This window comes from Pinus tabuliformis, chromosome 2_1 (assembly GCF_031772625.1).
Source record: "Pinus tabuliformis cultivar Carrire ecotype Pingquan chromosome 2_1, CPIR1, whole genome shotgun sequence".
NCBI lineage: Eukaryota > Viridiplantae > Streptophyta > Pinopsida > Pinales > Pinaceae > Pinus > Pinus tabuliformis.
The window spans coordinates 816,796,165-816,868,253 of NC_142299.1; the positions used below are offsets into that span (position 1 = coordinate 816,796,165).

The 72,089-nt window shown below is 38.0% G+C and overlaps 1 long non-coding RNA gene across 1 annotated transcript; it reads right to left on the reverse strand.

Annotated features, from left to right (window-relative positions):
* Positions 1-37,230: 37,230 nt before the first annotated feature.
* LOC149203127 (uncharacterized) lies at positions 37,231-38,485 on the reverse strand. The gene is made up of 3 exons (XR_016253599.1): positions 38,233-38,485; positions 37,701-37,758; positions 37,231-37,568 (listed from the first exon to the last, which is right to left on the reverse strand). It is a non-coding gene; the product is annotated as an uncharacterized LOC149203127 (long non-coding RNA).
* Positions 38,486-72,089: the final 33,604 nt, after the last annotated feature.

Here is a 72,089-nt window from a genome sequence, read left to right on the forward strand (position 1 = left end):
TTCCAAATCTATTTCTTCCCATGGTGGGAAGAAGTTTGACAAATTGAAAGTGCAATGCTTTCATTGTCATGAGGTGGGCCATTATGCTACGAATTGTCCACAGAAGAAATCCAAGAAGGGATCCTCGAAGGGAACAGATGGTGAGGCACTGGCCTCACAGTTTGAATTGGATTTCTCTCTCATTGCATGCATGGTTTCGTCCATGGTGGGATGTGATTGGTACCTAGACAGTGGAGCTTCATTCCACATGATTGGGGACAAGAATCTTTTCAATACCTTGGAGGAGAAGGATCTCTAGATGCGGATCGAGATGCGCAATGATGGAAAGTACCGTGTTTCAGGTGAATGTACAATTGTGTTTCAGAGGGAGAATGGAGCTCCTCTCACCTTGACTGATGTAAAGTATGTACCAGGTCTGAAGAGGAATCTTGTGTCCGTCATTATGCTAGAAGACAAAGGATATGATGTAGACTTTAGTAAAGGAAAGGTATTCTTGAGGCATATCGGCACTGGATAGACCAAGAGGATTGCGATTCGAGTAAAGAATATCTACAAGCTAGAGGTAGACCACTGTGCTGCATTGAGTTCCAAAGTAGGGTTGGTGCAGAGACAAGATATTAGTGAGCTATGGCACAGAAGATTGGGCCACTTCCACCATGAAGCCTTGAAAATCATGCAGCAGATTTCTACCAGACTTCCCAAGGGAAAACTGGAGAAGACGGATACATGAAAAGGTTGTACCTTGGGTAAGTATGCAAAATCTTCCTTTCAGGATCGAGACAGTAGAGCTAGAGCAATCCTGCAGCGAGTTCACACAGATGTTTGTGTACCATTCTCTACAGCCTCCACCGCTAAACAAAGGTACTATGTTATTTTTATTGATGAATTTTCTTGTAGATGTTGGATCTGCTTTATGCAAAAGAAGGATCAGCCCTTCTTGAATTCTTGTGAGTTTAAAGCCTTGGCAGAGAAAGTATCTGGAAAGAAAATAAGGGCATTGCATAGCGACAATGGTGGAGAGTATGTCTCCCACTAGTTTAAGGACTTCTATGTTGTAGAAGGAATTAAACGGGAGTTGATGGCAACCCATAACCCACAAAAAAATGGGGTGGCCGAAAGGAAGAACAGATCAATTATGGGAGCAGCTCTAGCGATGTTGCATGACCAAACCCTACCACTTCATTTTTGGGTTGAGGCATGCAATACAGCAGTATACTTGCAGAAAAATAACCCGCACCATATACTGGGAATGAAGACACCTATGGAGGCCTTTTTCGGGAAGCGACCAGATGTGAGTCACTTCAAGATCTTTGGATCATCAGTTTATTTCCATGTGACCAAAGATGCCTGGAAGAAGCTAGATCCAACAGTTGAGTTGGGGATACTTGTGGGGTACACTAATACACCCCACAACTATCAGGTGTTCCTACCTACCAGTCAAAGGACAATGGTACACAGAGATCTGAAGTTCAACGAGTAGAAAGCCATGCAAGTATCACTTGAGAGGGAGCTCAAGTTTCATGCACAGGAGGAACTTTCAGTTCCTAAGGAGGAGGAGCCTCAGATTGATGCGGAGTGGCCGTATGCAGAGGATCCGGGAGTGGAGATGGGCGGAAACACTTAAGGGAAGCTGACAGGTTGATGTTGGATGCGCGAGAGAATGTGGGACAGCCATCTTCTCAGCGCAGACAGAGGAGGTCACCCAAGCGGTACACTGGTTACATGGCCCTGGTTGGGGAGTGTGTAGAGATCGGACCTTCTTCATTCGAGGAGGTAGTGCAACACCCAATCTGGGTTGATGCTATGGTGGAGGAGTATGACTCCATCGTTTGGAACTATGTTTGGGATGTTGTCCCAAGACCTCAGGACAAGTCAGTGATGAGTTCCAGATGGCTTTACAAGGTAAAGCAGGTAGCTGATGGCAGTGTTAAGAAACATAAAGCAAGGTTTGTTGCCTGTGGTTTCTCATAGGTCAAGGGGGTCGACTATGATGAGACTTTTGCTCCTGTAGCAAGGTACTCATCTATCAGATCGATGTTGGCACTATCAGCTCAGATGGGTTGGAAGATCCATCAGATGGAGGTGAAGACAACGTTCCTCAATGGGAAGATTAAGGAAGAGGTGTACATTAAGCAACCGGAAGGTTTTAAGACCTTTGATCATGAGTCACATGTGTGTTGACTCAAAAGGGATTTGTATGGGCTAAAGCAAGCACCCCATGCTTGGTACACCAAGATCGACAGCTATTTCACTAGGTTGGGCTTCACCAAGAGTGAAGCAGATGCGAAACTTTACCACATCATGGTAGAAGGTTAGCCATTGATCATTGTTCTTTATGTCAATGATCTGATTTTGACATGTGATGATTAGCTGATCAAGTCTTGCAAGGAAGACCTTGTAAGAGAGTTCGAGATGAAAGGCATGGGTCTTATGCACTACTTTCTAGGCATGGAAGTGTGGCAGAAGGATGGGGAAGTGTTTGTGTCTCAAGGCAAGTATGCCAATGAGATACTCAAGCGGTTCCACATGGAGAAGTGCAAGCCCATGCAGACTCCTCTAGCTGGTAACTGGAGGAAGGAGGATGCTACTTCAGGTGAGGTAGTGGATGCTACTGTTTATCAGCAACTTGTGGGTTCACTGATGTATCTAGTGAACACATGACCAGACATATGCTTTGCGGTGAACCAACTGAGTCAAGCTATGGTTCAGCGAAGCATGTGCTAAGATACCTTAGAGGCACATCTCAGTATGGATTGTGGTATATACGGGCAGAGGGAGTGAAGCTTCAGGTCTTTGCAAGTGCAGATTGGGCAGGGATTCCATCAGACCAGAAGAGCACTTTTAGAGGAATCTTCAACCTTGGTTCAGCTACAGTTTCCTGGTACAGCAGGAAAGAGAGGCCAGTTGTACTTAGCTCAACAGAGGCTAAATACATGGCTGCCAGTTAGGCAGCATGTGAGGCCATTTGGATGTGGAAGATTCTACTAGGATTGTTTGGTCAGAGGATGGATCCAACTGTGATCTACTGCAATAATCAGAGTTGTATCAAACTCTCTGAGAATCCAGTTTTTCATGGCAGGTCCAAGCACATTGATATCCGGTACCATCATCTTCGAGACTGTGTGGTGAAGAGGATCATGTTTTTGCTGTATGTTTCGACCGTGGAATAGGATGCAAATATTTTGACTAAGGCATTGTCAAAATGCAAGTTCGAGTTCCATAGAGACAGGATTGGGGTAACTTATAATCCCTCTCTTGTTGAGAGGGAGTGTTGAAAATAGCAACAAGAAATGTTAAAAATAGCACTGCTATAAATAGCATTTCGAGATACATTCCAATTTTAGTTAGTCCCTGAACTAAAATTGAAAATTAAAATTTGAATTTGATCTTAGTAGCTGTTTGTAAAATAATTAATTAATTCATCTTGAGTTAATTAGTTGTAGGAAATCAAACATGAAGTCTATGTGAAGACATGCAACAATTTCTCCTTTGATTGAGGAAGTTATCCCTTGATTAAGGAGATCAGGATTGTACTTTGAGTTGTAATTAGTTAGCTCAGTTATTTGAGCTAACTTAGATTAGTTCAGTTAGATTAGTTCCAACAGTTTGTGGAACTGATTGTGAGTTTAGCTAGTTAATGCATGCATGCATGTAACTGCTGCACTTCAGATAACTAAATATTCTCTCATAAATAACTCATGCATGTCAGTTCAATCGAAGACCTAGTTCAGGTCAGATGATGGGATAGTGTACTATCAGTTGCAGGAATATTCCATGGAGGATATCTCTTGCATGCAGAAGGAACTCATTCATTGGAGATTGCGCAATTACTTTTGAGTTTGATGAGTGTGTGATGAGGCCAATTCACACAGGTGGCAGCATTGGACCCCAGGAGAATCTGTGCAAGGAAATCGGAGGCTAGGAGGGCTAAGAGAAGGCATATGGTGTGTCTATTCAATCTGTGAGTTGTATTATTCGATTGTACTGATATTTGGATAGCTTCTGAGCTAAAGCTTTGTGTAATCCGAACATATTTCCACTTGTATGATAATACATAAATCAGGGTTTTTAGCTGAAGCTTTCCCCAGAGTATTCTTCTGTGTTCATGTGTGATTGCTTTCTCATTCTTAGTTATGTGTTCTATTTGATCCTGCTCAAAATCAATTAAGCTTCCGCAAGTTTGTTGTAGAAGTATATCTTGTATTTTGCTTTAATATATTGCATAATTTGTTGATCTACAGTGAGAAATTCTACAAGTATAAATGAATCAATCCTGGAGGCAATCTTAGAAGCAGAGAATTTAGTAGCGAAGCTCTACAAGCCGTTATTAGAAGCTATATTCTCTTCGATCAGGACCCATTCACATCATCCATCAGGATGGCATTCAAGCTTTCATGGTTAATGAATTGGCTTGCTGGTTTGCTTTTCTCAATATGTATAGGGGGGAAAGAGTTTGCCTCCCCTGTAGGTGATTACACCTATTTCCTCTTTCTCTGAGAATTAAAGTCAGGCATTCAGACTTCTCGTAATTTCCCCAGAAAAATCACCCAGTGGGAGATGGAAGAAGTCCTCGCAGAAAGTGCAGGGTTTGAATCCAAGCCTTCACAAGCCAGGCAGTATGTCAGTGAAGCAGTTGTCGATGATTTTTTGAAGCGCCGTAATGTGGGAGTCAAAGTGTGAGAGGAAGGGTTTCCTAGAGCTGTTGTAAGTAGGCAAAAAGCAATAGCGGCTCCCTAATTCTTGACACCACACCCTCGGTGCAACCAGCAACTAAGTAGGCAAGCGTGAGTGCTAAATTCCTTTAATCTATATCTATAGCGGGTAATTTTTTACACAACAATAGGTAGTATAATATGAATATGCTGGAGAAGAAGAACACAAAATCTTACACCGTAGTCCGTAATTTGGATCTAGAAATCGTATTCAATTAGCTTTCCAGTTGATAGGTTCTAGAAATTGGTTTCAATCAGCTTTCCAGTTGATAGGTTCTCTCTAAATCCTATATTGTTGGGTAATTTGCTTGTTTACTATAAATTCTACTCTTCAAACATACATATTTGTGCATCGTTTTTATGCAATTTTGCAATCTCCTTTGGCTTTTGTATACAGCTAACAACTAAACCGCTGGTGACCGGGGTCTATAGGGGGAGTACATCGAACACACAAACTAGCGTGAAAAACCCCATTCTAGCTACCTTACTTAAACACATAACCAAAGTGCTTCAACCTGCCTATAAGTAAGGATGAACAATACCATTTTGAAACACCGTCGAAATGAGAAAACTTTGCTTAGGGAGGCATAGGAATGTCCTTGTGTATGGCAGGATGGGAACAATTGCAATTCCCCTTCGCATATTTCCATTCCCATATCAGTGTGATCTAGGTAAGAGCGCGACTTGTCTTAGCACCAGGATATTCCAAAGTTTTCCATTGGTCTGTAGAGAAATTTATACACACAACCTTCACTCCACCAAGTTGCAAAACAGTATTTGAAAGCTATTCTTACCAGTAATCCATCCAAGGAAAAAAATATTCAAGCGAAAGGGGATAATAAGGGATGAGAATAAGCAAACGACTCACCTCTAGATTAGGCCTGGAACATGAATAATGTAAGTATATGGCACCAATCCCTTACGAAAGGACTGTCGGCCTCCCCTAAGAAATGAATCACCTAGTACGTTGATAGGTTCAAATCAAATGGAACTTATTGTATTATCATCCTTGCTTCTCCTGCTTGCTTTGTTTTTATAAAGATGCATACTTGATCATCATTTATAAGAATGTATTTGTAGGGATTTATCTGGTCTTGAGCGTGTCTCGGGTTATAGTAAATGAAAGAGCTTATTCATGATAGCTTGAGTGAGAAAGTCTAGTCTGAGATATAAGTAGCTTCTGGATGGTCTTCCTTGCGATTTCATTTTTTGGTTCCTAGCTACTTTGCTGGTCTGGTCTCCTTGTGCTTACTTCTTTTAGTTATCTCCTTCACTTATTTCAGATAAAAAATCGTATGATTATGCTTACTTAAATCATAGTATCATGCTTACTTAAACCATAGTATTATGCTTACCTAAATCATAGTTTATAAAGAGCTTCCAGAATCACTACTAGCATGAATGAGCCAACTGCAATTTTTAATTCTAATTAAAAAAATTCAAGTTAAGATTCATTAGACTATTATGACTGAAATTATAAGTTGCCAGTGCAGATGAAGAGGTCTCTCACATGATAAAAACATATAACAATGAAAGAGGTAGTTCGTTTCCTAGTTTGAGTTTGAATTTCAGTTTGATTTTTCATGTATGCAGGCAACATGCTATCTCTTCCATTCCATTTTCAAAAAGAAGTTCCATTTTCAAAAAGAAATTAGCATCATTAATAAAGTAGAAGAGAAGTTCGATGCCATACAAAAATAGTGAGAAACAGTGAGAGGCAGTTCATTACATCAAAGAGGCAGTGCATTATATTACATGAAAGAGGTAGTTCATTACCTAATTTGAGTTCCAGTTTGAGTTTTCATGTAGAAAAGCAATATGCTCTCTCTTCCCTTCTATTTTCTTTGTTCCCTTCTATTTTATCTAAAGCAGAGAAGTTCACTTTCATACAGAAACAACGAAATACGAAAGAGTCATACAGAAACAAGAATACCTCCCTCTCTAGTTGATCAAATCATGTTCCAACTTGGTTGGAGTCTATCCCTCTAAAAGTATAGGACAGTCTGAAGGAGTGTTGTCAACTTACTATAGAGTGTATGAAAACTGTGTTTACATGTAAACATAAGAACAAAAGAGGTTTCATGTAAACAGAGGAACAAAAGATTGTATGACACCTAACAGTCGTGGCAGGAAGCGGTGGTGACAGCCGTACATGCAGCGGTGGTGGTTCTCTATTATACGATGGTTTTCCATTATACTAAATATATTTTGATTAACATAAAATGCTTAAGATTTAATGTTGGCATTAGTTTGAAGCTAAATTTGCAAATGTGAAGCGAAAATATGATATAACTTATTTTTTCTGCCTCTCTGCCTCGGGAATAGGCCAAATAAAACCATGAAATGGAGTATTGTTCAAAAAGTTTGAATATTTGCGATAAGAAATAGTTATTCATCGTGGTAGTTAGATTAAATAAATACTAAAAAAAAACAAATTGATTACTATAGTCCCATGCCATTGCGAGATGACAAAAATTAATAACAAAAAAAAAGAAAAATAAAAAAAAAAACAAAACAAATCATATCATCCTCCCCTACACTTATTTTTCTTTTAAATATTTCATGTTTTATAAAGCCCTGGACATATTCCATCGCTAATTCCATCGCTAATAAATCTACATGGCGATGACTCTGCTCTAGTTTTTCAACCTTAGAAAAACAGGGCAATTCATCTTAATCCCTAATTGAAATGAATCTATTTGGATATTTTAAAATCAATGGTAAACAAAACAATGAAGGTTTAAATGTTTATGCCGATAAGCAAAGACGTTTTATATATGTCAATCGATGAACAGCGTGCCTGCTTTGCTGTTATTACGCTGATCCTTACATGTGCCCGAAATATTCCTTGTACAAAACAATGAAGGTTTAAATGTTTATGCCGATAAGCAAAGACGTTTTATATATGTCAATCGATGAACAGCGTGCCTGCTTTGCTGTTATTACGCTGATCCTTACATGTGCCCGAAATATTCCTTGTACAAGTTGATTGTAGATTTTTCGAATATTCGAGAATTCGATGGACATAGGTTCGGTCATATTTCCAAATATTCAGGAATTCAGGCGCGGTCAAATTCCCCAAATATTCAGGAATGACGTGGTCAATTTTTTCACTGCGCCCATGTCCGTCCGATTCCTGAATATTCGGAAAACCTGCAATAGACTTAAGCTCACTGTTTTATTACTGTTTCCCCAAGTGAAAACTAAATACACCGTCGAAGAAGCGGTATCCTCTGCAGTTCTGATACTTCCTTGAATCTCCAAACAATATTCTGTGTGGAGACTCTAGCTACGCTGCACTGCAGAGGAAGCGCTGAAACCATTATTTCCTGCAGAGTTTTATAAAGCAATGTTTAATAAGTTTGCGTGAACTAGAATGACACGCATAACTAGCTCGATTCAACCATTTGACATTTTTCGTATTTTTATTAAATGGGAAATTCAAAAGCTCATTGGTTGACAAATTTCTTTTGCCGTCTTCGACTGAACGATTTGACATTTTTTTATTCTTCTTAAATCGAAAATACATCTATGTAAAATATAGGAAACAAGTTAACGCCCAAGACCCAGAGGCATCTGGCAGGAGTGAAAGTCTGCTCCCTTACGGACCACCAGCGGGTTATTTCAGGTGGCGTGGTTTTCCTTGATAACAGTGATGTGTTAAACTAACATTCGCGGATAGCAGCCAGAGATGGCTGTCCTCACTGTTGTTTAACAAAACTGAATTTGATAAGTTTTTCCACCTTTTGAAAAAAAAAAAAAAAAAAAACGTTTCCTATACAACTCTACACAGTGGTTTCTTGCATTCAAACCCATACGTTTCAAACTGCTGCCCTTCACGAAACTTCATGTCAACGGGTGCAACCATAATCATATTTCAACAGCCAAGAGACGGGCAAGCAAAATGCATAAATTTATTCAACTCCAATATTTTTTTTTCAATAAAAAGAATACGTGACTAGACGGAAGGTGGCTTCTCCGAAACGACACCCAATTTAAGAATACGAGACCAAAAAATTCAATAATAAATCTCCGTTCTGAGAGTGTATTTAAAATTATTAAGTTGTCCACAATTCTCCGTCTTTGGACTGGACTTTCTGTATCTCCGTCCTGCTAGTGTATTTAACATTTAATTTGCCGACAATATCTCTGACTTTGCCCCGGACTTTGTGTCCCTTGCAATTTTCACTGACATTATCCAACAGTTTTTTCATGGGGAACAAGCAACTTCCATTGTGTGCAAGTAGAGGTAATTTACTTTGTGCACAAATTCTCTGACTCTCCACTTGATATTGTTTCTCTGTAATTTGAGATATATTTTTATTTGTGTCTTTGTAACAGGTGCTCTCTCACTTATTATGGGAGAAGTTGTAGTGTTTATATATTTAAATATTATTTTAATATGAAGATATGGTAGAATGTCTATAAATAAGTGTAAATATTTAAGTGTAAATATTTAAATGAGTATCCTCCATAAAATATAATTATTAGAGTAAATAATAATAATATAAGATATAGTATTAATTCAATTAAAAAAAATAAAAGCAATAAAAATAATAAAATGATACAGTATATTTGTTATATATTGATTTTTTTCATTAATAAAATTATAAACAATATTTTCCACAAAAATATTATAATGTGTATTTTACATTAAAAAAAATAAATAATAATGATTTATAACCCACAACCCAGTATGAGGTGTTCCGTGATTCCGTCTCGGCTCAACATGTGTTGGCACTTATCTCTCTTAAAATAAAAATAAAATATTCTATATATAGAAAAGTAATGTCCAGTATAATAAAAAAATGAGTATACATGTTAATTAATTTTAATTAAAACATAGATGATATCAACCTTACTTTGGTCCTTTAACACATATTTCATTAAATTTGGAGTTTTTTTATTACAAGGACATCACTAGAATTGAGTATTTTGGTTACTTTGAAATTCTAGATCCACTATTTAATTCCAAATTTAATGAAATGTGTTTTCTTTGATTTGACTTTGATATTACAACCCAATATGGTAAAAATATTTCATTGCCTCCTAATTATAAATAAAATGTCCACATAACATAATATAATTTCATATTAACTTTGAAAAGAGATAAAGTAATTAGAAGAAAAATAAAAGTGAATAAAATGTTTAAACCTTATATTCTTTAAAAAACAATTACACAAAATAAACTATTAGAATATCTTGCTAACTGAATTATGTTAAATATAAACTTCGTATATATTTATATATAAAAATAAAATGTTAAAACTAAATATTTTAATGTTGTATATAATAAAATATTCAATTTTCAAAGAAAAATAGTAATTGAAAATTAAAAATATACATATTGAGTAACATGTACTCTTAATAATAATAAAATAATAATAATAATAGTGATATGTGACATTTATTATTAATATAAATTAAAATGTGATATTTAAAAATATTCATAATGATAAAAAAACAATATGGATCATCAATAAAATATTTTGATATGTTAATCTGCGGGTTATATAATATTGAAGTGTATTTAAAAATATGTAAAAAAAGATAATATGGATAATGTAGTCCATAGATAAAATGTCTCAATGCACATATTATGGAAAATATTCTATTGTCAACTATGTAGTTTTTATTATTGTTTAAAAAAAAACATTTATATATCATTCAATGGAATTGGAATTGGAAGAAAAAGGTTTTTTTGCTTAAAACGTTGAAAGTAGTCTTACTATTTTACATTTTGGTCATTTTTAAGTATATTTTTAAATTGAAGTTATGTAAATATGGATAGGCATCAATCTACTAGGCATCAAAACACTTTTTTTATTATACATCTCACATTTAAAAAAATATATATTAACTAAATTGTAGTTGTTATTATTATTAGTATTATTGTCATCATCCATTAAAATAATTAATATATAAGTTAACCATATGTATATTTAAAAAAAGTTGTAACAACATTCATAACTATGGAGATTCGTAATTTGTAAATAGGTTGTGTCAGAATACCATGGGCAAATACCATGACTTATCAATACCATATGTCCAGAAAAACCATAACTTATTTCATAGGACACTTGTGTATATGATATTTTTTGATTAATTAATTTAACTAAATGGGAAAAAATGACATAACTATTTTGGAGACAAATTTGAACCTTTAATTGATAAATACTATTAAAAATATTCTAGAATATTCTATGGAGGTTAAATCCCTACCATCTACTTAACTGATACTTAAATTTAGAGTTTAGAAATCTTGTTTCAAAATAGACATGCCTATTAACATAAAAAATTAATAACTTTAATAACTAAACATAATTAAAAATTTTAAAAATATATATTTTTCTAAATATAAAAATATGAAGTATATTAATCTATGTGTTGCTTATAAATTAAAATATTGATTCAAACTTCATAACCATTATATTCAAAACTTTATATTTAAATTTAATTAATAAACATATAAAAATCCAATATTTATAATCTTTTTTTTTTCTTTCAGTTATATATTTATCTATCTATATATCTCATCATTGCTATCAATGTCACATTAAAAAATTAAATTAAAAAATTTATAGACATGCTAAAGAATAATAGTTTTAATAAAATTACAATTAAGAATATTTTTATTTGAAATTTATACATATATAAATAATATTATTAAAAATCAACATAGATCTATTTTAAGTGATGAATCAAATCCATTGAGGTACAAGTTTCTCTTCAAATTTTGACTTTAAAAAAATTGTATTTTGAGAAATTTGATCCTTCAAATTTAATACCTTTTGAATTAAAATAAATCAAACATATTGTTGGATAAACAAACAACATTCATTCTATTTAAATAAAAATTGATTTAGTTCTATAATTCTCTATATAATAAAAATTTAAAGAATTTTTTATTTAGATCTATTATGAATTCATAAATACCTGAATTTAAAATACATAATATCCTCTAGTTTTTACGCCGATAGGCGTACCTATTTCAACCTCTGGAAGCGAAAGCGACGTTGAGGAATTTTATTTTTTCGTTGCGTACCCATTTCAACCTCTGGAAGCGAAAGCGACGTTGAGGAATTTTATTTTTTCGTTGCGTACCTATTTCAACCTCAGGAAGCGGAAGCGAAAGCGATGTTGAGGAATTTTATTTTTTCGTTTAAATTAATGGGTAGGATTTCATCTCCATGGAATATTCTTTGTTTGTATAAGTGTTTGGAGGGTTGTTATTTAACACTCCCATTTCATCTTGCCAGTTACAAAATTCAATAAATATTTTAATAAAAAATTGGGTACGTGTTAGGTGGTAGGGTAATCGGTTGGGTTCAACATCGTGCTTTTGAATTATCAAGTACGTGATCTATGCATTTCGATAATCGTTTCAAACCACATTCAAAACATTCGGTCTGTGTATTTCATATGTGGCAATGAATAGGCATGTCAATCGTTCACCCATCGATTCAATGCACAGGTTTGCATGTATTCGTAGATATTTGTTGGTTTTTGTTTTGTACAACCCCATCCTAGGATGCTTGTGTTAAATTACAATGGTATTTAATAATGCAATGGATTATATGTTGATTAGGTTTGACCATCAACCAGATCAAAGTTAATTTTATATATATAGATATAATTTTTTATTATTATTAATAGTTATGTTGTGGATTTGGAATGGTATATAAATTTATCTAATATTGCAATGTGACAAATAATTTGACAATCATTGTCGTAATGTTACATTATATTGTAATTTATTCAATGTCGCATTGCGACATTAAAAAAGTAGAGTTTAATATAAGGTTTATAATATTGAGTTTAATATAAAAGTTTATAATATTGGTTTTAGTATTGGGGTTTAATATTTGATTTTTAATATTGGACATGGTCAATCATAATCTATCATTGAAAACAATGGTCAACCATAGTCAAATTAGTCAAACCATGTTCACCCATGATGAACTTGGTAAAACCATGTGACAAATATTGTTACAATGTTACATGGTCACATTATGACATAAATTTATCGGACATTGTCATGTGACAAACACTGCCATAATGTTACATTACATTGCAATTTATCCAACTTCACAATGTTATATTACAAAATTAGTTAACTACATTTACTAATTCGTTGACTATGTTTGAAAATATTTGATTATGCTTCACAATCAACACTCTTCAATTTCGGTCAAACATAATCCCTATTAATATTATTGATTAATATTAATAGACATACATAGTCAACCACATTATTCAAAGATAAACAAAGTTAACTTTTATAGTCTATGTTTAAATAGTTGACCATGATCAAACTTGGTCAACCCTATGTTTACCATATTTTAAAAAAAAAAAAACTTAAAAGTCACTCATAGTTGTCTTGTATTAATGTAACTCGACCATATTCATATATAGTCAACCATGCTTGACAAAGGTCAAATAATGTCAACCTTAGTCAACTACGGTCATCCTTGGTTGATCACAATAAAGATTCAAAAGTGCTTAATAACAATATTAATATTAATGCAACTGACTAATATTAATATTAAGGTTAAAAATATTATTATTGTTCTATAACCCTAAACATATAGCCTAATAAATGTGGTTTTGATAAACATTGTCGCAATGTGACAATCAATCTCGTAATCATTGTCACAATGTTACATTATGTTGCAATTTATTCGACGTCACATTGCAACATTACAAAATTAGGGTTTATAATATTGGGGGTTTAATATTAGCCATGGTCAACCATGGAAAACAGTGATTAACCATGGTCAATGAAGGTCAACCATGGTAAACTAGGGTAATTCAATATTAATATTGCTAAAATGGCCAACGATGATCAACCAATGTCACCCATGGATGACCATGATTAACCATGGTTTATAATATTAGGGTTTGTAATCTTAATATTAGGGTTGATAATGTTAGTCCTAGGGTTTATAATATTGATCCTAGGGATTGATAAATTTAACCATTAATATCATAAACTCAAGTTATTAATAAAGAAAAGGGATTAATATTAATATTACGGAAATTTATCCAATGTTAGAATTTCACAAGCATTATCGCAACGCATAAATGCTTGTGACAATCATTATCACAATAATACATTACAATTCAATTTACTCAATGTCACAATGTGACATTAAATAAATTAGGGTTTAATTTTTTTACTTTTAATATTGGGTTTAGGGTTAAGGGTTTATTCTGGTTTATAATATTAGGTTTGAGGTTTATAATCTTAAGGTTTATAATATTAGTATTTGATTTGATATTTTAATCTTATGATTTATAATATTAATCCTAGGGTTTATAATATTAATCTTAAGGTTTTCCTAAGGTTTAATATTAATCCCTTGGGTTTGTAATTCCTTGGATTTATTAATAGCTTCAACTTATAATATTAAGAAGCCCTATGGTTTTATTAATCCCTTGGGTGTATAATATTAATGCCAAGGATTCATAATATCTACCCCTTTGGTTTATATTATAAATTCCTTGGGTTGATTAATCTCTTCAATTTATAATATTAATAATCCCTTGTGTATATACTATTAATAAGTCTTTGGGTTTATCAAACCGTTGGGTTTATCAAACCGTTTATCAAACCATTGGGTTTCTAATATCTATCCCTCAGGTTTATTAATCCTTAAGGTTTAATATTCTAGTTTACAATATTGGGTTTGCGGTTTAGGGTTTATTCTCGCTTATAATATTGGATTTAAGGTTTATAATCTTAAGGATTATAATAATAGGGTTTATAATATTAATTTTAGGGTTTAAAATCCCTTGGGTTTATTAATCACTTGAGTTTATAATATTATTAGTCCCATGAGTTTATTAATCCTTTATAATATTAATAATCCCTTAGGTTTATTAACCTCTCAGTTTATGATATTAATCTTGAATATGCATACTAATATATTAGAGTTTATAATATTAGGGATTATAATATTAATCTTAGAATTTATATAATAATTTTAGGGTTTATAATATTAAACCTAGGTTTTATAATCTCTTGTGCTTATAATATTAATCTATCAGTTTAATATTAATCCATTGGGTTTATAATTTTTTTGGTTTATAATAGCTTAGGTTTTATATTCCTAAAGTTTAATATTAATCCTAGGGTTTATAATATGTATCTTAGGGTTTAATGTTAATACCTTGGGTATGAAATCCATTGGGTTTATTAATCCGTTCAGTTTATAATATTATAATCAACACTTGTATTTATTAATCTTTTGAGTTTATAATATTAGTAATCTCATGTGTTTATTAATCCCTTGGGTTTATAATATTAGTAATTCCTTGGGTTTTACAATATTGATTCCTTGGGTTTATTAATCCCTTGGGTTTATCATATTCATCCCTGGAGCTTATTAATTGTTAGAAAATTATATATTACGAAGCAATAGAACACATAAAATATTGCAGAAATATAAACACAGAAAATGCAAAAAACAAGAGAAACACAGATATACGTGGTTCACCCAGTTTGGGCTACGTCCACCCCGAATAGCCAGTCCTTCCTTTCTATTATCCAGCAAAATGAAGAGACACAACCTACAGCAAATCCGCTGTAATATCCTCTGTTTTCTCTCACAGTCTCACCTCTCTGTTTCCCGCTCACAGAATACACATCTATCACACAGCCTCAAATACAATGCCCTCATACAAAGAGAGGGGTTGCCTTCTAGCGCAAAAAACCCTAAACTAAACATAAGTTATACCGTCAGATCATCCGCCTAATGAACGGCCCAGATTGACTAAAAATTACTATACTTTTACAAGGAAATTTTACATTTATTTTTGGCTTCAGGGGCGCTGCCCCCGAGCCCCCGCTGGGGGACCGCTGGTCCCCAGACCCCCCAGCCAGGGGGGATGGGCCCCCCCAGACCCCCGCGGGGGGACAAGTCCCCCCCACACCCCCCCGCGTGGAGGGGTGTACTAAACTTCCTCGGGTATACATCCGGCTAAAACAAAGGCCTCTGAACAATCATGCTCCACACACAACAATCTCCCACTTGGAGAATGATTGTAGCAACTCCATCGCTGCTTCATTTGCTGGACAATGACTCCTCTTTGGACCTGGTTGTTTCTCATCCTCATCGTCATCCTTGAAGACCAATTGAAACTGAGCATGTTCTCAGTTTCTCCCTGGTTACAACATTTGTTAGCATATCTGCAGGATTCTGGCTAGTGTGTATTTTTTCCAGCTTCAACTCTTCATCTTCCAACACTGATCGTATGAAATGATACTTGAGTTGTATGTGTTTAGTCCTAGAATGAAATGCTGAGTTCTTTGCAAGATGAATGGCACTTTGGCTGTCACTATATAACGTGCCCATATCATGCTCCTTACCCAATTCACCCATAAACTTTTGTAACCAAATCATTTCTTTACTAGCCTCTGTAGCAGCAACATACTCTGCTTCTGTTGTTGAAAGTGCAACAACACTTTGGATTTTTGAAACCCAACTAACAGCTGTTCCTCCAACAGTAAATACATATCCTGTAGTGCTCCTCCTGTTATCTTTGTCACCTGCCATATCTGCATCAACATATCCTTGTAGGGAGATGTTTGAACCACCAAAGCATAATGCTTGATTTGTGGTACCTTTCAAATATCTGAGAATCCATTTCACTGCCATCCAATGTTCCTTTCCTGGATTGTTCATATACCTGCTTACAACTCCCACTGCATGTGCAATATCAGGCCTTGTGCAGACCATTACATACATTAAGCTTCCAACTGCTGATGCATATGGAACTTTAGACATATAATCCATGTCTTCTTGGGTCTTTGGGCACATTTCCTTGCTAAGTTTGAAATGGCTAGCAAAAGGTGTACTAACTGGTTTTGCATTGTGCATGTTAAATCTTTTCAACACCTTTTGTATGTACTCATTCTGAGACAATGTTAATTTACGATTTTTCCTGTCTCTAGTTATTCTCATACCAAGGATTTGTTTTGCAGCTCCCAAATCCTTCATTGCAAATGAATTTGCCAATTTTCTTTTGAGCACATTTATTTCCTGCATGTTAGATCCTGCAACAAGCATATCATCTACATACAATAACAATATAATATAGCTGCCATCATTTTGCTTTTTCAAATAAACACAATGATCAGAGTGACATCTAGTATAACCTTGTTCAGACATAAACTTGTCAAATTTTAGATACCACTACCTTGGAGCCTGTTTTAAGCCATACAAGCTCATCTTCAACCTGCACACTAGTTTCTCCTTCCCTTTCACCTCATATCCTTGTGGCTGCTGCATATATATCTCTTCCTCCAAATCCCCATGGAGAAAGGATGTCTTTACATCTAACTGCTCAAGATGCAAATCTTCAGCTGCTACAAGACTTAAAATAGTTCTGACTGAAGTCATTTTAACAACAGGAGAAAATATTTCATCAAAATCAATACCTTTCTTCTGTGCAAACCCCTCCACCACAAGTCTAGCTTTATACCTCTGTTTTCCTCCATCTTCTTCCTTCAGCCTGTAAACCCATTTATTCTGCAATGTTGTTTTACCTGCAGGCAACCTGACTAAGTCCCAAGTCTGGTTATGTGCTAAGGAGTCCATCTCTTCTTTCATGGCTTGCTCCCACTTCTTCCTGATTTCTACCTGCACTACTTCTTCATAACATTTGGGTTCACTAGAATCAGTCAACAATAAATAATATAATGAAGTAGAGTATCGTTCAGGGGGTCTACTTATCCTGGTAGATCTTCTAACACCACTTTCAGGTGTTTGGGGTGCCTGTTGCTGTTGTGGTGGTTGCTGTTGTTGATTATTATTATTTTCAGGCACCTTTACCTTTTCAGTGATGTCATCAAGAACTGTGTATTCCTTGTTTTCGTTTTCTTTCTTCTTTTCCTGCAACTGATTCTTATACAAGACCTTTTCATTGAATATTACATCTCTTCTCCTAATGATTTTGTGATTTTCATAATCATATAAGCGATAACCAAAATCATTAACACCATATCCAATAAAGGTACATTTCTTTGACTTTGCCTCAAGCTTTGTTCTATTTTCTTTATCAATATGGACAAAGGCCTCACAACCAAAAGGCTTTAAAAAAGAGTAGTTTACCTTTTTACCTGTCCATGCTTCCTCCGGAACACCACCATCCAAGGAACTTGAAGGCCCTCTGTTTATTAGATAAACAGCGGTATCTACAGCATCTGCCCAAAACTGTAAAGGCAATCCTGCATGCAATCTCATGCACCTTGCACGCTCCATGATTGTTCTGTTCATCCTTTCTGACACACCATTTTCTTGTGGTGTTCTTGGAACTGTCTTCTCTCTGCGAATTCCATGCTCTGAACAGTACCTATCAAACTCTTTGCTGCAATATTCACCTCCATTGTCTGATCTAAGACACTTCAATTTCTTTCCTGTCTCAATCTCAACCAAAGCTTTCCATTTCTTGAAAGTATCAAATACATCAGATTTATTCTTAATACAATAAATCCAAGTTTTTCTAGTTGCATCATCAATAAAAGTAACATAATAACGATAGCCACTGAGAGATGATACCTGAGCAGGTCCCCATACATCTGTATGCACAAGCTCTAATTTTTCGCTCTTCTTTTCTTTCCCAACTCTGAGAAATCTGACTCTCTTCTGTTTTCCATAAATGCAGTTCTCACAGAAGTCCAAATCAACATTCTTCAAACCCGGCAACAAATTCCTTGAGTGAAGAATCTTCATCCCCTTTTCACTCATGTGTCCGAGCCTATGATGCCATAATGCTGCATCTTCTCCTTTGGAAGTTAAAGCATTAACGGAGTTAGAAATACCATTGCATAAATACAATGTACCAACCTTTTCGCCTTTTGCTATTACCAGGGCTCCTTTGGTGACCTTCCAAGCTTTATCTGTGAAAGTTGTCACACAACCTTCACCGCCTAACTGCGCTGTTGAAATCAGATTTTTCTTTAGATTTGGAACATGCCTTACCTCCTTTAATAGCCATTGGTTTCCATTCTGCTGTTTTACAAGAACCTTACCCATTCCAACGATTTTACAGGGTTTATCATCACCCAGACGAACTTGTCCAAAATCTCCTTGAACATAATCATGAAAGTATTTCTTATCAGGTGTGGCATGGAATGAAGCCCCTGAATCTACCACCCAAGAATTAGTAATATTTTCGAAAGAAAGAATCAAAGCATCTTGTAACACCTCACCTGTCACATTTGCTTCATGATTGTTTTCTTGATGTGCATCTCCTTCTTTTCCCTTCCGAGATCTACAGTCTTTCTTTAGGTGTCCTTTCTTTCCACATTTCCAGCACACTATTCCCGATCTGGACTTGGATCTGCCTTTCCTTGATTTACTGCGATATCCTGAGCTCTTTCCTCTTTCCATTTTTCTTCCTCTAGACTCTGCACTCAAAGCATTTCCCGATGTCTCACCGGAGCTTTTCCGTCGCATTTCCTCACTAAGGATAGCACCAACAACGTCATCAAACTTTAAAGTACTAGATCCAGAAACGGAGTTACTAATGGCCATTACCAAACCATTCCAACTTTCTGGTAATGAGCATAAGAATAACAGAGCTCTAACTTCATCATCAAAGTTTACCCCTACAGAACTTAACTGACTTGTAACTGTATTAAAATCATTTAAATGGTTTGCAACAGATCCACCTTCCGACATATTCATATTAAATAATCGTTTCATAAGAAATACCTTGTTTGAGGCCGAGGGTTTTTCATATAGTTTCGACAACGTCTTCATCAAACCCTCTGTCGTGGTTTCCTTCGAAATGTTGAAGGCGACTGACGCAGCAAGGCACAACCGTATTGTTTCGAGTGCCTTTCTATCGAGAAGGTTCCATTCTTCGTCTTTCATACCCATCGGCATCTTTGTTTTTCCGCCCAATGGTAGGTATAGATCTTTCTGATACAGATAATCTTCCATCTGCATCTTCCACAGCGAGAAGTTTTGGCCGTTAAATTTCTCAACCCTAAACTTACCATCTTCCGCCATTGCTCCCACTCGAACCAGGAACCCTTCTTTCCTGCGAGTTTATCCGCCAAATAGACCTTCGGCTCTGATACCAGTTGTTAGAAAATTATATATTACGGAGCAATAGAACACATAAAATATTGCAGAAATATAAACACAGAAAATGCACAAAACAAGAGAGACACAGATATACGTGTTTCACCCAGTTTGGGCTACGTCCACCCCGAATAGCCAGTCCTTCCTTTCTATTATCCAGCAAAATGAAGAGACACAACCTACAGCAAATCCGCTGTAATATCCTCTGTTTTCTCTCACAGCCTCACCTCTCTGTTTCCCGCTCACAGAATACACATCTATCACACAGCCTCAAATACAATGCCCTCATACAAAGAGAGGGTTGCCTTCTAGGGCAAAAAACCCTAAACTAAACATAAGTTCTACCGTCAGATCATCCACCTAATGAACGGCCCAGATTGACTAGAAATTACTATACTTTTACAAGGCAATTTTACATTTATTTTTGGCTTCGGGGGCTGCCCCCGAGCCCCCGCCGGGAGACCGCTGGCCCCCGGACCCCCCAGCCGGGGGGGATGGGCCGCCCCAGACCCCCGTGGGGGGGACAAGTCCCCCCCGCATGGAGGGGTGTACTAAACTTCCTGGGTATACATCCGGCTGAAACAGAGACCTCTGAACAATCATGCTCCACACACAACATTAATCCCTTAGGTTTGTAATATTAATCCACTGGATTTATTTATCCATTGCATTTTTTATATTAATTCCTTTGGTTTATAAAATCTATAATTCTTTGCATTTATTATTCCTTTGGGTTTATAAAATTAATATCTTGGGTTTATAATATTAATAAATGCTTTGGTTTATTAATTTCTTGGGTTTATAATATTAATCCCTTGAGTTGATTAATTCCTTGAATTTATAATATTAATAATTTATTGGAATTATTAAAATATTAATCCCAAGGGTTTATAATATCAATCTCAAGGGTTTATCAATACGAGAGGTTTATACTGTTAATCCCTCGGGTTTACAATATTAATAATCCCTTAGGTTTCTTAATCCACTAGGTCTATAATATTAATCCTTCGAGTTTATAATATTAATAAACCTTTGGGTTTATTAATTCCATGGGTTTATAATATTGATCCCTTTATTTTATTGATCCCTTGGGTTTATAATATTAATCCCAAATCTCCATAATATAAATCTCTTTGGTTGATTAATCCTTGTTGGAGAAAATGTAACTAGGTTCGGTCTTCATAAATGTAATGTTGATATTTGTACTTTTTTCCGAAGAAAAAATCTGTAACCTTTTATTAGAAAATGAAAAGTTACAATTGCAGATGCATGATGCATTTCCATAAGCTGCCCAAAGGGCTCGAGTGCCATGGCACCCTTCGCAACGTTACTAAACTAACGTGCAAAAGAAAGAAGAGAAAAGAAGAGAGAGAGAGAGGAGAGGAGTGAAAGAAAAGAAAACTGAGAATCATATATGAGTAAAACTCACGCTTCAGGTTTTCCTTCCTTTTTTCTTTTCGACCTTGCGCCACTCTCCTTGAGTGGGCTCGATCGTGGCTAAGACTAACTGTGTTTCTGCTTTCTGTGTGCCTAATTCCTTGTCTGAATCTGATGTGTCTGATTGATGGTGCCGCTTTATCCCTCCCATGATCTGGTCATCAGTAGTCTTCTCTGCCTGATTTGGGTAAAGCTATGATGCCTTGGTGTCTGATGTGGTTCCCTTCTGATTTCCCATTTCTTGGGAGACCTCCACTTTCTCTGTGGTGGTATCTTCCTCTTTGGCTTCTGATTCTTCATCTTCTGAGACTGGAGGGGAAAAGAACCATCCTTTCTTCTGTTTTCCTTTCTGCTTCCTTTTGCTGTTTACTTTTTTAGCTTCTGGACATGTGCTTTGCAGGTGCCCTGTTTGTCTACAGAGTCTACACCTAAAAGCAGTATTTTCGTAGTCTAATGCTTGCAACCAGTCTTGTTGTTTGTAGATCAGCCTTATGTTGTCCGGTAGCCCTTTACTTAGATCCACTTCCACACAAATTCGTGCAAAAGTGAAGATCCTTTCATCAATCCTTTCCGTATCTGTTTTGATGTATTTCCCTATGCTGTTCCCGATTCCTTCTAATACTCGTTCGCTCCAGAAATGTAGGGGAAGGTTGTGTAGACGGACCCAGACTGGCATTTTGGAAACTGTCATTTTATTTGGATCGAAGTCTGTTAACCATGGGGTCATGAACAGCCCCGTCGTTCCCCAAAACCAAGGTCCAGCATTGATGATTGTATCTCTGGCTTCCCTGGATGCAAATCTGACTATGAAGAACCCTTTGGAGCATAAGTGTATCTCGCATTCCATGGTCCAATTGACAAAGATCCAATGAAATAGCTTCGTAGGTGTTGGCCAAAAGCTGTTGAATCGGCATATGAGGGCCTGCGATTCATATGTCTCAACATAGTTATCCAGCCCTGTGGAATCAAAATTAAGGGCTGGAGTTTGCCCTAGCTGGTCTACTATGTATGGCCGGGGTGTGTATCCGCCTTGATCTGGGGAGGATCTCGGTTCTCTGTTGCCTTGGAGAATATTTTTATAGGATGGAGCTCCTTTAGATTTATTCTGGGGTGCTGTTTTCCCCTTTTCCCCTCCTGTGCTGCTTGGTTGTCCCTGGGATGGTGCCCCTCCTCTCAGCCTGAGGTTCAAGACAATGGTTTCTCCTGGGCTGATCTCGTAGCTTCCCAAGGTTCTGTTGTCCTGGAGAGACCACCTGCCACTGACTAAATGTTGGATCTGGCCAGGATAGCCAGTCAAAGCACAAATTTGCTGCTTTAACAGCGAAACATAGCTATCTCCACTTACCCAGATTAAGATAGATTTCTTTTCAGGGGTTTTAATGAAAATATGGAAACGATTATTGGTTACCTGATGTCTGCTGTTTATCTGAGCTCTATCTGAACCGGTGTCTGTGCTGGTTGCCAAATGGTCCAGCTGTGTGCGTTCTTCTAGGTCGTGCCTCTTTTTGGGTCGATCTGCCTTCAGGGAAGCGTGCCCTCCGCTCATTTGATGCCTAAACCAGCCGATCTGATTCCTTGGTTCTGAATAGACTTGAAGACTGCTCCGATCTTTTAGATCCGGCCTGGATCTGTGAATTTTGGACCGAGCATTTGTGAGGTGGGTTGGATCTACTACATGCAGTCCCCCATCTTTACATGCAAGGTATGGCAAAGGGGCGATTGGCCTGAAGAAATGCCTACTGGCTAGATCTGCGAAGATTGGCCCAAGCCCTAAAGATTCTCCGCCCCCGAGTAGGATTCTGAGCGAAAAAGTTTGCCGATCTCTGTCCTCACTCGGCTTCCCAGTCTCTTCCTTCCGATCTGCCTTTGTTTTGTTCAAACCTTCCAATATATCTGCTGTACCCAGAGAATCGTGATCTTCCCTGGCGATGGACTGAGTGAAAACGTCCTTGCAGGTTATTCGAAGGGGTTTCGGGGTTTTCTTCACCACACGTTTGAGGCCAGGTCTGCGAAGGCCAGAGACTATGGCCGTCCCTTCTGCTTCACCTCCAACATTCACCCAAACGGTAGCTCCAATTCTTGCGCAGGGGAGGCTCGCTGCCGTAGCCATCTTCCAGTTTCAGAGCCGAGCGTTCCTTCCTCTCCGATTTCTTGATATTTGTACTTATTCAAGAAAAGAGAAATTATTTTTGTATTATTTCTCAATGAGTTTTTTGCTCATTGAAAATAAGTTAAGAACATTTTGAAGTGCTTCTAGAGAGTCAAAGTCAAAATGTAATTATGAAAAGACCCTTTGAGGGCATGTTACATCATGTAAGTCATCATACAAGGTCAAGGAAATAATTCCAAGCATGGTCAAATCCTCTCCTAGCACCAACGAAGTCTACAAGCAGCAAAAATGATGAATAAATGTGAAATATAATGCAACTGTCAAGTCGGCCTAGAAGACAGTCAAGTCGGCCTAATGGACAGTCATGTCAGCTTGAGAAAGGAGGGACATACCTCTATTTATAGAGGTTGTCCACTCCTCATTTGGACATATAACACAAGCTCTGAAATCCGCAAAGAGAAGGGTGACTAGAACGTTGGAGGACAGTTGGGTAAAGGTGGATAAGAAATCTGTTAGGGCAACGAAGAGACAAGGAAGGACAACGAAAGTATAGGGCTATTCTCTAACGCATCAACAACCACACGTATGAGGGAAAAAGAGGTATGTATGTGGTCAAGTGCATTAGGAACCATCTCTTTGTTTTGGGCTAATATACAAGGGTTGTTAGGCTTCCTCATCCAGCAAATAAGGAAGAAAAGGAAAGTGAAGAAAGGAGAGATACTCTAGTGTTTCTATCAGCACGTGTGAATACTTCAGCAAGGTAATTTTTTGCAGATTCAACAGCAGTCAAGGGCAACAGCATAAACGGTCCCATTCAGTTGTGCATTAAGGTCCAAAGGTATCCAAAGAAAGGTTAAAAAAGATCTCTTTATATCAAAGAATAGAAGACCTAATATTTTAGGGTTGCCTAACCTAGAGGATAAAGTGTTAGAATTCAAAGTGCCAGAAGAAGTACCAAAAGATGTGACGGAAGTGATAGTGCAAAAAGAAGAAGGATTTGACTCATGCTTGGAGGAGATCTTAGTCAAGGGTCTAGGGTTTAGGAGTTGTTCAAATAAGAAGCTTCAATAAGAGAAAACTTACAAAGGGTTTCCCTCTCAAGAGTGGAGAGGGTTTGTCCCTGGCAGAGAGCCAAATTATGTGTTCTTGTTATTCTGTTTTTGGTAGCATATTGATGAAGCACACACATATGCACTAAGAAGAATAAGAAGAAGTATAAGCTAACTAAGAAAAGTATAAAGACTTCACAAATTGTTATCAAGTCAGAGAGAACCATCACAACACCACTTTGCCCTAGATTCTCTCACCTGGTATCATAGGGAAGGAGACACATCAAGGAAAGGGAAACTCAAGAACACTCAAACATCTAAAAAGTTGAATCATAAAGCCTAGAAGTCTCAACCACTTCAAGGACAAGAAGGGTCTATGATCCATCATTCATCAAGGACGCCTACAAAGCTAGAAGGAGAGCCTTATATAAAAGAAGAAGAAGGTCTACATCAAGCTACAAGTCCTCCGAAACACCTCATCACCAAGTAATTCCACTTGGAGAAGACAACTTGAAGGACATCAAGATCCAGGGAAGACAAGCCATCAAGCTTTCAAGGACAAAGAAAATCCATCAAAACTCAAGATCTATCAAGTAAGTACATGTCCCCTTCTAAATATAAATCAATGCCTTTTTGCAATGAAAGCAATAAATTGGTAGGCACCAATAACTTTCTTGCATGGAAGAAGAGGACTGATCTACTTCTCAAGGAGAATGAGCTCCTAGAATATGTCAAGGGGAACATCATTGTCCCTGCCAAGGAACAGACTCAAGCCTTAGCCAAGTACAATCAGGATGAGACAAGAGCTCAATGTTGAAAAATGTGCAACAAGAAATGTTAAATTTAGAATGTGCTAAAAATAGACCTGCTAAAAATAGCATGTCTAAAAATAGCAGTTTGGCCAGTGAGGTCATTGGCCACATTGGGTGAGAGGTGAAACTGCTAAAAATAGAAAGTTCTAAAAATAATATTTCTGGGTCCCTTCCTATTTATAGCAGTCCCTAGTCTATCTATAGGAAGTAAAATTAATTTTGGTCTTAACAGCAGTTGGAAATATTAATTAATTAATTCAGTTGAGTTAATTAGTTAAGGAAATTCGAATTTGAAATCTTTGTGAGCATGCACATGAGTTGTCCCACTGATTGAGGAACTTATCCTTAATTTCCTCCACTGATTGAGGGAATAAGTATGAGTTCTATAATGAGAGAATCAGTTGACTTAGTTCTAACTAGTCAAGTCCAGTTAGATTATTTTAACAAGTTGTTAAAATAATAAAATATAGTTTGTTAATGCTTGCATGCATGTGACAACTATTATTTTAGATAACTCAGAATTCACTCATGGATAACTGTTGCATGTCAGTTCTGTGAGAGACCCAGTTGAGATCAGATGTGGGACAGTGTACTATCAGATGCTTGGATATTTCTAATAAGTATTCCTTGCATGGAGAAGGATCTATTATAGGAGATTGGAGGACTTGTAGCCTATATATTGTGGCCTAGGTAGTCCATGATTTTCATCTTCTAATTGAAGATCATCAGAGTACAGAGAGAGCAGGATAGCTATTGAGATGATTCTTTTTGTATTGTGAAGAGTATTTCCACTTGATTGATAATATAGTGTTGGGGTTTTATGCTAGTGCTTTCCCCGGTGATATATTCTGTGTTGTGTGATTGATGTCTCTTGATCAGTTATGCATGTTTCTACTTGATGTTGCTCATGAATTTTATTATGCTTCCGCTTAATTTTTTGTAGAAGTAGAAAAAGTATTATGCTTTAGGACATTGCATATATCAGTTTGTTCTACAAGTGAAATTTCTACACTCAAAAGATTCTAATAGAATCAATCAAGCACTCTCTCATTTCCTATGTCTCCAAGTTTGAGACATCAAAAGAAATTTATGATAAGCTAGTAGAGCTATTCGCAGTATCCACCACCAGAGAAGTATTATCTATGAGGAATTAATTATACAAGATGAAGATAAAAAAGGAAGGAATAGCTCCCTACTTCATGAAATCTCTGAGATGAGAGATCAACTTCAAGAGCTTGGGGAAGTCATGTCTGACAAAGATGACAACTGTTGTACTCAATTCTCTACCCGAGGTGTGGGGAAACTTCACATCAAGCATTTATGCGAAGAAGGAAGCAACCACTCTCAGTGATATGTGGTCTCTATGCATAACAGAGGAGACTAGACCTAAGGTGAAAGAAGATGTGGGATCAAAGGAGCAAGCATTTGCTACCATGGCCAAAAGAAAGGGTAAATTTGGCAAGTTTGGTCCATGAAGAACAAACAACAAAGACATGTCCAAGATCCAATGTTTTGGATGCCAAGAATATGGACACTACAAAAGGAATTGTCCCAAGATTAAGAAGGACAACAACAAGAAGAGAAAGAGAGAGGAAGCTCATATAACTCAAGAGGTGGAAGAGGAAGAAAAGAAGCGAAAGAAGGAAGATCCTCCGGATCTCTACTACATGACTAGGTCAAACTCTTTGCTTCTAGAATTATTTCAAAGTTTTGAGTAGAATAGGAGCATGCAGGAATAAATTAAATTGCATGTCTATAATTACCCTCTAGAATCTAGCATCATGATGTACATGGAGTTCTAGACATTCATGTAGATGTAGCATTTATGAGAAGAAGAAAAATGGATAATTAAAAATATCTTCTAGAATATAGGAGCATGGAAAATATAGCGCAAAGATATTCATGTAGAAGGAACATACCTAGAATAGCACCTCATATATGATGGAAGAAAACTTGATCATGACAAGAATATTAGAAGACCTAAATCATAAAAGGTATGAAACATTTACAAGGCAAGGATCCTTAAGATCCTATGATGGAATCTTCAACACAAGGTTCGTGAACCAAGGAAGATGTCTTATTGGGAATCCCACTCATAGGATTCAAGAAAAAAGGGATGATATACAGGAAGGCTAAGATGAAGCAGAAAGGGCTACACCAAAGAATGATCAAGGAGGATCAAGATGAGGTATGTATGCATCAAAGTTTAAGTCGTGTCATAATTTGTATATTATTGAGTCATGGGTATAGTTATATAACATGATCAATCATGAAATGATCTCTTTCACCAAGAATATGCTCGAAGGCATGTGATGTGATGGAATTGAGGTCAACAAAAGAAAATTCTCACATAAGGAGCACAAGATTGTTGACTAAGAAACAAGAAGAAATGTTGAAAGCAAGGGATGAAGGAATGCTTCCACAAGAAGCATTAGGTGGTTGATCAATCTATCTAAGAAGAAGGAAATAAAGAAAGAGATCAAACATGTGAAGAACACCATGATCATCAAGAATCACTATCTGACAAAATGCCTTGAAAGATATCTCCCGAAATAAGGCATGATAAATCTGATGAAGGAAGAAATGACCCTTGACACCTATGAAGGCCTAGGAGATATAAAAGGTGCAAATAACTTATTCTACTCTATGAAGATGTCGTGATGAAGAAGCCATCCAACAACAGGAAAAATAATGTTGAATAAGTATTAGGATGAAGTCATGATGGGCTCCTAAGTCAAAGCATATAACCTAGCAAGTACAATGGAGCATCCATGAGGAGACCATTCTGAAGCATGAACAAGATGACAAAGGAGTAGCCAAGATGACAAGAAGAACCTGATAGTCACTTTCCATGAAGCAATGACATGACTAACCAAGAAGGAAAGTGATGGATGGATGGTGCCCTACCAAGAAGAAGTACAATCGAAGACTTCATGACATCAAGAAAGGAAGGAGATCATGTAGCTAAAGGACCCATGAAGAAGAAGTTGTTAATGAAGGAAAGAGTCCTCAGTTAAGAGGGAGCTCTGATAGATCCCTGATCAAGAGGGAGTTTTGAATCACCCCTGATTACAAAGGAGTGACAATTGTGTATTTCTTTTCATGGGCCTTGCAGCCGTAAGTCTAGATGAAGGCCATGAATGAAAATGTGAACACAAGATAGACACAACATTCTTGTCTTCACTTGGGAAGAAAGAATGGTAGGATTAGGTAATCATCTGGCATTCGATACTCTTTGAGGATGTGTATTGCATCCAAGACAAGAGTAGGCAAGAGGACTGCTATTCTTTGAGGGTTGGGAACCCAAGATAAGAATAGTCCTAGAAGGTCATACTTGAGAACACCTAGGTGGTTATTTACCTTTAGAGACAATGATGAAGGTATCTATAAATCATTGGTCTCACCAGCATTGTGGCTCATGGTCCCATGAAGAGATGGAGCCGTTAGTCAAGGCCTTGCAATATGAAAATGCTAATGGTTATGATGCTATAACAGATGGATTGCTAATCGAGTTTCTCTTATGTGAATTTTTCAAGACTGAAAATTTCCAAACACCTTGTATTTTTGTATGAATACCTCTCTAGTTAAGAGGGAGTGTTGGAGAAAATGTAACTAGGTTTGGTCTTCGTAAATGTAATGTTTATATTTGTACTTATTTAAGAAAAGAGAAATTATTTTTGTATTATTTGTCAATGAGTTTATTTCTCATTGAAAATAGGTTAAGCACATTTTGAAGTGCTTCTATAGAGTCAAAGTCAAAATGTAATTATCAAAAGACCCTTTGAGGGTATGTTACATCATGTAAGTCATCATCCAAGGTCAAGGAAATAATTCCAGGCATAGTCAAATCCTCTTCTAGCACCAACGAAGTCTACAAGCAGCAAAAACGATGAATAAATGTGAAATATAATGCAACTGTCAAGTTGGCCTAGAAGACATTCAAGTCAACCTAATGGATAGTCATGTCGGCTTGAGAAAGGAGGGACAAACCTCTATTGATAGAGGTTGTCCATTCCTCATTTGGACATATAACACAAGCTCTGAAATCTGCAAAGAGAAGGGTGACTAGAATGTTGTAGGACAGCTGGGTAAAGGTGGATAAGAAGTCTGTTAGGGAAGCGAAGAGACAAGGAAGGACAATGAAGGTACAAGGCTATTCTCTAGGGCATCAATAGCCACACGTACAAGGGAAAAATAGGTCTCTCTCCTGTCAAGCACAACAGCAACCATCTCTTTGTTTTGGGCTAATATACAAGGTTTGTTAGGCCTCCTCATCTGGCAAAGAAGGAAGAAAAGGAAAGCGAAGAAAGGAGGGATATTCTAGGGCTTCTGTGAGCACATGTGAATACTTCAGCAAGGTAATTTTTTGCAGATTCAACAACAGTCAAGGGCAACAGCATAAACGGTCTCATTTAGTTGTGCATTAAGGTCCACAAGGTATCCAAAGAAAGGTGAAAAAGGATCTCTTTATAGCAAATAAGAGAAAACCTAATATTGTAGGGTTTCCTAACCTAGACAAAGTGCTCGAAGACAAAGTGCCGAAATAAGAAGTGTCGAAAGTGATAGTGCAAAAAGAGGAGGGATTTGACTCATGCTTGGAGGAGATCTTAGTCAAAGGTCTAGGGTTTGGCAGTTGTTCAAATAAGAAGCTTCAATAAGAGAAAAATTACAAAGGGTTTCTGTAAGGACCTGCGGTCCTTGACTCGCCCACCGGGTGAAGTGCGACCACGGATGAAGGCTGAATGAACGCTCCAGCTTGAAGTGCGAGCTCCCTTGATATGCGATAGTGTATTATGCACATAATAGAAGGAGGGCGAGCATGTATATATGCGTGGAGCATGAATTAGGAGTTATGGAGGCCCACCAACGAATGTGTGAAGCCGACGGAGGGTGAACGCATGTATAGGAAGGCCGACTTGATGTTTAGGTGGCTTTTGCGATGAAGTAAGGGCGTTGGGCAAGTCAACTGGGAAACCTAGACTTCACCTTGTGTTTGATATATATGGAGATGCGTTGGATGGCATTTCAACACATTTGACATCGCTCAAAATATTCACTCAAAGGAGTAAAGCACAGGTCTAGTGCGCAGAACTAAGGAGAAAGGTGCAAATTATAGATGCACCCATTCTTGGGCTTGGTTACACGGAGGAGACTTGCTTAACTCGGTTGTGGGTGAAGGGCATGGACAGGAGCGCCCGACGGTTGGGTGAGGGTGCGCACGGGTGTGTGGCGCCCAGTTTGTGCGAAGGTGCCCGACAGTGAAACGGAGAAGCACCCGGATTGTGTGACGACTTGGCACGGGTGTCTTGGCGACTCAGGTGAGCGCCCGCCTGTCGTGCAAGTGTGCACAGTGACTTGGTGAAGTGTTGAGATTGTGAACGGAGGTTTGTCTCGGGTGGAGGCACCCGTGTGTGGCGACTTGGAGGCGCGCCCAAGTTGGGAAAACAACACGATTGTGCGACGAGGTGAATGAAGGGTTGGTGAGTCATGCGGTGACCGTGCAGAGGCGCCGACGAGCTGGGCAACCGAGTTTGCCGAAGATTGTAAATTTGGCTAAGTATGAAACTTGGAGTTTCCAATTATGCTTGTAAAGCTTTGTAACTGTTGTAAAAGATTGTATAATATATTATCGGGCAGACTCATTGTTCGAGTTGCCCCTCCCTTTATACTGTGCAATTGTGTTCTTCATTTATAATTGCTGATGATAATGAATGTGTATGGGTGTTCATTGGTATAAAGGATAACATAATAATACATGGTTGTGAAACACAAACTGAGTAGGAGTAAGTGGTTAGGCATAGTCCACAAACATAAGTATTGGTAAAAAGAAAGTGTTTGGTGGTGCCGCACCTCACTAAGAGCAGTTGAAAGACTACCACCGGCTTGGGGGCGTGACAATTGGTATTAGAGCTCGGTTGGAGCTAGTGATTGAAGCTGATTCAGGGTTGAAGAAGCTTGACAGTTGGTGAACAGGTACTTGCAGGTGAAGGAAGCGGATTTCACATATAAGTGGAACAAGAGCTAGTTCATGTTTTGCAGGGAACTTGGAGAAGACTGAAAGGCAAGGATGGTGGATGAACCTATGGCAAGTGAATCTAGCCATGATGCAGGTGAAGTCTTCTGGTACAAAGTGTTGGAACAGATGGATCAATGGAGTTCTAACTAGGTTTCGATGAAGGCTGAGAACATGAAGTTTCGGGAAAGCTGTTCGAAACTAAGGAAGGAACTTGAAGAACTCAAAAGCCAATGCGGAAGTACAACGGATGTTGAACTCAAGGAACTTAATGAGGAGATCTGACGAAGTGGTCTTGGTCTTCAAGAGCTCTTGGATGAGAGAGCCCAGTTAAGGAAGAAAAGAGCCATGGTGGAAGCCGAAATCAAGCAAGTTGAGGAAGAAATAAAGAGGAAGCTTCTTGGTAAGAAGATCATTGTAATTGAGTAGGAAGATCTCGACTACATTGACAGGCTGGGAACTCACTACCGAGACAATCCAGAGGATGTTCGGAAGCTTAGTTCTATGGAAGTAGTCAATGGGTACTTGGTTGGTGCACTTGAGCAGAAGTCGATGGAGGACAAGCTTGAAGGGAGTCAAGCTAGACTAGGATCGAGTTGCTTAGAAGAGCCAAGCAAGGAAGTGAAGTACCTTAGGAGGAATGTCAAGTTGGAGCACAAGCCAATTGACACTTCTGAGGCCGAATTCTTGAAGAAGGTTGCTGATGTGAGACACAAGATAAAGCGGACAGAAGGAGGTGATTCCTTGAAGCTAAGTTTTGTGCAAGTGACCGTGAAGGGCAAGAGATTTGAAGCTTTGGTGGATACGGGGGCTACTCATAGCTTCTTAAGCAGGAAAGCAGAAAATTATTTTGGGAAGAAAGCAAAGATGGAGAGGGAATGGAGTGCTTTCAAAGCAATCAACTCTACCATGAAAGCTGTTACTGGTGTGATGGAAAACACTCAAGTGAGAGTGGGATCGTGGTTTGGAAAGTTGGACTTGAGGATCGTGGACATGGATGATCATTCTATGGTGTTGGGGCAAGATTTCATGAAGCTTGCACAAGCCATACCAATGGTGGATCAGGACATTCTCTTGATCACAGCTGAAGGAAGAACCATGATGGTTCCGATGAATAGAAGGAGTTGCTTGGGGTATAGACCGAGGATGAATTCTATGACTTTGTATCCCAAAGATCCGAATGTGAAGTATGAGGATGTGGAGCAAAGAGGAGTTGGGAGTATGACTCAAACAACGAAGGAAGGGAAGCTGATTGACTTCGTTGCAAGAGTGAGAAATAATGAAGTAAGTGAAAGGGAAATCTCACGAACCTTGAAGCACTTGACAGAGACATCTTCTACTGATGATCTTCACAATGGAGTTGCAAATGAAGGGAGTCTGAGTACTACTTCAGAGGCAGTGATTGATGAGGATTATGAAGGTAGAGATCCAGCTGGTATAATGGATTTTTGCAGGTATGCTATGGGCATATATGACTTTCAGTTGACGAAGGACAAGCTAGGTGAGCTTGGGTGTACATCTGAGGAGATTGAGGCTATGCACAAATACTTGAGGACACATCATCAATATGATACATGGGTGGATGGGAGTCAGGGAGGAAACTTCCTGGCCCTTCTTTCTCTATAATACAACCTTGGAGAAGGGTTGGTGTAGGGACCTTGTTTGGAAGGGGCTACACCAACTTACCAAGGGGCCTTGAGAGGAGGCTTCTTTATGACAAATTGCAGACTTGGATGTAGATGGCCAGATGTTGGGATGGAGTCTACATGGGTTGGACATCATGGAAAACTGAAGTCATGGACATCAAGTTGGAGACATGGAGCATGACAGTCATGCAGAGACATTATGCGGGAGCATGTGTAGAGGTGTCATTCATGAACATTCTATGTGGAATGCCGAAGCAAAGGATGTTGTGCAGACGCTATTATGACATGGAGATGTATGAGCCAGTGGAGAGGTTGTACACTCTTGTGCAACAAGGTCATGGCTTGAACATGTTGCAGATGGGATGGAGTTTCCCATGGACCTGAGCATGGGAATTGGATAGATTCTTGATGAGTCCGAGATGTAGCAGAAGTCAGGGAAAGACTTATGGTGGCATAAGGATGTGCATTCTTGTGGTTTGGGCGTATGGTTGGATTAGCTACCCAATCAGTTCGAGTCATGAGGGGTACCAATGTGCATAGGTGTGTCGGCATGAGTTGGATCCGCATGAATTGACATTTGTGCAGAGAGATGTCCGTATCAAGTGGAGTATCTTGACAGGCAGACTACAAGATGAGGACGATACATGATGGAGATGTGATTCTACATATGTTGCAGGGATGTTTGCAGTATGTGGAGAAGTTGACATCATGGACTTAGGATGAGACAGATATTGATGTTGATCTTGGTGGATGGCTACCAGGATGGTATGTTTTCGAGGACGACAATGATTTTAGGTGGAGGAGGATGTAAGGACCTACGGTCCTTGACTCGCCCACCGGGTGAAGTGCGACCGTGGATGAAGGTTGAACGAACGCTCTGGCTTGAAGTGCGACTGCAGTTGGACGAAGTGCGAGCTCCCTTGATATGCGACGGTGTATTATGCGCATAATAGAAGGAGGGCGAGCATGTATATATGCGTGGAGCATGACTTAGGAGTTATGGAGGCCGACCAACGAATGTGTGAAGCCGACGGAGGGTGAACGCATGTGTAGGAAGGCCGACTTGATGTTTAGGTGGCTTTTGCGATGAAGTAAGGGCGTTGGGCGAGTCGGCTGGGCAGCCTAGACTTCGCCCTGCGTTTGGTATATATGGAGATGCGTTGGATGGCATTTCAACACATTCGACATCGCTCAACATCTTCGCTCAAAGGAGTAAAGCGCAGGTCTAGTGCGCAGAACTAAGGAGGAAGGCACAGATTATAGATGCGCCCATTCTTGGGCTTGGTTGCATGGAGGAGACTCGCTTAACTCGGTTGTGGGTGAAGGGCGTGGGCAGGAGCACCCAGCAGTTGGGTGAGGGCATGCACGGGTGTGTGGCGCCCGGTTTGTGCGAAGGTGCTCGACGGTGAAACGGAGAAGCGCCCGGTTTGTGTGACGACTTGACACAGGTGTCTTGGCAACTCAGGTGAGCGCCCGCCCATCGTGCAAGTGTGCACGGTGACTTTGTGAAGTGTTGAGATTGTGAACGGAGGTGTGTCTCGGGTGGCGGCGCTCGTGTGTGGCAACTTGGAGGCGCACCCAAGTTGGGCAAACAACACGATCGTGCGACGAGGTGAACGAACGGTTGGTGAGTCGTGCGGAGACCGTGCAGAGGCGCCGACGTGCTGGGCAACCGAGTTTGCCGAAGATTGTAAATTTGGCTAAGTTTGAAACTTGGAGTTTCCAAGTATACTTGTAAAGCTTTGTAACTGTTGTAAACGATTGTATAATATATTATCGGGCAGACTCATTGTTGAGGGAGTTGCCCCTCCCTTTATACTGTGTAATTGTGTTCTTCATTTATAATTGCTGATGATAATGAATGTGTATGGGTGTTCATTGGTATAAAGGATAACATAATAATACTTGGTTGCAAAACACAAACTGAGAAGGAGTAAGTGGTTAGGCATAGTTCATGAACATAAGTATTGGTAAAAAGAAAGTGTTCGGTGGTGCCACACCTCACTAAGAGCGGTTGAAAGACTACCGCCGGCTTGGGGGCGTGACAATTTCACTCTCAAGAGCGGAGAGGGTTTGTCCCTGGGAGAGAGCCAAATTCTATGTTCTTATTATTTTCTTTTTGGTAGCAGTTTGATGAAGCACACACATATGCACTAATAATAAGAAGAAGAAGTATAAACTAACTAAGAAAAGTAAAAAGACTTCACAAATTGTTATCAAGTCTCAGAGAATCATCACAACACCATTTTGCCCTAGATTCTCTAACAATCCCTTATGTTTATAATATTAGTAATCTCTTGGGTTTATTAATCCATTCAATTTATAATATTAGTAGTCCCTTGTGTTTATAATTTTAATCCCGAGGGTTGATAATATTAATCGCTTGGGTTTACAATATTAATGTTCCCTTGGATTTATCAACCTCTTGTATTTATAATATCAATCCCTTGGATTCATAATATTACTCCCTTGGGTTTATTGATCCATTGAGATTATAATATTGATCCCTTGGGTTTATAATATAAATCCCTAACATGCATAATAATATTTTAGTGTCTATAATCCCTTGGGATTACGATATTAATCATGAGTTTAATAGTAACCTCTTGGGTTTATAATATTAATCCTAGGGTTTAATATTAATCCATTGATTTTATAATATTAATCTTAGGCTTTAGTATTAATTCTAGGGTTTATAATATTTATCTTAGGATTTAATGTTAATTCCTTGGGTTTATAATATTAATCCCTTGGGTTTATTAATATACTACATTGTTAATATTAATCCCTTAGGTTTATAATATTAACCCCCATGGATTATAATATTAATCCCTTGGGTTTATGATATTAATCCCTTAGGTTTATAATAGTAATAATCTCTACAATATCATCAATCCTTTGAGTTTATAATATTAATCTCAAGGGTTTATAATATTGATCCCTTCAGTTTATAATATTAATCTCTTGGGTTTATAATATTTATAATCCCTTGGGTTTATTAATATTTTGGGATTATAATATTAATCCTTTTGGTTTATCAATCCTTTGGGTTTATTAATCCTTTAGGCTTATAATATTAATAATCCCTTGGGTGTTTAATATTAATTTTTTGAGTTTATAATATTAATAACTCCTTGGGTTTTTAAATATTAATAAACCCTTCAGTTGATTAATACGGTGAGTTTATAATATTAATCCCTTAGGTTTATAATCTGTTTGATTTACAATATTAATCCTTTGTATTTATAATATTAATAATATAATATCAAAAGTCCTTGGGGTTTCTAAAGGCAAGCTTCGGTGATCCTTACTGTTTATAAAGAAAATCTTCATGAAAATCACATTGGAATTTTTCAAGTAGACTAGCTTCCAATCACTTAGTGTGGTTCATCAACAAGACTTAGATGGATAAACTAATCTAAACAAGAAAATAAATATTGTAGAAATGCAAAAACAAATAAATACAACAAATAATTATACAAAATATAAAATAAATAATATTTTATACTAAAATTATACGAAATATAAAAATTAAAAAAAAAAATTTTATACTTGAAATAATATATATATAAATAGAAATAAGAAATCAATTATTAAAATTATATATATATATATATATATATATATATATATATATATATATATATGACTCTATTATTATAATTATAATTATATTATTATGATTATATTTTATTATTTTGATCATATTTATAACCCAATAATTACATATAAGAAACAAAATGAAGAAATATAAATATAAGAGAAAGGTATAAATGAAAAGGAAATAGTAAAATAAGAAAGGAAAAACAAAAAAGAATTATAGTAAATGGTTGGAAATCTTGTTAACCTGACAATTCCAATATGACTTTTCTGGGAATATATATATATATATATAAATGTGAGGGATGACAGAAACTTGCACTCATGGAAAAAATTAACATTAAATTAATAAAAAAATTAATATTAAATTATTATATATATATATATTTAAAAATTAAACATTCTACTATATAATATAATATTTAATTATAACTGTTCAGCGATAAAAATAATTTTAGTTTCCAAACAATAATCACCCCTGCAACTCTCAAAGTGCATTTTGACAAAGGCAGAAAAGGACTATATCGTTGCATGACTTTTTCTTAGAATATCAGCATGTATATAAAATATGCATTGAATTTTTGGCCGTTTTATACATTGACTAAACCTTATGTTGAACTTATGTTTTAAGTCTTTTTTCGAACATCAATTCCGGTAATCTGAGAAATTCTACCTGGATTGATCATCGTTTCTGCCTGACAATTTTATTAACAGAAGTTCGGCACATGCTCACGATCATAATATATATCGCACAGAACACACCTATGATACATGATGAATCCCTTGTTTCGAGACTTGAGGCTTACACAAAGTACATCCCTTGAGATCGACATATTTACAGTTCACACTATTGCAGGTGTGTGGGAGCCTCTGATTGGAATCAGCCAAAGCACGTTGGGGTCTGGTGCGGATCCTCGATGCATCTCGAAATGCGAGGTATTCATCATAAAACAAAACAAAAGAATAGGGCGGGGGGCTCCAGCGGACGCCAGATTTGCAGATTGGAAAATCCGAGATACAATTATGCAGAAAGCCCATCATTTGCGAGCTGCTTAGACATGAACACCCTACGATATGGAGCCGAGCTGCTCAATCTGCATGTGGATGTAGGGATGGATGATACAAATATATAAACAAGTGGATGTCTGGATGAATGACACCAACAGATAAAACATTGTATAATTTACGAGGAACTTCAAAATGATGGCTTGATGTCGATTAATTACCTGTCCTTGCGTTTTTCCAGAAAACGTTGCAGAGATTGCTGCCTAGCCATAGGGATATCTGCACATGTAAAATTCAGAGAGTTATTAACGGTCATTTTTATGTGGATTGCTGATTCTCTGAATATTTGGGTACGGTGGCCATGTCTGTCCGATTCCAGAATATTTTGGGAATCAGCAATTGACTTATGCTCAGGGGTTATTAACTGGCATTTTTATGTTGATGGTAGGTTCAGAGAATATTTTGGCTTTTTTATGGACAATTTTTATGTCCATGGGATTCCCGAATATTCAAGGAATCAGCAATCCACTTAAGCTCAGGGATAATTAACTGGCATTTTTATGTTGATGGTAGGTTCCAAGAATATTTTGGCATTTTTAGGTTGATGTAGGTTCCGAGAATATTTTGAAATTGAATAAATAAAAGCTAAGTTAAACAATTTACGACTGTTTCTCAATTCCAAAATATTCTTAAATGGAATATTTTAATGAATTTTCTATGTAATTTAACCAGTTGAAGCAAATTACACCTTACCCAGGCATCCCGTATGGCGGAGCGTTGATGTGCTAAGTAAGCTCAAAGGCCTGCTGGAAGCTGCTGTTGTGGGGTTATCTGCAGGAGAATCCATCATATTCCCAGCCAACGCCATTATAGCTTGAGCCTGGACATCAAAACTACGAATGGTTATTGAAATTATTACAATACAATCGATCTAAAATCACAGACACTATAGTCAGTTCAAAGAAGATTTGGATAGCATAAAGCGTGCCTTTTGCGCGGACATATCATAGACTCTCATCGTCCCTTTGTAGAAGATTGTTAGCTGAGGAGGCAACAAATAGGGTTTTCCCACAGGCCGACTTGAATCAGTGCTCTTCTGCCGAGGCAAAGATCCCATAAAGTCCTTTTGATTATATAATGCCTCAGATTCTGAAGGGAGCTCTGTGTAATGGCCCTTACCATGAGTGGACTCGGCCTTTCTTTCATCCGACAACCCTTGAACTGAAAGCAGCTGCTGCATCACCTGAGGATTTATCATTGAGGGTCGATACATACCTGGGGATTTATCGTTCTTGGGCTGATCGTTGAGTATGCAGGGAGCATTTCGAACACCGAAAAGGTCCATTGCTCTCTGAAAGCGGTAAGTATCTTCAAATCAGAGGTAGCCTCTCTTTGCCCTCTCTAACGCTTCAGGATTTTTGCTCGTTGGTGGAATCTGCAAACAAATTCTCAATCATAAATAGCAACTCACATGAAGCGCTAAATTCTCTGGGCACAAACTTGATATATAAACAAGTTCGTGAAGAAAGTTCAGGTCAGTAAGAATGACTCGCGTATGTGGGCCGATTCAACCACTGGGCGTCTTGCACAACACGGCAGGTTGAACATGGCCGTTGTTCAAAGTTCAAACGTCAAAGATCGTGCGTCTTGTCAAAGCGTCGAAACTGTCACGAAACAAATGTCGAGTAGTTTGCGGTCTCGGATGAAAACTTTGTCAGAGTTTAACAGTGAAGAGAGCGACCAGCGTAACGCGAAAAAGAACATGTGTGACCAAACAAATCATAATTTTCTCGGCCGGAGAAGAGCATTTGGTAGCCACTCTGCGATGAATTTGCGACGCTGGCTATGATGGCATGTGATGCCAGCGTAGAAATAGTCTCGAATATTGTTAAAATTTAGTCCCACGTTTTTTAATAGTTCAAGTCCTTGGGACTTTTCTCCATAGACTCAATTTGGGCTTTTTTTTTTGCCTACTGAAATTTTTTTCTTTACTTAGTGGTTGGTTAATGGTAGCGGGTTGACATTATTTTGAAGCAATTTTTAATTTATTTTTGTTATTTAAGGAAAATCAGGTCAGCTAAAATTAAGTGTTGGTGGTCATGAGTAATTATTTGCTGCTGGTTCTAAGGAATAGATTTTGCTTTTTCAAAATGCCTCTAGATCTTGGGCTATTAACCTATTTCCTTACATGACAATTTAAATGGCAATTTATATTTTAAGTTTGTTAGTAAATAAAAACATTTGGTTTTAAAATTATAATATTGAAAAAATAATTTATTTTATTTTTAATTATAATATTGATTATGTTTTAGTTTAGGTGAGTAAAATTAAAATATTTTATAAATTATTTTATATAGAGCAAATAATTTTTTATTTTAATTAATTTTTTTGTTGAAATATATAAATTAAAATTAAAATGATGTTGTGATTACATTGTTTAATTTAAATAAGTAACATTCTAAACATTAGGTGCTTTTGTCTTTATAATATTTTAAAAAGATGGTTTATATGTTATAACCAATTTTTCCTTTAGAATTGATTTCAGTTTGTTAGGGATAGTTGAGATATCCATTTAACTAGTTAGAATTACTAGTCAAGATAGTCAACCTATCTTAACCCTGATTTTATGTATAAAATATATGATATCGTGTGTAGTAAAGAAAATAGAATAGATTTGTGTGTACAAATAATTTTTAATATGGTATTAGAGTTGGTAGCTTTGGGTGTATCTCCCTTGTGGGAGGGCAAAAGAAAATATAAAATTTGTATGATAGATTAGTGTAGGTGTGTTTGTATGTGTCACTCTGTGGTAGGTTTTCCAAAGAAGCGTAGATATGAATATGGTTGGCTAAAGACAAATGGTATTTGGTCAAGCTCTATAATATGCGTTGGAGCTATGCAATTGGTGTGGATTTGCAACCTGTAGGTATTTGTAATTTAGTTGGACTATATTCATAATAATCATGAAGATTATGAGTGTGACAACCTTTTTTTCTACACCTCTTGTAAATGTCCCTGTGAATTATAATTCATGTGAATAATGTGGAAATACAAATAATGATTGGGCTAAAGGAGTGGACATGGATTTAAAGGTATGAGTAGGAGGAGTTGTTTGGGAAGTGCTTAAACCCAAGCCACTTCATTTATTTTACCACTTATCTCCCTAATGGATTAAATGGTCAATTGGTGAAAGCATTGAAGTTGTGTATGGGAAACTTGTAGTAAAGGATAAGGCTCATGTGACCTCTCTGTCTCGTGGGACATGTTAGTATGGTCAACACACAAGAGGTAGGAAATGGGGTCGGCATAAAAAAAATCGATAGGAAGGAGAAGGGAGATAGTATGCTCATATGTGTTGGAGGGAAGTGTGAGAGAGTTCACAAAAGGAAAATGCAAGGTTAGTGAATTTGGGAGCTCATAAAGGAGTGTGGCGTAAAGTGAATACAAGAGAAGAGTAGGTGGAGGCACTGTGGACTCTAGTTTCCTATAATACTTTACAGGTCGAGACACTGTGGACTCTAAATTCCTATATTGTTTAGATGGTGGAAACATTATGAATCTAGATTCATGTGGTGTTTAGTAACTGGAGACACTACGGATTCTAGATTCCTATTGTGATTAGCAGGTGAAGAAACTGTGGACTCTAGATTTCTATATTACTTAGGAGATGGAGACACTATGGACTCTAAATTCCTGTAGTTCTTAGTAGGTGAACACATTGTGGACATTGTATTCCTGTAGTGCTTAGTAGGTGGAGGCATTATATATTTTGGATTACCACAGTGTTTAGTAGGTGGAGACACTATGTGCTATGGATTTTTGTATTGTTTAGGAAGTGGATGTATTGTGTGCTCTAGATTCTTGTAATTTTTGGTAGGTGGAGACACTGTGGACTTTTGATTCATGTAGTGTTTAACAATTGGAGACACTATGGACTCTAGATTCCTATAGTGTTTGGCTAGTGGAGGCGCAGTGTGCCCTGGATTTTTGTAGTGCTTAGTAGGTGCGGATAATATGGACTCTCAATACCTATGTGATTTGCTTGATTAGTATTAGTGTGAATTCCTTAAGAAGTTAACTCAAGCTCTTATTTCAGCTCGGGGTTGGATAGTTACAAGAAAGATGAAGTGTAGCTGGCCTATGTTTGGGTGGATAATTGAAGTCCCTCCCTTAGTCAACAATCATTCAAGTTATATGATAAATGTATTTTCTTACATATGTGTTGCACAATGAATAATTAATGTTATTTGATATGTTGGAAATACTAAGAGGGGGCTGAATTAGTATTTCCTTTCAATTAGTATATTTGTATCTTCATAGAGCATTAATTAATGTTATTATGTGATGAAGCATAAATAAATATTAAACAACACCATTCAACAATGTGAAAACATTAGGACAGTTAAAAACATAGTTTTTTTGGTGGAAACCCCTCTGGGACAAAAACCTCCAAATGCTTCTTAGCATTTATATTCAATAAAATATACATCAATATTTTTAGCTCTAACTAAGAGAGGCTCCAACCCCCTATTTTATAGGCTCCAACTTGTAGGATGCTCCAATGCCCTATTTACGACCTACAACTAGAAGGATGCTCCAAAAACCCAGTTTTATAGGCTCCAACCTTAAGGAATCTCCAACACCCTATTTATCATAAGTATCTAAAAGCACACTCCAACACCCTATGCAAGCTCCAACTTGCCCTAGCACCACCCTACCACCCCTATCAACCAACGGACCACATTTCACAATTTTCAGACTAAGACCACTTGTGCTCGATATTAATACAATAAAATACAAAACAATCTTTGTCAATCAAATATTCATTTTCTCAATATGCACATCAAACCAAATCAAATTTTATTCATCACCGAACACTGTATACTCTTCCATTCATAAACTATCCACACATCTAATGACCCTGCTCAATGTGCCACTACCAAACCCTAGTTATGTTAAATCACAATCTAACTGTCAATATTATGCTTTCGCACCAAACCAATGTATTTTGGCAATAAAAAATTTTACCTCTACCCAATGCCACCCCTACTACCACTGTTATTGATGTTCAATGTGTGTGATCTGCTTACTACAAATGTCTCAGAGTATAATCTTTTATTGATGACTTTCCCACTAATCCAAGTGAGACATTTTGCATATAGACAACTCTACCATATAAAGTGTTCAAGAGCCACAACACACCCCTGTCATCGAGGAGGATTGATATATGCATAAATTTGCTTGATGGTTGCAGATGACACCCTCTTCGATAACATTATGTCATATATATGATTATGAGTTTATTGAGGTTGTTTCACTATTGTAGAGGAATAATGTGGCGAACTGCTAGTTTCATTGTTGTAGCTGATAGGACGTAGAATCCAATTTCAAAAAAAGCTTGTTACACATCTCATGCCAACAAAAGTGATTTAATTTTCAAGATGAACTACTCTGGCATGTTTAGGATATTTCAACTATCTACGCAATTCTACACATGTCAACTATCGATTATGGACATATCGTGACCTTAGTGATATTATAGAACCTCCATTGCCAAACGAAGACTCTCTACTAATAATTTTCTTATCAATATTAGTTCATGCCAATACGATACCTTTTGTAGTAAAAGGATGAAGGGAATCTACTACTGTAAACAAATTCCACTCAAGGTTTCAAAGATCCTTGTCCACTATGTTAGGCTATTCTTTCTACCTTAGGTCAACAATGATTCCAATCTTCGATTTCCACTTCAAGACTTAGAACCATAGTCGACAAGTGTAAAGGTCAGTTATAAACAAGTAGATGTATGTATAGGAAGAATTTATATATGCCATAAAGACTATCATATCAAAGGTTATTGTCACTACTATTCAATGAAGTCACTATTATAAAATAGGTTTGTTGGCATAGTTACACATGAGGGTCACTGTTGTGCAACAAAGTCACTAACATTTACCTCCAAGACATTGTTACAAAATCATGGTTTCATTTCTTATATATTATTATATCATTGTCACATTAACTCATAGATCAATGTCATAGTGAGTTCTAGGCAATACAGATTTCAGGACAGTGAAGCCATAAGCATGCCAATCCTAGCACGAAAACCTTCAAAACAATGATCCCATTTTTGTGTAGTAGGTGTATTTGAATCATAAACAATAGTTAGGCTCAACCTCTCATAGTTTTAGGCTTGAACATTCCAATACAACTTTAAAAAATAGATCGCACTCATCACAATGCTTTAGGGTTCTTCTTAACTTTTTTAATGGACTAAATGTGTCACTCTTGAAGTAGTTATAGACACAATTTATTTGAGGTGCTCTTGAGAAATAAGGTCTTGGTTAGGTCATGTCTTCCAAAAACGATGAATGACAACCCAAAATGGGCCTTCATTCAATGGTTCAAATTAGTTCATAAGAACCTCACTACATTCCTACACTGAGGCCTAGTGTAATATGTAAGAAAAGCCTTAGTTTCCCAAAAACTATCTTAGGAAACATACTAGAAATTTTATGCCCTCGTCACAAATTCGTCCCCAACGATAATTCATGGAGTTAAGCCATCGACTTCCCACATAATTCCTCAGGGATTCATTGTTATTTCATATCATACGAGCCCTATTATAGGGAGTCGAATAACACAGAAGAAAGAAAAAAATCCATCGAATGAAATTTTCTCTTGTTTAGCACCTGAACCTTCAAGAGGAGCACCTGCATCACTAACTTTAGGTCTAAGAAAACCCTACCAAGAACATAACCCACGAGAATCAAGTCATTCCATAATCTTAACCTCCCAGGAAGATGTAACCTCACTTCCATAGTGTTGAATAATTTTAGAGAGAAAATGAGTTTTCTTGATAATATTCAAGAGGATTGGTCATCCGTTTTATAGTTCAGGGTGGTCTCCTTAGAGATACATCTTTAAAAATAAAGAGGTTTGACTTTACAAATGAGGAGGGAACAAATGTAATTTAAATTCAAATATTGGAGCTAGAATTTTCCCTCTTATTTGGACCATTATAAACTTAAATTTGTCTTTCCGTCCAAGGTAAATTAAAATAAATGAATTTCCTTTTAGCATCAATAGTTATATTTTATTTTTATTAAACCATCCACCTTAGCTATATTTTAGCCAATAATTGACTGCCACATCATCCATGGGATTTTGACCATGGAGAATTCTATGCCACATTATCCACTTTGGAGCCAAAGAGAATATTCCATATCATTAATGTTGAGACACCTTTGGGAAGTTTTAATTTTTTCATCCAAAGAAAAGCTTTCATATCATCAACCTTTGGTTTTTTCCCCATAATTTGGGGGCTTCATCTTCAAACAACAATATCTCACAAACCGTGAGGCCTCTCGTGGTGTGCCACAATACCACCAGAATCAGATCGACGAGTAGAATCCAAAGGCAATGATCTTGAGATCATATTTATTGAGCTTCATCCTCACAAGCCTCAACAAATGTGGTGCTACTAGCATTTCCATCCATCCTTCCATTGAAGCTTCCAACTAATGCAATCTAGAGAAATATTAGGAGCGTTCAATAGCGAACATTGGAATCAATGGCAACACCATTCAACAATCTCCCCCTATGTCATTAATGGAAACACATACTCCCCTTATGATCATTGCTTCCCCTAACTTCATGCCTCTGATCTTCTTTTCCTGATTTCTCTCCCCCTTTCACATCAATGGAAAAATGTGACTCCCCCTTATAAAGTGCTTGTTTATCTTGTCTTGTTACATTCCTGTGTTCTCATTGATGAAATACCTCCCTCTCTCTTCCTGTAATAAAATTCCTTTCACAACTTGACGCTGTTGAGAAATTTTTCTCTGCCTACCTGCTACTCCTAAAACCAACTAATCTGTCCATTCTTGATGACTACTTCACATATACCACCTATCAACATGTCAATTACATATCTTCATCCATCTATTATTCTTGCAAAGACTACCGCTCTTCAGTATTTAGGGAGTCAACAAGTTGTATTCCTTATAATAATGTATGAACTGGCTCTTCAGTTGGATCATCCTAAACCTTGACATCTTCCAATGTACCTGTTGATTCATTATAACCCTTTGATTTTACAAAAATTTAAGGCATGACTACATAGACCTTTTCATTAATTTATTTTTCATCCTTTTTCTTTCTTCTTCAAACCTTCTTATACCTAATGTTATGGCTATCTTTCATGGAAGTTTCCATTTTGTGTCTACAATCATGACCTATATATGCATAGTTATAGCATTTGCAACATTCAAAGTTGGGTCTAAATAATGGAGCACACAACATATACTTTATGTTGGCAAAGTCCTCTTGAAACATGTCTTGCGATCCTACAAAATGTATCCTATGGTTTTAATAATCACACTTATCATACATTCTTCAATCCCTAATGATATATTTGAAGTTAGAATGTGAAAATAAATAACCATTAAAAATTCTAGGAAATGTGGATGAGATGTCATATCTTCATGATCTCCTGTAGTCATCATTCCTTGGATGAGGCACAACCTTTTATTGATTTTTTCACAAAGAAACAACTTTTTAACCTTCTTCTGTGTTTCATTTTTATTTAGCCTTTGAGTGTTCCTGCTACTAGTCTTATCATAAATCTTTCTATGTGAGGACTTGCATCTTGTGCCTTCATCACATGTAGCTTTTCCTACTTCTTTTGTCTTTATCTTCAATTGAGCCAATTCTTGATCTTTCCTTTTAATATCCTCGAAGTGTTTCTATTGCCATTCCTTGAGATTGTTGATTTCAGTAAGAGTTGCTTCGATTTCTCCTTGCTTTTGAGCAAGATTTTCCTGGAATATCCATTTCAAAAATTTCCTTCTTTATTCTACCTCTTCTACTTGCAACTTTAGAAGAGTGATATTTTTAGTTTCTTTGTTGAAGTCTTACATTTGTTCCTTCTTCCTTTCATATTATTTTATGAGCTTCTCTATTTCTGCAACAGCTAATCCATATCCTTTTTCTTTTGGATGACTTATACCTCATGCTTGTGAACATATTCTTCTAATTTATTTTCTACTTCCTACACTTGGAGTTGTAAGATAGAAACTTCTTCTTTGAGTCTATTATTTTCCTTCTCTATGTTCCTCCATTCTTTTAAGGAATTAATTAATTATTTCTCCACTTCCTCTTCTACTTCTTCTTCACCATTACTGTTGGATTCTTTAATATGAGGATCTTCTTGATTTGAAGCACAATTATCAACAACTTTATCTTGACCTGTAGGCTTTTTACTTGCATAGAGGTATTGAAGTTTTTCCCAAAGATGTTTGGCTGATGAGCATTGACCCTAATCAGATTTCACAAAATATATCAGGACACTTAGAATGATAATCATATCTTTTGTTCTTTATCCATCAGTAGACATGTATCCAACAATAATTGAAAACCATACATCACATCCAATACCTTGCAAATAGGCTTCCATTGTAGCTTTCAATAATACAAAACTTGATTTTGTGAGAAGAGGAATTGGACCAACCCGCCTCTCTTCATCAATTGTAATAGGTTCTTAAAGTATTTCAATATCATGGACTTCCCTCGATTCTTTGAAAAAATGAAAGATTTCTTTGTTAATATTCCCATCATGATTCACTTGTGATTTTCCTTCCATATATTGATCTACCACTGAAGGAACCTCCTTTGATACCAATTGTTGGAAATACTAAGAGGGGGGAGAATCAATGTTTATTTTAAATTAGTATATTTTTAACTTCAAAGAGTATTAATTAACATTATTATCATATGAAATATAAATCAACAGTAAACGACATCATTCAACAATTTCCAAACATCAAGAAAATAGACAAAATGGATTTTTAAGTGGAACCACTCGAGGACAAAAACCAACGAACACTTCTTAATATTTGTCTTCAATAAAATGTACATAAATATTTTCAACTCAAACTAAGGGAGGATACAACCCCATGGTTTATGGGCTCCAACCTCTAGGATGTTCCAATACCCTATTTACCATCTGCAAAAGGAAGGATGCTCCAACACCCTAGTTCTACAGCCTCCAACCTGAGGATGCTCCAATACCCCATTTACCAAATGCACTTGAAAGGATGATCGAATGCGCTATGCAAGATCCAACCTACACTATCACAGCCCTTCAACCCTTATCAATCGATGAATGATGTTTGAAAATTTTCTATAATAGCCCTGGTGAAAAATCCATGTAATAAAAGTTAATAAAGGAAAAATAATAACCACGATTGATGGTACACTTACTCCAAGTTGAATGTTGGTCAAGAAATCCTAGTGTGGATGTTCATTGGTTTATTATGGCTAAGGAAATTGGCAAAGGCAATGGAAATGGATTTCAAAAGGAAAAATTGTATTTTTAGCACATTTATTTATGAAAATAATGGAAAAATGAAGAAATTAGAGGCCTCATTAATAAAAAGGCTTCTCAGGATCAGTTGGTACCTTTTTTCATTTCAGTTTTGGAGCTATCTCATTATTCTCTCTCTCCCTCTCTCACTCTTCAACACACATAGTTTTTCTTGGAGAACTTTGGAATTGGATAAAGAAAGACAAATATGGTAAGAGGAAGGAAGGAGACGACAAGGAAGAACAAGATCAAGAAGCTACACCATGATTCTTTGCAAGTATCGATTTGCATGTGTGATTTCCTTGCTAGATTTGGCATGCATGGTATTTCATATAATTCTTTGTTGTCATGGCATGGGTTTTTCCAAGTGTGACAGTGTTTTCACCCTAGCCTTTCCATTTCTGGATAGCCAGGGTGTGATGGGGTTCTCATGTTTTTGTTGAGCCAAATTTTCAGAAGGATTAAAAGCTTAGTGAGGTGGATCTCCAGAAGAAAGAACACACGGCCTAGTGATCCCTGAACTGGACTGTGGATTGTGGTAAATCTAGTGTCATAGTAACCCCTGAATCCTCAACTAGTAAAGCCATGTATTGTGTTCCTTGACAATCTTAGGAATCCTCAACTAGTTAATGGAGGGATATCTGGTAAATCCTAGAGGTGGTTTCCCTTGATTAGGTTTAGGAATCCTTGCTTGTGAATGGTGGGATATACTGTAAAGCCTAGAGGGTGGAGTCTTGGTTAGGGCCTAGTGATTTGGTGTGGATTGTGGTAAATCATAGAGACTAGGAGACATGGAAATTCTTTACAGTGTAAGTGGAGAAATTTGGTGGAATCCATGCTTTTTTTATGGCCTAGTGGTCTGCGATGGATTGCGTTAAAGCATGGTTCTATGGATGAGCATGAGGTGGTGTAGACTTAGGAAGCCCTGGTTGAGTTTGGTTTTATGTCCCACATTCAGGCTTGGAATATGTCACAGGGGTATTTGACTGAAATAAAGATTTGGTTCAACCAATCTATAGTCGGGTGGTTCTTCTAGGTCCAAAATCTAGTTGGTCATTACATTCATTAATATGAGATTAATTATCCTTGTTATTTCATGAGGATTATACTGGTTCATACCTGGAATATATGGTTTTTGTTTCCTTGGTATTTTTGTTTTTATTATGTCGGTTATGAATATGTATTATGACAGTGGTGATATATGGCTCCCATCATGTTTTACTTATAAATTAATGAACAATGTATCTATCTCCTAATAGATGGTGATGAAGCTAATGTGATAAGGAAACAAAGCCTCATAGTGAAACTCATATAAGTGTGAGACCCCTATGCTTAGTTCTATTGTTAAGGTCTGTAGCTTTCATGTTTGTGACATGTTTGACGAAATGCTTGTCATGGCTATTAGGGGTCCAATCTAGTCCTTATTGATGTTTTCACAAATGTGTCTTTATTCCACTTTGAAATTTCATTTATGAACCTATGATTTGGTTTTGGGTAGTGACCTGGGCTCTAGGCCTAAAAATGTGTCACAAATCCCAGAGTCGAAGGCACAACACTGGCAAAAAAAGTCCCTGGAAGCTCCCTTTCCCTTGTTGTGGGAGCTTCTAGAGCCTCCCAGATGCGCCCATGTCCATATCAAGCAAGCATCCAGGGGTTTGATGCACTAAACCTTAATTTGGTCTCATGGATTAGTAACTTGAGTTGTGGGATGGCTCCTGTGATTTTCGTTGCAGAATGTGGAAGGTCTATGTGGTGTGTTTCCATTAGTTCCACTTCCTTAAGGTGACTTAGGAGGTTGAACCTCATTATAGTGGCCTCTTGTCACATATTTACCCCAGTTGGCTAGTTACTTGGGTAGATGTGGGAGGAGGATTTTACATAGTAGTATTAGAGTATGGTTCACCCCTTAGACTGGATGGGCGGTGTGCATTGGTCATGCATTCATGTCAGTTGTACATGTGTTAATCATCCCTGTGGTCCATATTCTTATTGCATATGCATGGTGTTAGTCATGGTTGTAGTCATGTCGCCATGTGAAAGAGGATGTTGTTGTTGTGAAGTGTGTCATCATGAGTATATGATTGGTTATGCATTTCTATGTGTGTCAATGCTTACATGTTGTCAAATGGGCATTGATATGGTTGTTGTTGTCATGCATGAGGTCATGGTATATGTAGTTGATATGGTCATGCATTAATGATTGGACTCTAGCTAGAATGACGGTTATATGCCTATATTCTTATGTATTATATGTATATATGATCTCATGAATATATTATACATGCATTACATTGATTGGTTGACCTTGAAAATGAGGTATCCTCCCAGAATTATGCTAAGGTACATTGGTTTATTGTGATTTGGTTTAACTAACATGATATACCTTGCAAGAAAAGTATCAAAGATGAATAGCAGAATGGTAGATTACAGTTCACGAGATTCTCCTTATGGGTCAGATGAGTAACATGGTGTTTGGAATACTTTTGACTTAGCTGATACACTGAGAAGCTTGAAGACAGAAATAAGGAGTTGCAACGAATACAATGACAGAATCATACAGGAACAAAAGTAACAAGAAGAGGTGAATGCAATGATACTTCAGAAATTTTCAAATTTGTAATGATAGGGGTCACGTAGAATCATCCATGGGCAGGAGGATGTTACACTAAAAAATGTCACCTTGACTACTTACAGTTAGTATGGCTCAAATCAACAGTCATGCTACCCTCTTAGGCAAGTCTTATGCCTCTGTTATCCATCTCAAACTCAAAGAAGAGAGAAAGTCTTGTAAAAATATGTTTATCTCTGGGGACGCAGGTTCTCTCTAGCCTTACCTGCGGGGACGCTCACCATGTTCACAAAAGCTGCGTCCAAGGACGCTCTGTATGTTAAGGGACAGGTGCGTCCTTCTGGAAAAAGGAAAAATGCGCGAGTTTCATCTTAAAAAAGTTACTTGTGGTTACTTCTAGAACCTTCTAGAGGTCGGTTTGATGAAATGGATGCGCCTCCAGTTGGTTCATGTATCTCTATTAAGGGGGAACTTATCCCATCAATAAGGGAGCTATCCCACCCAAAGAGGGGGATTATCCCATTGATAGTGGACCTGAATAACCTCTTTACAGCACTATAAATAAAGACATTGAGCCAGAAGGAGAAGAGGTTGGAGCTATACATTTTCTTTGGGTAAATGCTGCAGGATTTAGGTCTCCCATTTAGAACCTTGTGAGGAGAGATTGTCTTTGCTTGATTCTACTTGGAAGAGGGTGAGCTTTGTCAGAGTAGAGGAAAACACTTGATGGACCCTGGGAGGAACTTGCACAACACCAAGGCCAGGTTGTAAGAGTTTCTTTGTTTCGTTATTAATACAAACTGGTTTATTTTTCTCAATAGCTTGTGTTAATGAGTTATTTCATGTGTTCCTTGGTCTACATGTTGAATATATATTTTATTATATGAAATGCAAGTGCTCGGTAATTGTTTGATTGTTTGTGGTTGCAGGAATTGATGTGAAGGAGGAGCTCATCCGGATCGACAAGGACGGACTACAACAACAGCGTTTTGGAATAAGGTAAGCCTAAACACTTGTAGTTTTCATGTTGTAAAAGGTATATTTAGAGAAAGATCACTCCATTTTGTCTTGTTTGTCGCTAGAGAGTTTAGACTCCTAGGGAGGTCAGTTGTGCCCGCACAAACGACTTTTTCCGCCACGACAAATTGGCGACCATACTGGGGATGATTCCATTGATGAGAAGAGTCTTTTCTTTTCTGTGAACTTTGCTTTGAGAAAATTGGTTTATTTTTCTGGTTTTGGCTCTGTGACCTTGTCTCTGGGTGGGTTAGCTTAGGATTAGTTTTATTTTGGTTTTTCTTGAGTTTTTCAGTAGGACGCACCCTCTGAGTGCTGCACAGTGCGTCCCTGGACACACTGTCGCTGTGTGCACAGTGCGGGCCCGCACCTGTTCTAACGGGTTGCCTGCGTCCCCTGCTAAAATTTGAAAAAATTCCATTTTTTGCATTTTTTGCTCTTAGATTTTGTTTTTTCTTAGTTTTTTCTGCCCAGATTCATTAGTCTCTTGCCATAAATCTTCACCTAAGCTTGTTTCATTGGCATTCCTGCTTTAGCTTTCATCAATTGGGTGTTTTGAGTCTCTTTTTTGAGAAATTCTTAATTTGATTTCCTTTGGTCATTACTTGGAGGTTTGGCTCAGTCTTTTCACAATTTTGCATCTTTTTGCTTCTGTTTTCACAATTGTGTATGAGTGTTAATCGCCTTTGAGTGTTTTTATTTTTTGATCTTTGGAACTCTCACCCAATTTTCTCGACTTGCACTTGATTGGTTCTTAGATTGCATTAGAATCATCTTGTGTTTGAGAATTCTCTTGCATAGATCACATTTGCATAATTAGAATTCTCATCTTCAGAATATGAATGAAAAATGTGCATAGATTACATTTGCATACTTTTCAAGTGAATTGTGCTTAGATTACCATTGCATAGTTTACATTCTGAAAAATCAATCGTAGATTTAGATCAGCTTTCTTTGATTTGAATTTGCACAAAAAATAAAAAAAATAAAAATGGTTTGGAATTGATTTGCATTAGTTTTTCTTGATGAAATTAGTGCATTAGAGAATTTGTTATACTTTCTCTTAGTGATCAATTTTTTGCATTGTTGGAAGTGAATGGAAACTCTCTCCTTACTCTAGTTAGGATTCATCGAATTGAAAGGATTGCATTATCATATTCGATTGCATTCAGTTGAGTCGGGTCATAACACCATTGGTTTCATATCCATTTACCCATTTGAGTAATAACAGCCTTAATAACACAGCGCTTACTTAAAATTCATCTAGTAATTTTTACATTTCTAGGGCTCTGAAGCACCAACATAGCTTAGGCTAGTGTCTTGGAGTAGGTGAGTAAATAACTCTCCAAGACAGTAAAACCAAACAAGTAGTCGATCTTGTGATAGAATCAAATCCAATTGTTACATTTACACTCTGGGAAAGCTCCTCTTAAAGGAGAAGCACGAGCTCGTGTCCGAACCAGTGAGGGGATCATTCCCCCCTCGTTGGGAACGACGCCAGACAGTACGTATTACAAACGGTAAACCTCAGATTAACCATTGTCGAGGAGCCAGGGGTCACTTATCGGTAAACCTTGGATTACTGTCAAGGAGCCGGTAAGGGGATTGAGCTTGCTACTCTGCCCTTGCGTGCTGTCGGAGTTTAGACTGTTCCCCCAGGTGTACTTGTGGTCATTGGTAACCTTAGTGACCATAATCTCTAGGATTCTACCCAAGGTGACGGTGGAGGGAAGGTCCCACTGTACCTGGAGCAGACGTCGGCTATACTCACTTGGATTTTCTGGGGGGTTCACTTCACTCGAGACGGTTAAAGTGGAGGAACTTGGTCCAGTCTATTCATTAAGCAGGTTGTCGGGGTAACTGTTCCACCCATTTTTTCTGTACTGGATTCTGCGAGGTTGGGCTTAATCACCAACTAGTGTTTTCGGTCCGGAAGGCTACTGTTTGTGTGTGGTTTGACTCCTAGATTTGATAGCGCGTGTTAATTTATTTGTTTTTACTTTTAGAGACCATAGGTGTGAATTGTGAATTTTAATTGTTAAGTGTGAATTGTGAATTGTTAATTTTAGTTTTAGATTGTTAATAAAATTCACTGAAGTTGAATATAATGGCAAATCTTCCGGAATTTATCAACCTAGGAACCCCTCCTAATGAGAATCCTAGTACTTTTCCTTACTTTGGAAATGTTGGTCCTCCTTATATGGCTACTTTGTCATTACCTGGATTTACAATAGGTTTACCGATATGGTTATTTTCAACTTCGTTGGCCCAAAATACTCCCATTGTTCCATCTCAACCGGATGCTTCACCTCAACAGAGTTCACCGTCTCAACATCACCAACCTTCTGTTGACCCTTTACCTTCTTCGCCTAATTTTTCTTCCTCCATTTCTTCCTCTTCGCCTGGTAAAAGCCTTGATGCTAGTAACCAGGAGGCTAAGAAGAAGAAGAAATGGAAGAAGAAGAGGAAGAAGAAGAAGCAAGATAAGAAAGAAGTCAACCAACCAACCATGGTTGTAAGTGTTAGTTGTGTTGAGGAAACTTCCGACATGCATCGTAAACCCAAATACCCTTGCAGGCTTTGTAAGGGTGACCACTTCCTTGTCAATTGTCCTGGTATTCCAAAGGTCTTGGAAGTATGGTCGAAAAAATCTCATCAACTTTCCGTTGATCCATCAACCAGTGATAGTCAGGTTCCTGGGAAAAAGGGTAAAGTTAGGTTTCCTTGTAAGTTATGCAAAGGGAGTCATCAAACTCACATTTGCCCTCACATGGATGAAGCCTCAAAATTGTTGGAAAAACTTACTGTTCCACAGCAAGAATTTCCAACTGGTTATCGTAAACTTTCTCCCAACCTACCGTCAATTGACGGAGTGATTGATCTAAATTCAAGTACGGTCGATCACACTCTTCCATTGGAGAGTGAAACTCATGTCACTCAGGTTGATGATCCATTAGTTGATCAAGTGGTCGATTCAATTTCACATTCGGTCGATCACACTCTCCCTTTCGAGAGTCAATTTCAAACCGCTGATGTTCTTCTTGTTACATCAGATTCTTCTATGCCGGGGGGCATTTCACCTGTTTCTATAGAACCCCCTCCAAGTACTGAGGTCTTTTCCTTTGATTCGAATAGACTGACAGAACCTCGTCTTCCTTCCTCCATCCCTTTCCAAATCATTGTCAAGGCTGGTGGTAGGGACATACATCGTACTCAGGTAGATGAAGGTGCTTCTGTTAGTATTTTATCCTCAACTGTTTGGAAAGCTTTGGGTTCCCCTCAGCTTGCGCCTATTACGCAGAATCTAAAAGCTTTTAACAGAACAATTAGTGAACCTTTAGGGATCCTCCCTAAGTTTTCTATTACCTTGGAAGGTAAAACTGTTTGTGTTGATCTTATGGTAGTTCGAGGTCCCTTGGATTTCAATTTACTCCTTGGGCGAGACTATGTTTATGCAATGAAAGCTGTCGTATCGACACTCTTTCGTGTGATGTCTTTCCCTCACAATGGCAGTATTGTGACTGTAGACCAGCTTTCGTTCCCTAGTCTTTTTTCAACTACCAATAATATGACACCCCTAAATGTTCCTGATTCTAAAGTGGTATCTACCCTGCCACGAGTTAATTATGTGGCAACCGGTCCCATGATTTCAGTTACCGATGTAAGTGAGCCTCTCACTGTTGATTTAGATCCGGTAATTGACATGGAAAACTCTATGGGATTATTTGAACACGATGTTCTTATCCCTTTTGAGTCCCTTGACGTGTGTTCCTTCCAAAAAACTATTCTTCCTTCTGATGAAGATCTCTTGGAAGCCATGATCAAGGAGTGTCCATTGACATGTCTTTCTTCCAGTTGGAAGCCATGATCAATGTAGTGAGGATAGTTTCTTCTAGTCTCAACCTCGTTAAAAAATGAAACTGGAAGTCATGAGCATAGTTCCTTGTCTTGTGTCAAGCTCATTAAAAAATGAAACAAGGAGTAACGAGGATAGTTTGTTCCTCTCTCAACCTCGTTAAAAAAATGAAATTGGATGTTAATGAGGATAGTTTTTCTTATCTCAACCTCGTTAAAAAATGAATCAAGTATGAGGATAGTTCTTTTCTTGTGTCAACCTCCTTAAAAATGAAACAACTCCCTTTTCAAGTTAAATATTGAAAGTAAACCTTCATTTCATCCAGCCGGTTGAATGCAATGAAGCCTGGGGGGCATGTACCTCGTTATGCTAGGGGCATGCGAACTTTTCGAGGATAGTTCCTTGTCTTGTGTCAACCTCGTTAAAAAATGAAACAAGGATAGGTTATATAGATAGTTAGAAAGTAGGGTTTGAGGATAGTTCCTGTTACTGAGTCAACCTCGTTAAAAAATGAATCAGGTCTGAGGATAGTTCTTTTCTTGTGTCAACCTCCATAAAAATGAAACAACTCCCTTTTCAAGTTATATATTGAAAGTAAACCTTCATTTCATCCAGCCGGTTGAATGCAATGAAGCCTGGGGGGCATGTACCTCATTTTGCATCATTAAACTGGGGGCATGCGAACTTTTTGAGCATAGTTCCTTGTCTTGTGTCAAGCTCATTTAAAAATGAAACAAGGGTAGGTTAAATAGGTAGATTGTAGAGCGTAGTTATGAGCATAGTTCCTTGTCTTGTGTCAAGCTCCTTAAAAAATGAATCAAGGATTTTAGAGCATAGTTCCTTGTCTTGTGTCAAGCTCATTAAAAAATGAATCAAGGATTTTAGAGCATAGTTCCTTGTCTTGTGTCAAGCTCGTTAAAAAATGAATCAAGGTTTTTAGAGTAAAGTTTTTTTGTTAGGTAGATTGTAGAGAGTAGTTATGAGCATAGTTCCTTGTCTTGTGTCAAGCTCACTAAAAAATGAAACAATTCCCACAAGTCTTTCCAAGATCTTGAAAGTAAAGCTTCATTCCATCCACCTCATTGAATGCAATGAAGCTTGGGGGGCATGTACCTAGTTTTGCGTCATTATGCTGGGGGCATGTGAATTTATAACAAGCATAGTTTTTCGTTTCAAGCTTGCATAAACATGAAACTGAATCCGAGCATAGTTCTTTTTCTGTGTCAAGCTCATTAAAAAATGAAACAAATCCTCCTCTACTTGAGTCGAGAGTTTGACTAGACCTCATAGATGTTAGGTTGTATATTTAGGTTAGTTATTTCAGTTTCACAGTTTTAGGTCGAGTCTTTCAAATGATCTCGTACTTGAACCTTCTTTTCATCCACCGTAGTCGAATGAAATGAAGATGGAGGGGCATGCGCTCTAGCAGTTATGCTTAGGGGGCATCAAGCACAGTTTTCTCTCTGTTTCAAGCTTGTGCAAAAATGAAACTACTTTGAAGCATAGTTTTTATCTGTTTCAAGCTTTTGTAAAAATGAAACCTATCTCGAGTCAATTTCAGTTATTTTCAAGACTCGTTAAAACTCATGAAAATACCGAGATTATTTTGCTATCTTTCATTCTCGTAAAACAAATGAAAAATGTCGAGTTCTTTCCGTCTTTTCCTGCTCGTAAATTAAATTGAAAGTCGGCCATATGAGTACATTTTTATCCCTTTTTCGAACTCATTAAAATTTACGAAAAAGTGAAAACCATGAGTACATTTTTATCCCTTTTTCGAACTCGTTAAAACTTACGAAAAAGTGAAACCTTAGAGTCATCTTTTAAGCCCTTTTCAGACTCCTAAAATATGAAAAGATTGCCGAGCGTTTCTTTTACACTCGTTAAAATGGGATTAAAAGACGGTCCTCTTATAGCTCTTTTCTGACCGTAAAATCAGGAAAAGATTGCCGGGTTATTGTCGTTTCAAACTCGATACTGGAAATAAAACGACGTGTCCTTGATCGCTTTTTACTTTTCAGGTCAGCGACACTAAATATGAAAGTACTCCTTGGTCGCAAGATCAAGCGGTTCCCCCAGGTATTATTTTATACTTTTTCGGGCTTGAGGGACACAAATCTACGAAAAAGTTCAACTTGGAGTCTTCTTAAGTTTTTCAGACTCTCTAAAATTGAAAAACACCGAGTTTCTCCTATACTGGGCTCGTTAAACATTTCACAGTAAAAGACCTGTTCCATTACAAACAGGAACGAACCACTCCTTCCTAGGGTTCGAATTTAAACTAGGTTGGACTCATCCGAAGGATGAGCTTATAATCAAGCATATGTTATCCTCCTCAAGCTTGTTAAAAATAAAGAGGTACTTGCCAGAAATGGTGGGGGAAAAGAGAGAAGAATGAACCTATTTGTCACCTTTTGTCTCGAAAGAAACTTTATTACCACTCTTGAACACGACACTTTTCATTCACCTGGGTTGGGAAATCTTTTACCTCACAGTTGACCAAATCACTTTGACAGTCTTTAACCGGGTTCCGGGATTAACTTTGAGTTATTCGTCACCAAACCATCTGTTGTGTCGTTATGTGTTCAAGAGGTCTGCAAGCAAAACTTTCATCTGCAAAATACTTATCATCCATTTGACCATCCCTGAGTCAGTCCTTACAGCAACATTTCTTCAACTTGAACAATGATTTCGTGTTGCAGGCTTGCCTGCAACGGGTCGCTTTCTATCGACATCGACACATTATCTAGAAAGATGACTTAGGAATCGACAGTACCTTGAAGTCTGCATGCATCAATGGCAGGTTTCTCGCCTTTGACGTCAATTTACATCATTGACTTTCGATCAAAGGATTCCGTGAAGTGTTCGACATCAAAACATCTATTCACATTTCACGGGTTGTGCTTGGTACTTTGAGAACCATTGACATCACTGGTGGTCTCTCTCACGCTTGTTAACAGTTTACATCATCGACTGGTAATCAAGTGGTTTCTAACATGTTCGACATCAAATCATTTAATCACATGGTTAGAATCGTACCAATTCGGGAAGTAGAAGTGAAGACCCTGGATCTAGTTTCTACCATCCAGGCTGCGAGGAGTTTTGTATTCATTATCTATGTAGACTAATCATAAATAGATGGCTGCGTCCATACTGTGTCTACAAAAGTCTATAAAAATGATGTACTGCAAGATCATTCCTGTATCAGAATAGTTAGTCCATTAGTTAAAGTTTTGAATCTGAGTATGGGAATGCCTACCTCAGTGATAATATAATCTTATACATGTATTTTGTGTTGAAAATTGCAGGTTCCAACCAGGTCATCCACAAGACAATCCTTGAAATGATAAAGCGCTTCACCCTTCCTAGAATTACAAAACCCTAATCTATTCCAGGCTTCGCACTTTAGGGGGCAATCTATTACACTAAAAAATGTCACCTTGACTACTTACAGTTAGTATGGCTCAAATCAACAGTCATGCTACCCTCTTAGGCAAGTCTTATGCCTCTGTTATCCATCTCAAACTCAAAGAAGAGAGAAAGTCTTGTAAAAATATGTTTATCTCTGGGGACGCAGGTTCTCTCTAGCCTTACCTGCGGGGACGCTCACCATGTTCACAAAAGCTGCGTCCAAGGACGCTCTGTATGTTAAGGGACAGGTGCGTCCTTCTGGAAAAAGGCAAAATGCGCGAGTTTCATCTTAAAAAAGTTACTTGTGGTTACTTCTAGAACCTTCTAGAGGTCGGTTTGATGAAATGGATGCGCCTCCAGTTGGTTCATGTATCTCTATTAAGGGGGAACTTATCCCATCAATAAGGGAGCTATCCCACCCAAAGAGGGGGATTATCCCATTGATAGTGGACCTGAATAACCTCTTTACAGCACTATAAATAAAGACATTGAGCCAGAAGGAGAAGAGGTTGGAGCTATACATTTTCTTTGGGTAAATGCTACAGGATTTAGGTCTCCCATTTAGAACCTTGTGAGGAGAGATTGTCTTTGCTTGATTCTACTTGGAAGAGGGTGAGCTTTGTCAGAGTAGAGGAAAACACTTGATGGACCCTGGGAGGAACTTGCACAACACCAAGGCCAGGTTGTAAGAGTTTCTTTGTTTCGTTATTAATACAAACTGGTTTATTTTTCTCAATAGCTTGTGTTAATGAGTTATTTCATGTGTTCCTTGGTCTACATGTTGAATATATATTTTATTATATGAAATGCAAGTGCTCGGTAATTGTTTGATTGTTTGTGGTTGCAGGAATTGATGTGAAGGAGGAGCTCATCCGGATCGACAAGGACGGACTACAACAACAGCGTTTTGGAATAAGGTAAGCCTAAACACTTGTAGTTTTCATGTTGTAAAAGGTATATTTAGAGAAAGATCACTCCATTTTGTCTTGTTTGTCGCTAGAGAGTTTAGACTCCTAGGGAGGTCAGTTGTGCCCGCACAAACGACTTTTTCCGCCACGACAGAGGACATAACTAATGGGGAATACAGAATTAGATCTCATGGTGGGCATAGGTCGGATAGAGATGACATGGTTAGAGATGGAAGATTGTTGGATACTTGAGATGGGAGAGGTGATGGATACAGGGATTATTCTAATTCTGGTTCTGACAGGAATCATGATCATCATCTTTAGCACCCTTACAGGAGGAGTGATAGGGGATACTTTCCATATGAGTTTAAGAAATAAAAGCCACCTAATTTTTATGGATACTTGAAGAAACCAGAAGATACAAAGGCTTGGATACCTCGGATGAACAAGTTCTTTGAGTTGCATGAGTACACAGAAAACATGAAGGAAAAAATTGATATTTTTAGCCTGAAAGGTAAAGAAGGTATCTAGTGTGAAGATGTGAAGTGGGCCAGAGACATCAGGATGGAGTACTTGAGTTGGCATGAGCTCAAGAGGATTATCAAGAAGAAGTACTTGACAAAAGGGTACAATGATGGTAAGGCCAAAGAATTCTATGAGCTAAAAATGGGATCGATGATAGATGAGGAGTATATGACCAATTTCTTGGAGCTATTTAGGTATGTACCATATATTAAAGATGAGAAGGATAAATTTCAATGATTTTTCAATGGATTTCCATTAGAATTTAAAGATTAGATTGAGTATGATGAGCCTCGATCACTTGAGGAGGTTATTGGGAAATCAAAACATTTCTATGAACAGTTAAAGTGTAAGAATGAATCTCGACAAGGATGGAAATGGAATGATAATGACAAACGTAAGTGTAAATGGAAACCAAAAAGAGAAAGGCCTCATAATACAGAAGAGAAATAGAATGGAACACCTTACAAGAAGTTCAATGTAGCTAGACAAGGACATGGATCATAGCAACAGCATAGAGGTGATGGTACTAGATGGTTTGAGTGTTGGACATGCGGTAAGGAAAACCTTAAGAGATATTGTCCGTAGAATCAGGGTGGTAGGACTCATATCTATAGTGCATAGGAGGCACAAAATGTTTGGCATGTAGGACAGAGCATTCCTCATATTTATGCAGTGTTGAAAACAGACAGGAAGGCCTTCAAGCATCTATCATTGAGATGGATGGTAAGCTTTTTGAAGAAGTTGTCTCTATTTTGATTGACCCTTGATCTAATTATAGTTATATTAGTCCTGAATTGGTGGATAAGTGTGGTTTGAATAAAGAAGTGCATGAAGAATATTTTTTGGTGTATTGGCTACAGGTACAAATAAAAGAGTTCATCATTGGGTAAGAGCTTGTGAATTTTCATTGAATGGCATGTCTACATTAGCACACTTGAATGTATTGGCATTGGAATCATATAGTATGCTATTAGGTATGGACTAGATATACCTTCACAGGACTAAGGTGGATTTTTATGACAAATCCATTAAGTGCTTAGATGACAATGGGGAACCAAGAGTCTTAGAGGGAAAGAAGAAATCCACATCAGTTAGGATGGCGACAGCTATGTAGACCAAGTGTAGTCGTAGGAAAGGGTGTGTGTTATTTGCAGTACATATCTCTAGTGACAAAGGTAGGGAAGTTGAGGATGCATATTTTTTGAGAAGGTACCCAATTCTACAACACTTTTAGGATGCATTTCCTGCAGATATTTCATAGTTTCCACCTTACAGGGAACTATACTTTTCTATTGATTTTGTGCGAGGGGAAGCTACAACATCAAAAGCACCTTATAGGATGAGCACACCTAATTTGATAGAGTTAAAGTTGCAATTGAGAGAGATGTTTGACAAAGGATACATTAGGCTAAGTGTATCACCTTGGGGTGCATGGTATTGTTTGTGAAGAGGAAGGATGGTAATCTCAGGCTATGCATTGACTACAAGAAGTTGAACAAAGTAACCATCAAGAACAGGTATTTGTTCTCAAGGATTGATGACTTGCTTGATCATCTGAAGGGAGCAGCAGTGTTCTCAAAGATTGATCTGAGATCTGTATATCATTAGGTACACATTAAAGAGGGCGACATTTACAAGACATCTTTCACAACCAAGTATGGGCATTATGAGTTTGTTGTAGTTCCATTTGATTTGACTAATGCTCCAACTACCTTTATGTGTTTGATTAATAGTGTGTTGCATCCCTATTTGGACAATTTTTTTATTGTCTTCATTGATGACATATTGGTATATTCTAAAAATGAGGAAGAGCAGGTCGAGCATTTAGCAACAATGTTTAGGTTGTTGAGATAGCATCAGTTGTATGCTAAGCTTGGCAAGTGAAATTTCTTTCAAACTGAGGCACATAGCTTGGGACATGTTGTCTCCAAGGAGGGCATAACAGTGGATCCAGAAAAAGTAAGAGCTATCATGGAGTGGGCAAATCCTTGAAATGTAGATGAGGTGATATCCTTCATGGGATTGGCAGGTTATTCCAGGAGGTTCATCAGGAACTTCTCACTGATTGCTTTTCATATTACATCATTACAGAGGTAAGGTAAGAAGTTTGAATGGAAAGAGGAGTCTGAGGCAAGTTTTGAGCTACTTAAAGAGTCACTGACACATGCTCCAATGTTAAAGATTGTAGATCAAGACAAAGAATTTGTAGTATGTACAGATGCTTGCAAGAGAGGGCTTGGTGGATTCCTTATGCAAGAAGGACAAGTAGTGTGCTATGAGTCACGGAAACTGAAAGAGCATGAATAGAACTATCTGACACATGATCTTGAGCTAGCAGTGATCATACATGCATTGAATATGTGGAGGCACTATCTTCTTGGTAGGAGGTTTGTATTGATGAGTGATCACATTGGATTGAGGTATCTATTTGACCATTCGAATCTGAACATCATGCAAGCTAGATGGTTGACCATTATCACTGAGTTTGATTTTGAGATCAGATACATCAAAATGAAAGGAGAACAGGGTTGCAGATTCTATTAGCACGCGGATACAAGTAAAACATATAGAAGCTATGAGTTCTTATGGGACATATCTACATGATAGCATCTTATAGGCAAGTCAGTGGGATGTCAAGTACATGGAGCTTAGGCATAAGTTACAACAAAGTACAGGTACAGCTACAACTATAGGTGTATAGGATGTGGACTATTGTCTCACGACAGATGGATTGATCAGATTTAGAGACAGGCTATATGTGTCAAACAACATTGATCTCAAGAAGGTGATATTGAGGGAGTTTGAGGTGAAACCATATTCAGGTCACCTAAGCTATCAGAATACATTTACTGCAATGAAGAAGTTTTATAATTGACCAAATCTAAATAAGGATCTATAATAGTTTATGGCTAGGTGCTTGGATTGTCAGCAGGTGAAGGTAGAGTGTAAGCATCTAGGTGGACTACTACAGCCTATTGTGATTCCAATTTGGAAATGGGAGGTCATTTCCATGTACTTTATTATAGCTTTTTCAAGGACAGTGAGGCAACATGGTTCCATCATGGTTGTGGTGGATAGGTTGACGAAGGTTGTGAACTTCATTCCAATGAAGTTTAGATTCTCAGCTAGCAATGTAGCATAGGTATTCATTAGAGATGTGGTTAGGTTGCATGGTGTTCCGAAGAAGATTGTATCAGACAAGTTCACCTCCAAGTTTTGGATGGAGTTATTTGCATGATTGCAGATAGGTTTGGCTTCAGTACAACTTGTCATCTGTAGGCTAATGGATATACAAAAAGGGTCAACAAAATATTGGAGGACACGTTGAGGATGTATGTGATGCATCAACAACAGAAGTGGGAGGAATATACTCCACTAGTAGTGTTCACTTACAACAATTAATATCATGAATCCTTGAGGATGAGTCTATTTAAGACATTGTATGGGTAGAGTTGCAATACTTCCAATATTTGGAGCGATCTGGTGAACAGGGTGTTGACTGGAATGGACATGTTAGGAGACATGGAGTAGGAAATGTAGGTAATCAAGAAGAATCTAAAGGCAGCACAGGATAGGCAGAAGAGCTATGCATATCAGAATAGGGCATCCAAGGAGTTTCAGGTTGGGGAGAAGGTGTACTTGCGCATCAAACCAAAGAGAAGCTCCTTATGGATTAGATCATGTGCCAAGATGGCACCACAGTTTTGTGGACCCTTCGATATGCTTGAGGATCGTACCAGTAGCCTATTGAATTTCACTTCCTCCAACACTGAAATTCCATGCTGTTTTCCATGTTTCATTTCTTAAGAAGTATGTTAAATATGTTGATCATGTGATTGATTAGTCAATATTGCATGTGGAGCCAAAAGGAGAATTTCGGTCGAAACTGTAGTGTATATTACAAAGAAATATGCTCATGCTATAGAAACATGCAATTGAGTAGGTTAAAGTACATTGGAAGAAATTTGGACCTGATGAAGCATGGGAGATCGCAGATCAGATGAGGCCTATGTATCCTCCATTGTTTGTCAGTTGAGGCAAAGCATTTTTGGTATGATGTTTGGTATATGTTTTCGAATATGTTTGGGTGATGTTTTGATATATGTACATATGTATGTGGATGTAAATACCACCATGAGCTAAGTTATAAAGCTACAATAAACAATATAGGTGTCATGTTATTATGATGTTATGCTGTCATGTTGGTTTGCTTCTCACTAGGATGATCATTGTAAATACTGCAATGAGCTAATTTATAAAGCTCCATTTGTAGTATGTTTTCTTTTCAGTAGTTTTGTTGAGGTATAGGTGTGGATGACCACTGAGGGAAGTGTCCCCCAAGGGGGAGGGTTCTGTAACAGACCTGGTGAAAATTCAATGTAATAAAAGTTAATAAAGGAAAATAATAACCATGGTTGATGGGACATGTATTCCAAGCTGAATGTTAGCCAATACATCCTTGTGTTGGTGTTCATTGGTTTATTATGGCTAAGGAAATTAGTAAAGGCAATGGAAAAGGATTTGGAAAGGAAAAATGGTATTTTTGGCTCATTTATTTATGAAAATAATGGAAAAATGAATAAATTAGCAGCCTCATTAATAAAAATCCTTCTAAGGATTAGTTGGTACCTTTTGTCAATTTAGTTTTGGAGCTCTCTCACTATTCTCTCTCTTTCTCTCACTCTTAGACACTTAGATTTTTTCTTGGAGCACTTTGGCATTTGATCAAGAAAGACAAAGAAGCAAAGAGGAAGGAAGAAGAAGACAAGGAAGAGCAGGATCAAGGAGCTACAATACGATTCTTTGTAGGTATCAATTTTCATGTGTGATTTCCTTGCTAAATTTGGCATGCATGGTATTTCATGTGGTGCTTTTCTTTCATGGCATGGGTTTTTCTAGGTGTGATAGTATTTTCAAAATAGCCTTGCCATTTTCGGATAGCCATGGTGTGATGGGGTTCTCATGTTTTGGTTGAGTTGGATTATCGGATGAATTAAAAGCTGAGTGAGGTGGATCTCTGAAAGAAAGAACACATGGCCTAGTGATCCTTGAACCAAACTATGGATTGTGGTAAATCCACTGGCCTAGTGACCCCTTACCGGACTGTGGGTTACGGTAAAACCAGGTATTGTGACTAGTTAATGGAAGGATATATGATAAATACTAAAGGTGGTTTCCCTTGATTAGGCCTAGGAATCATTGTCGGTGAATGGCAGGATATACGGTAAATCCTAGAGGGTGGAGTCTCAGTTAGGGCCTAGTGATCAGGTGTGGATTGGGGTAAAGCCTAGAGACTAGTAGACAGGGAAATTCCTCACGGTGTAGGTGGAGAAATTCGATGGCCTCCATGGTTTTTTTATCACCTAGTGATTCAAGATGGATTACGATAAAGCCTAGTTCTATGGATGAGGTTGAGTTTGGTTTTAATTCCCACCTTCATGCTTGGAATATGGCATGGGGTTGATTGGCTAAAATAAGTATTTGGTTAAGCTAATCTATGGTCGAGTGATTGGTTGAAGTCCCAAACCTAGTTGGTCATTATATTTATTAATATGAGGTCAACTCTCCTTGTTATTTGATGGGTATTATACTGGTTCATATGTGTATTATAAGTGTGTTTTTTCCTTGGTATTTTTGTTGTTATTATGTTGGTTATGAACATGTATTATGACAGTGGTGATGTATGGCTCCCCTCATGTTTTTACTGCTAAATGAATGAACAATATATTTATGGCCTAATAGATGATAATGCAGCTAAAGTGATAAGTAAACAAGGCATCATAGTGAATCTCAGTTAAGTATGAGACCCTTATGCTCAATTCCGTTGTTAATACCTATACCTTTCATGTTTGTGAAATGTTTGACGAAATTCCTGTCATGGCTAGTAGGGGTCTAGTATATTCCTTGTTGATATTTTTGCAAATGTATATTTTTACTGCTGTGAAATTTCATTTATGAACCTCTCATTGAGTTTTGGGCAGTGACCCGAGATTTGGGCCTAAGAAAGTGGCACAAATTCAAGAGTCAGATGCGCAACACTAGGGAAAAATGTACCCAAAAGCTCCCTTTCCCTTGTTTTGGGAGCTTCTAGAGCCTCCCAAATGCACCCTTGTCCATATCAAGGGAGTGTATAGGCGTTTAATGCATTAAAACTTTAGTTGATCTCAGCGGTTGGTTACCTGAGTGGTTGGGATGGCTCCTGGGAGTTATGTTGCTGATGTGGAAGGTTTTTGTGGTGTGTTTCCATCGATTCCACTTCCTTAATGTGACTTGGGAGGTTGAATCCCATTATAGTGGTCTCTCATAGCATATTTACCCCGATTGGATGGTTACTTGGGTAGATGTGGGATGAGGGTGTTACATTTTCAGAATTGATCCACTTATGTTTGATATCAATACAATAAACTAAAGAAAAAAATTGTCAATCAAATCCTCCTTTTCTCAGTCTGCACATCAAACCAAATCAACATTTATTCATTAGAAAATACATGAACTCTCGCTTTCATCAAGTATCCACACATCTATCGACGCTACTCATTATGCCATTGCCAAACCCTAGTTCTTCTCAATCACAATAGAAATGTCAATATTATGCTTTTGCACCAAACCAATGTATGTTGTCAATAAACAATTCTTCCTCTACTCAATTCCATCTGATGAGCCCCAAATTGGGTAACTTATTGGGCTCATTTTGCCTAATTGTCCTTGACCAATCCACTCATAGATTATGCATGTTTTTTGAGTATGTTTATGTTATTTGAACGAATAAGGGTGGTCACTCTACCAAGGAGACTAATACGTGGTTATTTCAGGTTTTTTGGACAAATTTTCGAGCAAAACCAAGCAATTATGGGCCAGGTGACAGCCAAGCTTGAGGTGAGGATTCGTAGGGAGGTCGTCTCTAGCATTAAATGGCCCTTCCTGGAAATCTCCACCCTCAACTCCGAGCTCAACAGGCCACCAAAACGAATCCTAAAGGCACCCGAGAAGCTTTGGGAAGAGTGACTGTTTACTAGCAGTTTGAACAGCCGAGTCCCTTGAATTAAGGAGGGCTGCTAGGCCCCTCATAGTGTATAAATAGGAAGGCCTTAGCCTTCGTAGTTTACTTTTGGAACTGTTGGGCTTTGCACTATAGTGCTGTCATTTTCTCAACTCGTTTTCTTGTAGCTACTGCTATATAACTTTCTTGTGATGATTATTTTTTAGTAATGAAAAGCAGCTTTACTTGGCATCAGTTCTAAGTTCTTTATAGGAGCCTGTAGCTCTTGGGGTTAGGCCCAACCCAAGTGCCAAGGCCTCCTTATGTACTGTTATTTTTTTTTATGTCTTTGCAAAATAATTTCTGTTAAGTAGATTAAAATCTTGCTGATTAACTAGGTCACTGTTGATGATTAAAAAGATTTTTGATGTTCATATTGAGTTGACAGGTTATTAACAGGGACAAGCTTTAGAAAAGGGCCATCAAGCACCTCTGATTTCATCTCTCCCTCAGTGGGATCAGGAGCTGGGATCAAGGTGACCTTGCTGCCAACAAAAACATTAACTTTGCTTCGCCATTCAATCATTAGTGTTTGATTTTTATTTGCAGAAGTTGGTTACATGTTCAGATTCTTAATTACTTCGTTGCATAGTTAGTATACATGGTTTCATTGCAATTAAGACTTTTGTTCATTCTCTTCACTGCTAGCTAAATCAGATTAGGTCAACGTAACTAGGTCTCTGATTTTACAAGTCTTCATTGGTACAGTTGGAAAAACAACTTGCAGAGCACCTCTACCACTTCTTTATCTACCCATACTCCATCAATCCCATCTGCTCCATCTCCTAACTCAGATTCTTGCCTTGCGTTTGCCACACTTTCTCACATAACCCTAATTTTTGTGCAACATTGCTTCATTCCTCCTTGAACAAATCCAGCCATCTTCATCTTTCCTCAACTCCATCCACCAAGTCCTGGACCTCCTCACACCCCTGTCCTACCTCCATACTCACTCCTTCACCTTTCTCTCTCCATCCATCCTCCAAAATCCCATTTCTGAACAACCTGTAGAAAATTACAGACATCCTGTAGAAATTCTAGAACATCTTGTAGAACCCCTGCAGACTTCCTGTAGAGGCTCACGAATGAGGTTTCTTGATAGCCAAACTCTATGAAACTCTCTGGAAGGGTGTTAGGGACCCCTTAGGCCCTCTCTGAACCTTCCCGACCTCCTCCAAGCATTTCCTCTCGCCAATCCACCTCTGCACAGTCAAAAACAGTTAAATCACATGCATGATAATTCTGGCAACTTATTCAAAAATACAAAAAGATGTTTTTTTCAGATGTTACTGTAGAAGTAGCTTAGACACATGTATTTTACCTTCCTAGAAGTCAATGGCATCTCTTTCAGTAGCTTGCATCCTCTTTCTTGCATCAGTAGGGCTAGCTGGTAAAATTAGGGTTTGCTAGGGTTTACGTTTCCTTTCAGCTTTCCAGTTTCTTTCTGCAAGTAGATCAGCCTTGTTTGAGTTAGCTTTCATCCATCAGTTAAAAAGATTCTTCGCAGATCTCATAGAATTTGGCTTAAGCTCCTAGCGGACTTGTGCCAGCTGACCAAGTGACAGCTGCGGCAAGAGCTAGTATTTGTGCATACAACACCGTCGCTTCCAAGTTTGTTACGAACCACCGGGTTGATAAAAGTAAAGAAGGGAGTCCCAGGACTTGCAGTATTATTGCTGCAATACTGGAGCCCACCGTTCTTTTTGGCGCCATTGCCGGGGAAGCGTTAGAGTATTTGTGATTGCTGCTTTTATTCTATTTTTTCTACTCCAACCTTCCGCTAAGTAGTTTATTTCAGTTCCATTCTGCAATTTCATTTCTGCAAAAGTAAATTAGACATTTCCTTCTTTCATAGATTAGCCTTTCAATTCCGCAATTTCAATTCTGCAAGCATAGACTATAATTTCAATTCTGCAAGCGTAGAATAGCATTTCAATTCTGCAAGTGTAGTCTAGCATTTCATACCTGCAATTTGATTTCAGAAAATAGATTAGTCCTTTCCTGCTTTCATTTCAATTCCGCATTTTCATTTCCGCAAGATAGATTTTAGTTATTTGCAATTCCATCTGTTTCATTTTTGCAGGTACAAGCAGAAAAAAGCAAAAGCAACCAAAAATCTTTTCATGCCTCGTAGGAACAGAGATAATACCAGAAAATTCCTACCCAACACCCCCACCACTTCACTGAGTCACCCTTCTCTCTTCTTTGGTGGCATTGACCCAGAAGAACCTGTAGGTGAACCTCCTAAGATATACGAAGATCCTATAACAGAATAAGAGCAAGAAAACATTCCTTTTGAGACCATGGCTGAAAACAGAAACGGTAGAGACGATGATGAGAGAATAGAAGGTACCTTCCCCATCCGAGAGACCAACGGGGACATGAAGATGAAGAACATAAGTCCCTCAGCCTTACCTCATTTCCATGGATTGACCACTGAAGACCCTGATACCTTCCTGTTTGAGTTTGTTGTCCTTTGTCAAACTTATGACTATGCAGAAGACGAGCAAAAGTTGAAGCTCTTTCCCTCTACCCTCAAGGATGCAGCATTACTCTGGTTCATGGGGTTACCTGGAAACAGTATCAGCACTTGGGCTCAAATGCAGCAAGCCTTTAACAACAAATATCGGGATTACTGTAGGTCAAAGGAAACAAAGGGAGAAATCTTTTGGATGGCCATGGGAAATGATGAGTCTTTAGAAGACTATGAGGAAAGGTTCCCACTCAGCTATAAATGGGCCAGGTGAACACTTGACCCTGAATCTCTAAAGCTGGTTATGCTACGAGGAGTCCCTGAAGACCTTCTAGATACCCTTCACATGCTAGCTGGAGGAGACATCTACCAACTACCTTATGAGGACATAAAGATTGTGTTTAGAAACCACTCTAGGGCAGCCCAGAAAAGAGGTAGGGGGAATCCACTTTCAGCTAGTACTACCTTCTCCAAGCATGAGTTTGCTAATCAGATGGAAGACCTCAAAAGTGAGATGAGACAGACCATTGCCATGCAACTTGATACTTTCCGAATCCAACAAAAGAAAGAGGAAGCTGAGAGGGCTTTGGCCATTTTTTGTCCTAGATGTACAAGGAAGCACCCTAAGAATGAGTGTCCATTGCACTCAGTAGAGGTGTGTTTCGTTTGTGAGGAAAACCACCCCACAAACCAATGCCCAACCTTGCCCGGATTTAAAGCCATGTACCAAGGGACTGAGGCAACCACTGAACCTCTCTACTTCCTCAACCAAAGGAGGCCGCATGGGCCCAGACCTTACCAGTAGGGGATGTAAGGGACATCCCAAGCTTATTATAGCCCTAACCAATCAGCTCACATACCTTCTTGGGGTCCCCCTACTCATCCTTCCTGGTCCACACCTCCTCCGTGGTCTTATCCACCTCAATACCATACTCAACCCACTGCTCATTCGTTTCACTCACATGTCTAGCCACAACCTCAGTGGAATGCACCTCAACCGAGGTGGAGGCCCCAATACAACTCTCCTCCCGCCATTCTGCCTCCACCACTGGCTCAGCCACAACCATTACCTCCTGCTCCTCCAAGACAACCCCAGATGCCTGCTCAACCGAACCCGAACCCCAACAACCGACAGGCCCAGCAGGTATACACTGGGGAGACAACATGCCCTACCTATGTTGTGGAGATCCAGGAGATCAACCTGCGATCTGGGAAGACCCTTCCAGATCGCCAACCTCCTCCCCCAGAGGACGAGGAAGAGAAACAGGAAAGTGAACCCAAATCCATTCCACCCTTTCCTGAGCGACTAACAGTAACCACGCAACCAAACCCAGAGGAGACTGAACTTCTGGGAGAACTTAAACAGTTGTTTGTGAAAATACCACTTCTCCAGGCCATAAAAAAATGTACCGATATACAACAAATTGATTACGGAGAAGTCTTTCAGGCACCCAGGCAGGCGAAAGAGAGATGCCCCGACTATCAATGTCATAGGACAACTGTCTGATCTAATGTTGGGGCAAGTAATTTGTCCAAAGTATTTGGACCCTGGGAATCCTGTAGTTGATGTCCACATTAATGGCACCATAATCCCCCATACCTTGATTGATCTAGGGGCTCCCATTAATGTGATGACCAGGGACACCATGCTTAAACTCAACCTTCAGAGTTCCTTAAGGAAGACCTCGACAGTCCTACAGTTGGCAGATCACTCCACCGTGACTCCCGAAGGGATTGTGGAAGATGTCTTGGTCTCTGTTGACTCTTGGGAGTACCCTGCGGAATTCTTGGTCCTTCAGCCAAAGGCAAAGCTCACTGGATACCCCCTCATTTTGGGAAGGCCTTGGTTAGCCACAACAGATGCTTACATTAGTTGTCGAGCTGGAAGCATGACCATCAAGAATGGGCCTATGTCCAAGCAGCTAGTCCTATACCCTCCTGCCCAACCTCTGCTAGAACATGACTTACCACTCTGGTTGGAAGAGGGAGATGAGAATGAGGTCTACTCTGCACCATTGTGCACAGGAGAAACCACTAAGAGAGGCCCTCAAACCGAGAATGATTTGATTGAGACTTTGATTAAAAATCCACCTCCGAGTGCACTGTCCTTAAAGGAATTGGTGGAAGACACCCAAGTCAACACTTTAGTGGACCTCTGTGTGACTGATCCGACCTCTCCTAGAGTTAAGAATGTGGAGTTTGGCCCTGAAAGGACTTTAAAGATCAGCTCCTCCCTATCTCCCTCCCAGGAGAAGGAGCTGTGTAGCTTACTGAACAATCACCTGGATGCTTTCGCTTGGAGCTATAAGGAGATGAAAGGAGTCCACCCTTCGGTCTGTACCCATCACATTTACATTAAAGAAGATTGTAAACCAGTCAGGCAACCTCAGAGGAGAATGAATCTAGCCCTTAAAGACATTGTCAAAGAAGAATTGCAAAAATTGTT